This window comes from Phasianus colchicus, chromosome 26 (assembly GCF_987193195.1).
Source record: "Phasianus colchicus chromosome 26, bPhaCol1.hap1.1, whole genome shotgun sequence".
NCBI classification, from domain to species: Eukaryota; Metazoa; Chordata; class Aves; order Galliformes; family Phasianidae; genus Phasianus; species Phasianus colchicus.
The window spans coordinates 569,501-637,400 of NC_143461.1; the positions used below are offsets into that span (position 1 = coordinate 569,501).

Consider the following 67,900-nt stretch of genomic DNA (forward strand, 5'->3'; position numbering starts at 1 on the left):
TTTAAGCTGCCAGGCAGCTGCTACAGAGCCATTCATCCACTCCCTCCATGCTGAGACAGGAGAGAAAAATGAAAAAAAAAAAAAAAGAAAAAGAAAAAAAGAAAAAGAAAAAAAGAAGTAAAGCTCATGGATTCAGATAGTTACAATTCAATAGAACAGAAAAGAAATGGAAAATAATAATATTAATAATAGTAAAAGAATGTATGTCGGAGAAAGGACCACGGGAGACAAGTCTCATGCTATCATAATCAACAGGTCTCAACTTTATTAAGTATATCGTGGCTATTTATACATGAAATAATTAGCTCATACATATTGCAAAAGCGAAGCTCATGATTGGAAATTCCTCTAATACCCTTGAAGTGGCATTTGTCTGCTTTATTGTTAATCACTACTCTATTTATACATGTTAACAGAGCATTCTGCAAAACACTCCTCAACCGTTCACACAGGTGCTTAGCCAATCAGAGCCGTGAGATGTTCTTTCTTCTTCTGAAGGTGTCCTTGGTTCTCATGCCGCTTATCTTGCTCCGCAGCTGCTGCTCTGTGCAGCCCCCCGACTCCAGAGCTGCTGCTCCGTGCAGTTTTTCCTTACGTTCCCACATTTCTCCCTTTTTTGTTTATTTGCGAAACTTCTACCATACTATAAAATAATAACACTAATAATATTAATAATGCAATCATTATAACTCAATCAAGGCCTCGATTGACAATACTATAAGTGTGAGAAAGGAAACAAGGCAAACATAACATCATGACAAGAAATACTGTTAACCTACTAAAAAGAACAAACACGTGTTTGGTCTGCAGCCCAACTTTCTGCAACCTGGAAATAAATCCCCAAGGGCCCCATTCTGTGCTAATCTCTAACTGCTTTGAAAGAAGTCTTCAACTTTTATGTATTCTGATATATTGATTTTGAAAAATCACTAAGATTTGTACAACAGATGCTTTTAGAGTGCTCATGATTGTGCCTTTGGGCTAATAGAAAATTAATAGTTGAGGAACTTTACATGCCAGATAGAACTAGGGGCATTATTACTTACTGACCCTCGAGAAACAACAACCTGCAGAAAAAGGGTGGTGAATGCGATAGGCAGTGCCAGCAGGGCGTCCCCTGCTTCAAGGTGCACTTTTCCTCTCTCATTCACCACAGATTCTCTCTTTCTTTTATTCTTCTCAGGGTCCGAAGATATTTTCCATTTGTACACTGCATCCGCATGGCCAGTGCGTGATACAGAGGCCAAATGGAACATCTGCTTGCAGAATGAACTATCAAGGTTAACTCTCTTAGCGTGTGCCTTTGTCTCAGGTGCTGCATGATCATATTTTGAATTCCTGAATATTGGGATGAAAGAGAGTTAATCATTCTATAATATAGGGTCATCCCTTTGCTTGGGATTCCTTTCCAGGTTTTGTCTTAGCACTACTAATACATTAAAATAGCTATCTCCATAGATTTCAGCATTAGTAACATTAAATCCTGTTAATTCACATTCAATCTATTACTAAAAAGGAAAAAAATAAATAAATAAAAAATAAAAACCACACAACAACAGTTACTACTCTGTTATTTGCAATACAACAAGTTACAAAGCAAAACCAAATAATAAGAAGCACATAATCCCAATCACTATGAGTTCATGGTCGTTTCAAGCCTGGTTTCAGTTTCACATCCTGACACCGTTCTTTTTGTGGGTTCCGTGAGCTGCAATGGGAGTACGCACAACCATACCCCCTTTTTCTTTTCAAATTGGGAAGGGAATTCTGGACCAAGCCCTATCCCCACAAATAAGAAATATCCCATGAGGCAGTGAGATAGGAGTGTTGGATGATAGAGATCCCTTTGGGTTTGTGTGATTACACCATGCCGTTGCGTTTTGGTATACAAGATGGCTGGCATTAACAGTTATTGGGTATGAATAATTGGCGCCTGATTTGCCTGGACTGGCACGGTATACACTCATCCAATTAAAGTCACCACAACCGGATTCTCGGTGGTCCATGTAAGAGGTAGCGGGAAAGTCCAAGCAATGGCCGTCACACTAAAGGGTGCTTGTTAGTAAGAACAAGGCCGAGCTGGGCCAATATGTCCCTGCCAATCAGACAGGGAACTGTGGGCGGGAGCGGTGCAGTAGAGAACACTGCTGTGGCTCTTCTGCCATCTATTTCTACTGTAAGGGTGGGGGTTCGGTTAGCCAATGTCATTCCCCCGACCCCAGTTACAGTAGTCGTTGAAGACTGAAGTGGCCAGTTAGACGGCCACTCTCCGGGAGTAATGATCGATGTATCCGCACCTGTGTCTAGCAGTCCCATCAAAGTAACATTATGATCCTTGTAGGATATTTTACACAACTTTCTGGGACGGGATGCAAGATCGATGGTGAGTAGGGTCAGTCCTCCAGTGGAACCGAAGCTTCCTTGGTCCCTTGGCAGACAGCTCACCGGCGTTAGTCCTTTTGATAACTGTGGTAGCGGGACGAGTTGAGCCAATTGTTGACCTTTCTGTATCTTTATCGGAGGGTATAGAGTATATACCATTATCACAATTTCTCCTTGGAAATCAGCATCAATCACCCCAGGTAATACGAATAACCCCATCATGCTTGCAGATGATCTTCCTAACAAAAGTCCTCCTGTTTCTCGGCCCTGGATGACGACAGGACCAAATACCCCAGTGGGCACTCGATGAGGCTGGCTTGGCAGGATAGTAACATCTACTGAGGCTGCCAGGTCCAAACCAAGGCTCCCTCTGGTGGCCGGTTGGAGCTGCTGTTGGTGGGGGTTGTCGATGCTGCAGCGGCCATTTGTGTCCGGGCGCGGCCGCTGCTCGCGCTGCTCCTCCCGTTTCCCGACTTCCGACGGCAGGCTGTGGCGTTATGCGTGTTGGACTGACACTTGCCACACCAAATCCCAGTCGCTCGGCACTCACGACGAATGTGTCCCGTACTTCCACAGCGAAAGCACTTCATGCGGGAATTGTTGGAGGAGCGAGGGACTGCCGTGGCTGCCGCTTGGAGGGGCGCAAGGGCTGCTAACACCTGTGAGTGTGCTGATTGTGACTGACTCTGAAAAACCCTTGTCTGTTCTCTCAGCCCTTCCCCTAACGACTGCAAAGCATTGACTAACAGGGCTTGCGATCCCGTCGGGATAGAAGCAGCCTTCTCTAACAGGTCTGGAAGCGTCCAATCCCCAGGCATAGTGTTAACAAGGGATCGGGTTGAAGAATTACCATTCTGCAATACACATTGTCTAAGCAAAGCTCCCTGCATGTACTCGGGCACATCAGCCCTTTTTATGGCCTCCATAATCTTGTCCACAAAGTCACCTAATGGCTCATCCCGTCCTTGTTTTATGCCCATATACATAGGTGTACCTCCAGGGGCTTTTATCTTATTCATGGCTCTCCTGGCTGTATCCATACTTTCCCGACAAATATCAGGGCCAGCAAGTGCCTGCGCCTCCGCCCATACCCATTGACCAAGACCCAACAGGTGATCAACTGTGACCCCTGCTAGCGGATCCCCAGGACCCCTTTGCACTGTGGTGGATATTGTAGCCTCATGCTGCCAGTGGGCGTTAAACAAGAGCAGCTGATGGGGGGTATATATTAGCCTAGCTACTGCCTTAATATCTGCAGGCAGGAGAGTATTTGCACTAAAGATGTAGTCTAGCATTTGTTTAACTGGCTCACTAGTCACCCCATAAGACCCTACTGTGCCGCGCAACTGAGAGAGCATTTTCCAATCCAAATTATGGATTGTAGCGTTCATCCCCCCTTGTGGTGAGGGCGTATATACCACCGGGAACGCCAGCTGCTCCGTTGCTGCCTGTAAGAGGTCGGCATCGCCCTCCTCCATTCCCTGTTTGGCTAACATGGACCACATCTCCCGCCTTCCCTGAACTATAGCCCCTGCCAGGTCTGACTCGGCCCCTGGGACAAGTTCGGAGTTCCGTGGCGCCTGCACAGAGACTTGAGGGGGGATACGCCGAGGTTCCTCCCCTGCGGCAGATGCAGAGCTGCTAGTGTCCGGGGACTCCCATGGGGGCGCTGAGGGCTTAGATACGGGTGGCGGTATAGTTAGCACCGTAGAGGAAGGAGGAGGGGGGGTGTAATGGCTGAGCCCATAATCAAGGTTTTGCTGCTGCGCCGCTTGAGCACCCTGTGCCGCCCTCTTCTCGGCCTGGGACATCAACAACTCATTATGAACCGCTTTCCATAACTTAGTCATCTTTTTTGCTGGCTTATCCTCATCTAAAACTAACTCCCACAATTTATCCCCATAACGTCTCCACTCTTCCAAAGTGTGTACTGAATGGGGGTTCGTAAAAAACCCATAAGAAACTGCTTGGCTTAACAATACAGGGAGATCCTTTTCTAAATCTATTCCCTTAAACTGCCACTTCCTCAAGAAGACGGTAAATAATTCATATGCTGCTTGCCTGTCCATACTCACGTCGGTACCGTTGCAGACCTCCAAGCTTCGGCAGCACGTATCGGCCGAGTCCCACCGCTGTGGTCGCTCAGGGCGTGGAGTTCCACAAAAATTTTTTCTCTGTCGCCGTCCGTCTAGCTGCGGGACCCGAACCCAATGTAGTCCCCCTCTCTTAGCGTGGTGTCCGGACGTCGGGGTCACCATTTGTCGGAGAAAAGACCACAGGAGACAAGTCTCATGCTATCATGATCAACAGGTCTCAACTTTATTAAGTATATCGTGGCTATTTATACATGAAATAATTAGCTCATACATATTGCAAAAGCGAAGCTCATGATTGGAAATTCCTCTAATACCCTTGAAGTGGCATTTGTCTGCTTTATTGTTAATCACTACTCTATTTATACATGTTAACAGAGCATTCTGCAAAACACTCCTCAACCGTTCACACAGGTGCTTAGCCAATCAGAGCCGTGAGATGTTCTTTCTTCTTCTGAAGGTGTCCTTGGTTCTCATGCCGCTTATCTTGCTCCGCAGCTGCTGCTCTGTGCAGCCCCCCGACTCCAGAGCTGCTGCTCTGAACAGTTTTTCCTTACGTTCCCACAAATGTACAAAATGATTGATCCACAATGCAATTGCTCACCACCTGCTGACTGATGCCCAGCCAGTCTCTGAGCAGCAGCAGCCTCTCAGCCAACTCCCCCTGGTTTTATAGTTTTTAGATCATCATGCAGTATGTAATATCCCTTTGGTCACTTTGGGTCAGCTGTACTGGTTCTATCCCCTCCCAGCCTCTTTGCTGACAGGGCAGTCTGGGAAGATCAGAAGCCCTTGACTTAGTATAAGCACTCCAGAACATTAATGTGTTATCAGTGTTACTACGAAATTCTAAACACAGCAACATACCAACTCCTAGGAAGAAAACTATTTATCCTAGCTGAAATCAGGACACATAATCAGAAATAATCTTGCTAGCAAAACTAATACATCTTGAGAAGTACTTGATCTGACCACAGAGAATACATCTGGGCTCAGATACAGTTCTGCTCCAAGGTAACAGAATTCAAACATGTAAATATGAATGTTTACATGTGCTATAGATGTCTGCACTTTTGTTACACTTAGTGGAAATCTGTCTGGTTGTAATTACTCCATATGTAAGTACATGAGGGATGGCATGCTAGACAGTTGCATGAATAGAGGGATGAAGAAGGGTAAAGAGAGGGGCATTCAGAGTGATGAAAATTGTCTTTGCAAGACAATTATGCATGACGAGTCCTGCTTTCCTGGACTTGACAGAACATGTGCCTGCTGATGTGAAGTAGCGAATGAATGCCTTGATTTGCTTTGCTAGTAAACTGCCTTTACCTCAGTCCACAATTTCTTGCACTTTTATTTTTCTGATTCTCTCCTCTATCCCACCTGGGAACAGTGAGTGAGTGACTGTGTGGTACTCAACTGCCTGCCAGGATTAAACCACAACTCTTTCAAACCCCATCATTGGGTGTGAAGGGTTAAAGATTATATTGGGAGTGAAGTGTTTTAGACTTTGCAGTTGCTATAGCTGTTTAGTTGCTAATTGGCAGGGCACCATGCTTGCCAAGATGCATGCTTGTCTTACAGAATATCAGAATCTGGTGCCTGTTAGTGGGTACACTATTACTTATCATCTTGCTCTGCTGTGCCTGGGATGTGTCTGTGCTGTAGTTGTGAGCCTGGGTTGGCAGATGCTGCGGGCATCATAGCTGTCCCTGTGCTATTGTACTGTACAGGCTGGAACTTCAAGTAGCAGCAGGAATATAACCTGTGGATGAGTCCATGTGGGAACACTTATATTGCAAACCACAGGAAACTCTTCTCTAGAAAAAGCACACTTCAAAGCATTTATGGCCATGGATAAGTCCATGCTGAAGGAGATATACCTTGTGGTGTCCATGTCTGTGGATAAAGTCATGCCAGAATATCTTGAAGTATCTGTGGCCATAGATGAGAACACAACACAGCAGTAGTCTAAAGGGAACACTGAAAGGACTGTGGAAAATGGGCAAGCTTCAGCAAACACACCTCAAAGCAACTGTAACTATGGATTATCTCAGGCTGCATCAGATACGCCTCTGAAGTGACTGTGGCCCATTAATAACACATTATGATCAGGAACACACATGTATAACTTTAGGTTATCAGACAGCTCCTGCATTCAGCCTCAGCAATCATTAGGTCCGTGGCAGTCCAACTGGCCTTGAGAACTGGATGTGGACTGCATCTCCTATCTGCCCTGAGTGGTCAGTGAGCAAATACAGTGAAGTTAGGAATTACTCCTTTTGGAGTGAGGATGCACAGCCTTGGACCATCCAATACCCGATCCAAGGTTACCGTTGCTTAAGTCACTCAATCATAGAAGGAGATCAGGTTGCTCAGCAAGACCTGCCTCTTGGGAACCCATTCCATCTGGGCCTGATTCCCCCATTGTCCACCCATGCTGTGTGATCTCACTCAACACACTGGACTTCTTTTCTGCAAAGTTTTTAATTGCATGCTGTTTTGCTACTTGGCCATAGTTTAGGAGAGTACTTTATGCATACATCCATATATCAAATGTATCTTAAAATATATTCTGAACATTCCATTCTTTCCCCCTATATAGAGATAGACACATCTGTGATCAGTAGCAAGGTCAGGCAAAAGTCTTTTGCAGTCTTTTGAGGTCAACGTGTTCAGCTTTCCTTTCCGTTACCCATCACCATCCTGTGCCTTTGTGTTTTCTGAGGTCTTTTAGTGCAGTTCAGAGGTGTTGTTGTTGTTTTCATTTTTGGTATTTGTTATTATTTTTGTAATGACCTAATAGTACCTCAAGTGGCTTTCACAGAATTAATAGCCTAAAAAAGGATGTGGGAGAAAAGCAACAACCCAAAAAACCCAACAGCAGTAACTTGAGGCAAGGCAAGGTTTGCTTTCTAGCAGAATGTGTTACTGTTGTTGTGTTACTGGATCCCACAAAACAGAGCAATTTGTGTGTATTTTTCTTACATAAGGTTCACTTTGCTTGCTGCAGCTTAACGTAGCTGCAAACAACTGTGCCAATTGTTTCTTTCATCAGTAGCATTTGGACGAGTATTTGTGAAAAATGCATCACAGCTTCTTTCTATTCGTTAAAAACCTCACACTTAAAAGACACCAGGAGCTGCTTGTGTGGGCTATTGCTTCTCTGCTCCTCCTCTCCTGTGGTTTTCATGCTCCAGCAGGGACTGTGCAGGGACACACAGCAGTAGCACTGCAGCCAGGGGGTGGGCAGCAGTAGAAAGGGGGGCAATCCAAAGCTCTAGCACTGCTAGCTGCAGGTGGCCAGCAGACTCAGCACCGCTGATGACAGCCAGCTAAGCTTGCTAAAGACAAGGTACCCAACATCCACTGCTCTCCGCCCATCTACCCAGCCAGTGATGACATCAGAGAAAGCTACCAGGTTGGCTCAGCGTGATTTCCCCTGGGAGAATCTAAGTGCAAAACTAGATCCAAAATCTCTGATGAGCACCATGAAAACTCAATTAGAACTGCAATCACTTCCATCAAACCAGACATTGCTGCAGTAGTTTCAAGGAAAAAAGGACAAATATCCCACAAGTTGTTGCCCACAAATATTAATATTTAAAAATATTTTATTAAATACATGGATATACAAAAAGAAGGTTTGTTACTTCCATACATTAAATCAAGGTACGTATATGTGGCCTGAGACATCTTCACTCAGCCAAGCCAACAGCTTGGTCAGCCATGCCTTGGGAGTGCAGAGGGATGCACTGTGCTGTCCTGCAGCCAGCAGCAGAGGCCAGGAATGGCGGCGCCTGCTGAGCATGCACAGGGATGTCCCAGTGTGAAGGGCAGCAGGGCACTGGGTTTGCTGTGCTCCTCTGAGGGACAGAGCTGTCGGAGGAGTGCTGCAGCTCAGCAGAACAGACAACACAGTGCTCGCAGGCTCTGTCGTGATGTCACTGTCCTCATGGTTGTCCCAAGGATCAATGTGGTCTGAGCTGCCAGGTTAGGTTCCCACCACAATATCAGCCTTGCTGCTTTTTCCCCTTGACTCTGACTTAGGAGAAAGTTCTTCCCTCAGAGGGCAGAGAGACCCTGACACAGGCAACCCAGAAAACGTGGGTTCCCCATCCCCGGAGCTGCTCAAGACCAGGTTGGATGGGGCCCTGGGCAATCTGATCCACTGGGGGGCATCCTGGACACAGCAAGGGCTTAGAACTGGGTGGCCTTTAACATCCATTCCAACATAACCATTCGACCACCCTGGGATATCATGGCTGCACGATCTTTCAGGTCCCTTCCCACCTAATCACTAGGATTCCATGGTGCTGTGATTCATAAGGTTGCTTGAAAGCAAACCTTCCTAGGATTCTATGGTTCTGTATTGTCCCTCAGCCCCAAGAATTTCCTTGGAGGAGAACAAGGCATGGGGATCTCTGCCCCAGGCTTCAGTACAAACACCACAGCCCTCACCCCTGATGATATCCTGTAGCTTCTTCTCACTCAGGTCCCTTGAGTAGCGCGCAGCAAGCCCTAGGCACAGAGCACCTGTGAGATCCTGCTCCCAGCAGCAGAACTGCATTGCTCCCCAGCAGCGAGAGTGGCCGAGGAGGGCCTGAGCAAGGCACCAGGGCACTGGGATCCGCTCAAGGGGCTCCTAGTGTCAGAGGGCAGTGGCTGGGACAGCCAAACACCGCCAAGAGAAGAACAAAGGGGCTGTGGCACACCAATGAACCTCACAGCCTCCTCTCACAAGGCCACCTGAGGGTCCTACAGGAAGGGCTGGCTCTGCTGCAGGTATTCCTCTGCCCTACTCTGGTCCCACTGCAGCTGGACAGAACACAAGAAGATGGGGATTGGAAACGCTCCCCAGCTCCCTGCACTGTCCCTGTTGGTCTGGGGCTCTGGGGTTCTCCTTACCTAGCACTCCGCAATCCTCCACATCTCCTGTTTTTCAACCAGCTCCCGGAAGTCGTTCCAGTGCAGGAGATTGGCTGTTTGTACAATGGCTCTCCCAGCAGCCCGCAGAGAAGCAGAAGCTGGGAGATGGCACCATGGCCCAAGGAAGGAGACCTGGGATTGCCCTCCTCTTGGCAGGGCCAGGAGCCTTTTCCCAGCACTCTATGGCACAGAAGGAGGACAGAAAATGGGCTGGGTGTGATGGACACAAAGAGACATGGAACCAGCAGCCCCTCCATGGCCATCCCCAGCACAACACTGGGCTCCCAGCTAGCTCTGTCCCAGACCCTCAATGCTCGCATTGTGGGTAGCAGAGATCTGAGTCCAGGCTGTGGAATCAGGACCCCTCTGCCTGCACCGGTATAAGGAGCAGCAGGGAGCTGGGACGGAAACCAGTACCTGGGCCAGGTCCTGGTTCTCATCACTCATCCAAAGGAGCAGTGGGACCAGGCCAGGCATTCTCCTCTGGTGGCACCAGACCATGGCCTACACCATGTCTCTGTAAAGATGGATGGAGGACACCCGCTCAGCGCTCAACTCCTGGGAGGGAGAAAGAGAATTTTAGCACGAGGAGGCTGGGCTGCCTTCACATTGCCTCCATGGCACGCAGCGCCTGCAGGCCTTCCTGCACCATGCGCGGGGACCAGGCCTGGCCTGGCTTTGCACAGGCAGCAGAGGAGGATTGGAGGGCTGGAAGCCAACTGCAGGGAGCACATGCTGGGCAGGGTTCTCTGAGGGCTCACAGCTGTCCCCCTGCCCAGAAGGAGCCCCAGGAGGAGCAAAGAGGGGAGAGGGCCCAATGAGAGTGCTGCCCGCACAGCTGGGCCAGAGGCAGTGGCACTGCAGAGTGCCACTGCAAGGGCTCTGCCTCCTACAGCAGCCTCACTTATATCCATAAAGAGAGGCAGGAGCTCCTCAGCGTGCTGCACAGCAATGGAGCTGGTCTCCTTTTCATGCAGCCCATGATGTTTTGAATGACAAACAGGGTCTTCATCTTGATGTATGAGCTGGCATCCTGCAGGGCGGCCATGATCTCTGGCAGCAAGACCTGCATTTTTCTTGCCTGTAGGAAACGCAAGTACCTTTGTCTGATGTGGGGAATGACTGCCTGGGCAAAACACTCCTGTCTCTGAGCTCCAGCGTCCTGCTTCACTTCCTGGCAGCTGGCATAGCAATCACAGCAGAAGCGGTCATAGGAGCACTCAGAGAGGCCAATGGGAAAATTCTTTTCTCAGAGAGTGGTGACCAGGCTGCCCAGAGAAGCTGTAGGTACCCCATCCCTGGAGGTGCTCAAGGCCAGGATGGATGGGGCCATGGGCAACCTGATCTGGTAGATGACAACTAGCCCATAGTAAAAGCTGGGCTTTAGCTGCTCCTCCCATTGCTGCCCAAGAAGCCCAGTGCCACTTCTGTTGACAACGCCCCACTCACCTTCTCTCATGTCTCAGAGAGTATGACAAGCTCTCTGAGCACCACCCTGTGCATCTCCACGCTTGGATGCTTCAGAAAAGTCTTGAGGTGGCGTAGGTCACCAAGAGTCTTCACTATCTTTGCTCTTTGCCATTAGCTGAAACAAAGACATCAGCAAGAGCCTGCAGGGGCACATACAGCCCCAAAGTGCAGCAAAGCGTTATCCATTAACTCACCACCAAGAAGAGGATGCACGTGTCTTCTGTGACTCCTACCAGCCTGCTCAGCTGTGAACCCTTGGTCACCTTCTTCGAAACCTTCTCCAAAGTCCGTGGCATGCAGAGCATCACCTCCCACATGTCTAGGGTGTTGCTACAAGCCCAAATACATTGTAGGCAGGGCTGCCTTAGCCACAGCTAGAACCCTTCAAGCCCACACTGCTTAGAGCGCCCTGGGTGAGCAGGAGGGCACCTGGATAAAGCCCTCCAGGCTGTTGAGGACAGTACCTGTCGCTAGGTGCAGAGGACTTCAGCAGGTTCCTGACTACTTCCGTGGCCATCTGGCTGGTCAGACGGAGGAGCACGGAGTTCAGGCAGTGCTGCACTGCCTTTGCGGCGATGCTCCTCAAGTTCTTGTGGATGGAGGTTTTCTAAAGGGGACACAGGTGAGGACAGACCACAACCATTTCCACAGGTTCCACTGAAACCACTGCACTTCCCACAACTAAGAATGGCTTCAGGAGCCCAAGAGACCTCGGCTGGGGAGGGAAGAACAGCACCTGAAAGGGCTCAAGGATGGGGCAACGGACAAAAGGTGCTTACATCTGGTATCCAGAAGGGGTAGTCTTCCATGGCCACGGCCATCGCACTGCAGGCTGACTCCCTGGCATAGATGCTGGAGTCAGCCATCAGTTCAAGGGCTGTGAGGACGATGTCCATCCTCTCAGCAGGCCTGAGGTATCCTCCAAATGCCTGTGGGTGAAAGCAGGGGAGAGAAGACATGTCACACTGACCATCCCAATAGTGCTTCCTGGTCAAGCAGGGAGAGCAGCTCTGCAGAGAGATGCTGGCAGCAGTCTGTAGGAAAGCTGGAAGCATCAGCTTCTGTCACTGCGTGGTACAGGACGGCAAGAGAGGGCTCTGGAAGAAGGACTGTGGACGAGGACATGGGCAGTTGGTAAGAAGGGTTTGCTGACAGCTAGGAGGGCTGGATCTGCTGCCATGACACTCCCCTTGCTCACAAACATTTCCTGCTGATGCTGTGAACAAGATCCTCAGCAAGGCAGGACATCGCCTTGGCACAGTCACTGGGACTGGATAAGTTATCACATGCAAAATTCTCACATGCAGCTTCTCACAGAGATGCACATACTTTTCTATCACTTCTGTCAGGGCTGTCTCTAAAAGGGAGGAAACAGAAGAATCAGAAGGAAATGTCCTTGTCATCAAACTCAGCAACTGGGGAAAAGCTGGTTTAAACTGAAAACGGCACCCATTGTGTAGGAGACCCATGGTGTAGGAGACCCATGGCGCAGGAGACCTAGGTTGATGGGACCCACATTGAGGAGAGTGAAGGAAAGGGATTATACAGCTAAAGGCAGTGGGTGCTGGGAACAAGAGGGAGCTTAGGAAGGATGAAGCTCTGAAGAGTAAAGGAGCTCAGGAAACTTGCAGACTCCATGGTCAGGCTTCACGAAGCACAAGAAGCATAAGAACAGGAGACATGAGCAGACAGAGGAGCAGAGAGATGCTGCCTGATCCATCTTCTCTTACCTCTTTTGTGTCTGACAAATGCATGGACATGACAAAGCACATCTATAGCTGGAATTCTGGTGGTATCAAGGCCACAGCTGAAAAGGCAGAGGTGACCCAGCAGCTCTCCCAGGATTGGGAAGTAGATCTTGATGACTGACTCATATATAAACTCGCAATTTTCAGCATGGTACCAGTCCCGAGTGACAGAAGAAGAGAGGAAGGCAGAGTGGAGTGGAGGCATAGCAGGGCCTTGAGAGGGAAGAGTGGGGATGAAGACAGGGCAAAGACCTTGTTCAGGACAGAGCCCTGCTGAGAGCTCCCAGCTGCAGGCACCCCTGAGCTGCTCTGGGATGTGGAGAATGGGAGACAGCCTGTCTGATGAGTGTCTGGCTCCTTTTTCCATAAAATCCACAAACATCCATAGAATACCATACAGGGCTCTCATATGAATGTGCACGTGCTGGGAGTGGAAGAAGTGGAGCAGAGCCTGCAAAGAGAGAATCTGCTGGTACTTGTCCTGGGAGCTTCTGCTGCTCCAGCAGGAGCTCTGGGATCTTCCCCACAGGGAAGGAAGAACAGAGCAGCAGGGGCAGGATCCTTTGCAGGACTGTCACATGCAAGGAACCATCCATCCTGCCTGTTTCCCTGACACCATCTGGGGAAACGTGGGTTCCTCCTGCCAGCGCTGCAGCCTCTTGTCACCCATCCCAGCAGGCTGGGAGAGGTCAGCACTGGTACAGGCTGCCCAGGGAAGCTGCGGCTGCCCCATCCTTGGAGGTGCTCAAGGCCAGGCTGGATGGGGCTGTGGGCAGCCTGATCTAGTGGGTGGCAACCAGCCCACAGCAGAGGCTGGGCCTGTGAGGGCTTTGAGATCCCTCCACACCCAACCATTCCTGGATTCCGTTGATCCCTTTAGCTGGAGCTGAACTCCATGCTGGGAAAGGGGGTTTCACAAAAGGAGCTGCCCAAAAAGTTGAGTGCCAGATTGAATAAAGTATGACTGCTGTCCCCAGTGCTTCCCACCAATTACTCACGTGGATGTATGAACTCCACCTTGTTCTTCTCCTCCTCACACCTGCCTGCCAACCTTGGCCTGCTGGAGGGGTCTCACCTCTGTCTCATTGGACCGAGAATCAAAGTTGGCAAAGGGAGGGAAAGAGGAGAGGAAGATTCACCGGCTACTGTAGGCACGCTGGAGTGACATGGCGAGAAGTGGGCTGTGCTCAGGAATGCCTTGAAGGTCCCTGTGCTCCTGCCCTGTCCTGTCACCTATCCTCCTTGCAACTGTTCTGTCTTTCCCTTTGAAATGAGCAGAAAGGTAAGCCTCCCTTCATCAGGAAGAATTGATTTACAATACAAAAGCCAAGATAAAAGCAATATTGCATTTACAGATTTGGATCTGTTCTATAATAATTTCTGAATACAAGATCGAGCTGCTGGAATGCTAAACCAGTGGGGCTTGTGCTATCGTAAAGGGCTTGTAAAAGGAAGAAAACAACAGGAGTAGGACCAACCTCCAAATAAGATACTAAAGCATATGAGAGCCAAGAAGTTACGTAGCAAGTTTGTTAAACCTTTAAATTTGCAGGAGACAAGAGTCAACTCAAATTTCCTTTTACAAGCATGCGGATGCTTTCTGCTGTGCTCTCTTTCAATTATTTCAGACCATGCATTTATCTTTATTTATACAAAATGGAGTTACATAAAAGCTGTAAGTTTTGAAATGATTTTGCTTAAGATAGTGGTGTCTTCCCTTTCTTTAATAAGGCTTTTTTTTAGAGCAGTCATTGTTTCACTGGAAACAAAGTCTTCTAGTCTATCTTAAGATGATTTACATGACTTCTCAACAACTTCCTTCCAGATTTCAGTTTGGCAAGAAAATGTACAGAAGACAGTAAACATATCAAAAGACTGCAGCACATTTTAGACTGGATTCTCAGAAAGAAGTTGCACAGATACCCCAGATAACAAAATCCTTACACCTATTCTTCATAACTGAAGACTAACAACCTGAGAGAGACCCTAAGAAACATACAGGCAGATTAACTTTATGATGTTAAAATACAGAGCTCTTACTTTATGGAAAAGGCAAATCAGAACATGTAATAAAAACCTGGAGCTGTATACCAATAATTTAAAGGCATCGTATCTGTTGGAACGTCACCTGAGAATCTGAAGGAATTCTGGATCTCTGACTTATAAAATCAGCTATTTGCCAGCCAGTAAGAAGATGAATTTGTGCTTCCTATTCAGCATACACTTATGAGGCTGAAAATAAAAGTTTCAGATAATAATAATAATAAAAAAAAACATCTAAGGATCTGATCCTGTGTTCCTGTTAGTGCTTCATGCCTGCAGCCAACCACAAGAGGTCAGGAAGTGAAGCAGTCATAGGATGAAGGTCTCTTCTCTGGAGAAAATCAGACAAGCAAAGCACATGTAATAACAAAGGAACTTCAGAAGCACATTTCACTTTTAAGAAGGAAAACAGACATACCTTGATCCATTTGCTATCAAATGCCCTTTCATTCCATATCTATAAAGCAAAAGGTAAAAAGCCATTTTGAGAAGTGAGAATGTGTCGATATACGACGTAAAATCTCATACACATAAATAAATCTTCCACAACTATTACTGAACTCCATGGTTTATAGTTTGCCAAAGGAAATTGCTTTGATTGGTTCTATCAGCCCTCCAGGAAAAAAATCTGTATGAAAATTCAAGGAAGGTGCTTATTTCTCTCATCCTTTGGCCCACTGCCTGCAGCCTTACTGAAAAGAACACTCGTGCTGGGAGAGCTCTCTACAACCCTTAGCCTTGTTACACATTATATGCTATTAACAATGGCTTTACAGCTTGCTAGACGATGCCTTTTTCCATGGTTTCTCATCAACACGTGGTCATACAGAATGTCAATAACAACAGAAACAAGACACTACTTAAATACTTCATATGCAGAACTTACTATATGCTACTGTAAAAGCACAGCAAGGCAAAAACTCGTGTCGGACACACACCTCCCACCCCACCCCCTCCAAGGTCCATTTCTCAAGTTCAATGCCTTACCAGAGTGCAAGAGTGACACTGACTGAAACAGTCAGCAATAGGAAGGGAAACACTCCAGAAGGAATGGACATTGTATTGACATTCCCACACTACAATAGAAAGGGCAGGCTTTCTCAGGGGGTCGGGAACCGTAACTTGAGAAGCTTCACTGAGGACAGTGAAAATTCAGAAATGCAGACCTCATGATAAATCATTTATATTCACCACTGCGATCAGGTCTAAGCATTAAGGTCATTTGACTCAATAAGATTATTGGGAAGTCCCTGCGTAGGACGTTATGCTACTACAGAAAAGCAAAATCAGTCTGAGTGAAACATCAATGCAAGCACACCAAGTCCTAGAGATTCCCTACCTTGTCTGGTGCCACATAAAAACGTCACTCTGTTAAAGTAATTGTCATGGTTTAGGAAAAATCTTAGAAGCATGGGGACCCGCAATGTCATGGGATTTCACTCTTGAGCACCTGTGGGATCCCCAGAAACTTAGCCAGTATTTGAGACAGGGGCAGTGCGGCTTAGGTAAATCTAAGGAGGTACAACTTATTTGGGGTTTGGCTTGTGCTTACTGTGCCCTATATAATACTGTTTGGGAGAGAGAGAGTTTCCAAGCTGAGGTTCAAGCCAAAGGGAAAGGGATAATAGAGTTTATTGGACTGTGTGGATCCGATGGCCTGGCACATCAGAACCACTGAAATATAAGGCATTGGTGGATACCGGTGCACAGTGCACTCTGATGCCCTCGACTTATGAAGGGACAGAATCAATCCATATTTCTGGAGTGACTAGGGGCTCTCAAGAATTGGCTGTGTTGGAGGCCGAGATAAGCCTCACTGGTAGGAACAAAAAAGCACCCTATTGTGACTGGTCCAGGGGCTCCATGTATACTTGGTATTGATTACCTCAGAAGGGGGCATTTCAAGGATCCTAAGGGGTATCGATGGGCCTTTGGAATAGCTGCTGTAGACACAAACAACATTAAGCAGCTGTCTGTTTTGCCTGGCCTGTCAGAAGATCCATCTGCTGTGGGGTTGCTACAAGTAAAAGAGCAACACGTACCAATTGCTACAAAAACGGTGCACAGACGGCAGTACCGCACCAACAGGGATTCCTTGCTCCCCATTCATAAGTTGATTCGTCAACTAGAGAGTCAGGGAGTGATCAGCAAAACTCACTCGCCTTTTAACAGCCCCATATGGCCAGTGCGTAAAGCCAGTGGAGAATGGAGGCTGACGGTGGACTATCGTGGCCTGAATGAGGTCACACCCCCACTGAGTGCTGCTGTGCCGGACATGCTAGAACTCCAGTATGAACTGGAATCAAAAGCAGCCAAATGGTATGCCACCATTGACATTGCTAATGCCTTTTTCTCCATTCCTTTGGCCAAAGAATGTAGGCCACAGTTCGCTTTCACCTGGAGGGGTGTTCAGTATACTTGGAACCGTTTGCCCCAGGGGTGGAAACACAGCCCAACCATTTGCCACGGGTTGATCCAAACTGCATTAGAACAGGGCAGTGCCCCTGAGCACTTGCAGTACATTGATGATATCGTTGTGTGGGGCGATACAGCAGAAGTAGTCTTCACAAAAGGAGAGCGAATAATCCAGATTCTTCTGCGTGCTGGTTTTGCTGTTAAGCGGAGCAAAGTGAAAGGACCTGCTCAGGAGATTCAGTTCCTAGGTATAAAGTGGCAAGATGGCCATCGTCACATCCCGACAGATGTGATCAACAAAATCACCGCTATGTCTCCACCCACTAGTAAGAAAGAGACACAATCTTTTCTGGGTGTAGTGGGCTTTTGGAGAATGCATGTTCCAAACTATAGCTTTATTGTAAGCCCCCTTTATCATGTGATGCAAATGAAGAATGAGTTTACATGGGGCCCTGAGCAGCAGCAGGCTTTTGAACAGATTAAGCAAGAGATAGCCCGTGCCGTGGCCTTAGGGCCAGTACGGACAGGGCAGGATATAAAGAACATCCTCTACACTGCTGCTGGAGAGAAAGGTCCCACTTGGAGTTTGTGGCAGAGAGCCTCAGGAGAGACCCGAGGCCGACCCCTGGGATTCTGGAGTCGGGCCGACAGGGGGTCGGAAGAGGGCTACACTCCAACTGAAAAGGAGATCTTAGCCACGTATGAGGGGGTTCGGGCTGCTTCTGAAGTGGTCGGTACTGAAACACAGCTCCTTCTGGCACCTCGAGTACCAGTGTTGAACTGGATGTTTAAAGGAAAGGTTCCCCCCACCCATCACACAACTGATGCCACTTGGAGTAAGTGGATTGCGTTGATTACGCAGAGAGCGCGGATGGGGAACCTCAGCTGTCCAGGAATCCTAGAGGTCATCGTGGACTGGCCTGAAGGTAAAAAGTTTGGAACACCAGCAAAAGAAGTATCACGAGCTAAAGAGGCCTCACCATACAACGAATTACCAGAAAATGAAAGAAAGTATGCCCTGTTCACTGATGGATCGTGTCGTATTGTGGGAAAGCATCGCAGATGGAAATCTGCTGTGTGGAGCCCCACACGACAAGTTGCAGAGGCCACTGAAGGGAAAGGAGAATCAAGCCAATTTGCAGAGGTAAAGGCTGTCCAACTGGCCTTGGATGTGGCTGAACGGTAGAGGTGGCCAATGCTTTATCTTTACACTGACTCATGGATGGTGGCAAATGCTTTGTGGGGGTGGTTACAGCAGTGGGAGCAAAATAACTGGCAAAGAAGGGGTAAACCTATTTGGGCTGCTGAACTGTGGAAAGATATTGCTGCCCGAATAAAGAATATGGTCGTGAAGGTTCGCCATGTAGATGCTCATGTGCCCAACAGTCGGGCTACTGAAGAACAGCAAAATAACCATCAGGTAGATCGAGCTGCCAAAATTGAGGTGGCTCAGATAGACCTGGACTGGCAGAACAAGGGTGAATTATTTCTAGCTCGGTGGGCTCATGAGACCTCGGGCCATCAGGGGAGAGATGCAACGTATAAGCGGGCTAGAGACCGAGGGGTGGACTTAACTGTGGATGCTATTGCACAGGTCATTCATGACTGTGAAACATGTGCTATAATCAAACAAGCCAAGAAGATGAAACCACTCTGGGAGGAAGGGTGATGGCAAAAGTATAAATATGGGGAGGCATGGCAGGTTGATTATATCACCTTGCCACAATCCCGCAGTGGTAAGTGTTATGTGCTTACCATGGTAGAGGCGACCACTGGGTGGCTTGAAACATATGCAGTACCCCATGCTACCGCCCGAAACACCATATTAGGTCTTGAGAAACAAGTCCTTTGGCAACATGGCACCCCAGAAAGAATTGAGTCAGATAATAGGACTCATTTCAAAAATTCTCTTGTAAATACTTGGGCCAAAGATCATGGCATTGAGTGGATTTACCATATTCCCTACCATGCACCAGCCTCTGGTAAAATCGAACGATACAACGGGTTGTTAAAAACAATGCTGAAAGCAATGGGTGGCGGAACATTTAAGCACTGGGAGAAGCATCTGGCAGAAGCCACCTGGTTAGTCAATACCAGAGGATCTATCAATCGTGATGGTCCTGCTAGCTCCCTACATACTGTCAAGGGAGATAAGGTCCCTGAAGTACATGTAAAGAGCATGTGGGGAAGAGCAATTTGGGTTCTTCCAGCTTCTGGAAAGGGCAAACCTCTCCGCGGTACTGTTTTTGCCCAGGGACCTGGATCCACTTGGTGGGTAATGCAGGAAAATGGGGATGTTCAATGTGTACCACAAGGAAACTTGATGCTGGGGGAGTGCAGACAGTAATTCCATGTATATGTATATAGATGTGTGCGTGTGATGCATTTTTAATCATTTTGTTTGTTTGTATATGTATATGTATATGTATATATATATATATATTAAGCGTGATGTAGTGATGTAGAATAAGGGGTGGAATGTCATGGTTTTGGTTTTTGCTTATTTGATTTTCAATATTCCACATCAAAACATCATGTACTGGAATTAAAGTGTTAATGCTCTAATTCTACGTACCTATCCCTATACATTACGGAAGTCACGGGATCTGACCCTTCCGGGGGGGGCGGTCTCTTACTGCCTGGCAGTGGGTGCTGGAGGTGCTTTCCCAGCCGTTCCAAGCTTTTTCAGGTTTGACTCGGTCTCGGGAACTCTCTCTCATATCTTATTTGATTTATTAGTCTCAATTTCAATTAGATTGTATTATATTGTGTTATCTTGCATTCCGATATCATAGTTAGTAAAATAAGTTTACCTCCATAGATTGTTGCCGCTGTTTTTTTCCTTTTTGCCCTTCCTTCCCATTTTGTGGGCCCAGGCGGGGGGTGGGGAGGGCAGGCGCCTACTGCCTCCTCTCACGGGCATAAACTGATCTAGTTAATTCCGTGACAGTAATTAAGGGTCAGATGTGTTTGTTAGAACAAAGAGCATACAAATCCTAAGGCTTGGATTTACCAGTCAGTTCAATTTTGAGGTTCCTCTCTTTAGCTTCTCTCATCAGCCACCACTCACAGCCTTAGAAGTCACTCTCACCATTTTCATAGGCATACTGGAGGGCTCAGTACCATCTAGAAAGGAAACAGACGTTAAAAAGACATTATAAAGTTCTCTTTGCTCACTTTGCATTGCTCACTATATTAACTTAGCATAAATGTTAGAGGATTTTTTCCTTTTTTGGGGGGAGAGAGAGAAGGGGGGGAAGCACTTTGTTTTTTGCTTTTTTAAAAAGGAACTATGCTTTCTTTTTTGCACCAGAATGCAATTAGCTATTGGGCATTTACTATTCCTACATATGATAATGCTAAAACCTGCATTTATGATCACCTTAGTCTCAGCAACCACTGGGAAATTCACAGCATTAGGATCATAAGGGAAAAAAAATCACTGTTGAAAGTATAATTAGCAGATAATGTCCACATGGTGATGTATGGGGGAGAGAGAGTAAGGGGGGGGAAAAAGTGGCATGAATTCCTTCTTCTCAGACTCTGCTCACAGTGATCATAGTCCAGGGAAATGCAGCAGCTCATCAAACTACAGTTACACAACTGCTTCTGATCTTTGCATTTTCACATTTCTCAGGCATACATCACCCAGCCCTACACAACTCTTACAGGGCTTGTTTTGCAAAAGCAGCATTTCAGAAAATCTCCGCGGAGAACTCATTTGCTCCTGAATGAAATCAATTTACCAACGATGCATTTCTACATCAAGGGTGGTGGGGGGAAGAGAGCGCCATCTTCGGAACGCGAGTGTAAATTTCCTTCACAAGTCTGCAGACACCAACTGTGGCATCTCTTGTGCAGCCTCGCACAGCCACAGAGCACACGTGGCGCATCTCAGTGAAGGGAGCACGGACGACGCGTTACTGCAGCATCACCGCCGCGAGAGCCCCGCACAGCCCACAGCTGCCGGCTGCCCGTCAGCTCCAACCTCCCCCTGGAGGACGTGTAACGGGGCACCGAAATTCGGCCAGGGAAAGGAGACGGGAATCAGACTAAGGACAAGAAGTGCCAAACAGAACGCCGTCCGGAGGATGCTCGCTCTCCCCTCTCCCCCCAGCTCTCCCTCCCGCCCGCGCCCACCGGCCCCTCCCACCCCGCTGCCGCCGATCCCGGCCCTCCGGCGCCGTCCCGTACGTGAGCGGCACCGACCCCGGGAGCCCCCGGACCCCACCGAGACCCGACCGCACGGCACAACCAGAAGGAGCGGACAAACCTGGCGCGCCGCCCGGCACCGCGCCGCCATCACGGCCCGCCGCCCGCCACGTGACCGCGCGACCCAGCCGTCACCCGGGCAGCGCGGCTGCGGGGTGAAGCTGGCGGCCGCCATTTTGAGAAAGGGCACGGCGAGCCCCGAGCGGCGGGGAGGCGCTGAAGAGCGGGTGAAGCCGTCGAGGAGCCACGTTGGCTGTGGGAACGCGGCCGGGCGGAGCTTCCGGCGTTCTAACGCTTCGAATTCGGTAATTGGTAAATGCTTCGTTTGCGTGTGTTGCGCACGTGCAGTTAAGTCGTGAGTCCTCGGCGCTGAGGGGTGCGGTGTTCCTGTAATAACGAAAAATGCAGCGCAGGCAAAGAAAGCGGCGGCAAGTGTATTTCTCAACTCGGGCAGCGGCACGTCGCGCTGCTGGCAGGCGCTGCTTCGGCTCGGTCGGTGCCGTTCCGCGTGGCACAGACGGGGCGAGAGAAGACTCGCAAGTGCCGCTGCACGAAATCGTAGCTCGGTTCGGTACCGCCGCGCCATCGTTGGACAAAGGGCTCCGTGCTGCGAGTGCTGCGGCAGCTCGGGCGCACCGAGCGGCAGCTGGGCATTGCACGCAGCCTGCGGAGCGCACGTGGGCAGGTGGGGATCGGCTGATAAACGGCGCGGGGCTGCAAGCCGGCAGGGAGATGGCTTACGCTGGTACCAGGCAACGGGCGTCGGAGTAAAATCAAGGTCTGAAGAACGTTTGGGTCCTTTTGGAGTTCTGTACGGCAGACTCGACCGATTTCAGTTGAAAGGGAAGCTCTGAGTCAACGAGGGGAGAATTACTGACGTCCTACCGGGATGTGATGCTGGAGGCGGAGCAGCCCGTGGCCTCGCTGGGTTTTTCTCTTTGAGGAAAGCACCGCAGTCACTGCTGGCACACAGGCGTCAGCCTGGAGAAGTTGGATCGGCTCCCTGCAAACAGCCCTTGTGCTGCTGCTCTGCGTGGTGCCAGCAGCTGCAGCACCCAGACGGTGTGCAGGTCACTCCTTTAGAACTTTGTACTTTTCATTTCCCATACACCTTGTTGAAGCCTTGGTAAACAAAGCATCCTAAAGGGAACGTTGAAGAAAATGTCCCTACATCGTTTTCAGAGATGTAAAAGGCGTGCTGGGCTCCAAAGGAAGTCGGTACGTGTAGAGCCAGCGTCATTCAGAACTAAAACAGAGACACGCTGACATGCACCAGTGGGCTCATGCTTGACATCTTGTAAATAGGGTCGAAAAGAAACTGCGAAATGAACGTGTGCAGCCTTCATAGACTCTCCCCTACAAAATCAATGCATTCTGCACAGCCTTCCCAGTCTTCTGTCTGTTGGCAGTTTTACTTTGTTTTTTCTTCAGATCACAGCAGAGTGAGTCTGCCTGCACCAGAAGAAGAGCTGCCTTCATGGAGGTGCAGGTACAGTCGGCCATTGTGGAATTCATCTTGAACCACACAGATGTCCTCTTCTGTTCCAAATCCAGCTCAGTCATTGGAGATGGAGCAGGTGAGTGTCTTCCTCCACTAGTTTTATCTTTGTCAGACACCTTGATCAAATCCAGATCTTCTCCGCGATACCTGAAATATGCTTTTACTGTCGAGTAGACAACAGACTTTTGGGACAGAAGAGCTGCCTTCATGGAGGTGCAGATGCAGTTGGCTGTTGTGGAATTCATCTTGAACCACACAGACATCCGTCTTCCCCTCCAAATCCTGATAGTTACAGAGGGCTGTCTTCCTCCATTAGCTTTACCTTGATCAGGCACCTTAATTCTCATATAGACACAGCCTCATTGTGGAAGACCGTGGCAGGTGTGGTCTTTGAGTCATCTGGTGCTGGACACGTGAAGTAATCTGAATGTGTTTCAATTTTTGTGTATTTTTCCCTGTTTCTCTGATAATTTGTCTGTATTCCTGTATATGGCAGGGATTGCTGGCCTGGGTCCAGAGCTCTGTTCCCTCATGGGCTGTACTCGTTTTGCTGTCCCACCATTTGGGTTGCACGGGGTAGGCCATCCACAGCCAGTATTCACATCCTCCTGGGTCTCGACACACATAGCAGTTAGTAAGAAAGAGCAAAGTCGTTTAATCTTGTCCTGAAGTTATAAATCTGTTCATCCAACCTGTGCCTTGGTCACAGTGGCAACGTGACATTAGCAACGTCATCACTGCACTCAGGTCACAAGCTCTGACAGCAGGCACTGGGGATAATTTCAGAGTGAGGCTGTTCTTCGCATCGGTCTTCGTATCCAGGCACGTGGATGGTGTCTTTTTCCAAATGGACCGTGGTGGTAGACGGGTAAATCCAAGAGTGCAGGATCTGTACAATAAAATTATATACTATTTAATTATTCTTGCAAATAACAGTTGTGGGGACACATTCCTATTTTTCTTGCCCAGGTTTTATAATTAAAACTGTACTGTTGTTTCCTGTAGCTGTTATTTCAGCTGGTTCAAGTGGGTCATTTGGCTTTGTGTTTTAGCTCGATTGTTAATGCTGGTGGATCCAAACCATTGGTCTCCAGGAACAGTGGTGATCTGAGGTGGATCTCCTTTTCTCACAATTGTTTTTAAAACCTGCAATATCAATAATTGTGTTATTCTGTCATGGGATTGAACAATTAAATCTTGTTCACCATTGTTTAGCAGAATTTGATTTATCCTTGATAGTCTGCATCCATTACTCCTCACATGACAGTTTTCTTCCCCAAAAACCCAAAGGAACCCTTTTCTTTTCCTGTTCTTGCCAGAAGCTCCAATTGGCACGTGCCCCATTTACAAATATGTTTAACTCCATTTCTCCCTTTTGCATGGGCCATAAGTCTGAGGCCCTTTGAAGAGCCTTTGTTGCTAATTCAGAGGCAACTTGCTGTTCATTTCCCCTCTCCAACTCTTCCTTGTCACTTTGTATATAAACAGGGTTAAAATTTGTCCTCGATTTGGAATGTGTTGTCTCCAAAAACCGAACAGCCCATTAAACTGTTGTGCCTCATTCTTATTATAGGGTACTGCAAAACCTAAAATTCTGTATCCAGTTTTGGGTAGTATTTCCCACTGCCCAAAATGCCACTGAATTCCTAAAAAATTCACTGTTTAAGACTGCCCTTGAATTTCAGTAGGATGAATTTCCCAGCCTTTCTATTTCATCTGATCCACAACCGATTCCAGCATTTGTTGCACGTCTTCTTCAGTTTCCCTGAGTCAGAGTGTCATCTATGTGATGAACTATTTGCATGTGAGGAGGCAGTTTGGCATCATACAGATGTTCAGCCACTGTTCTGTGGCAAATGGTTGGACTGTGCAGCCATCCCTGAGGCAGTCTAGGGAAAGTATCTTGTCACCTCTGCCATGTGAAGGCGTTCCTCTGCAATTGGGATAGTGAAAAAGTTAGCATTAGCTAAATCAATGACAGCATACCCTGTTCTGGAATGGTTCTGAACTTTTTCTATTAAAGCAACACAACCTGATATAGCTGCTGTGAGAGGTGGGGTGTGCTTATTTAATTCTTTCCGTGACCCATCATTTTTTGACAAACCGTATTGGATTGTACCAAGCTGTAGTAGCTGACTTCAAATCTCCTGCATCCAATAAATCATTAATTGTCCGTGATATCTCTTCATGCCCCCCCAGGGTCCTATATTGTTTCGTTGTCACTATTTCAGTCGCAGCAGGAATCTGCACAGGAGGCATTTTTACTTTTCCACTAAAATTGTCGGAGCACTAATACAATTCTTTATTTCAAAATGGTGCTGACCATTGGGAAGATTCAATGCTAGTCATTTTAGAATCCCTGTCCCCATGATGTATTCTGGGATGGGGACAATCATGACAGGATACAGTCATTGTGGGAGGTTTTCTATTCTCATTTCTGTTTGTACAGCTTCAATCTGTTTCCCTCCCAACCCTGTAATAATTACCAGTTGTCCTTCAAATTCCTTGGGCTTCCCATATATTAAGGAGGCCTCTGCTCTGGGGTCATTTAAGGCTCTTTAACAGTTTGCCAGAACCAGTTTTTTCAAAATATTTGGAGCTCCACGTGGAGACACTGGTCCTGCACCCGTTGCATTGGAGCTTGACTATCATTTCTTTCTTGTCTTTATGTGGAGCTGCTTCCCTAATCTCCTTCCAAGGATACAAACTGGAATATGGTTCCCAATCCTTCTCCCCCAGAGCAGCTGATCCTCTCACACTGGGCCCTCTGTGAGCAGATGAGAAGTTCATTGAGGCTCTAAAGGGAGTGCAGTAGGTGGAATTGTCCCTGAGTCTTTTGCTTTAGAATTCAGCACTTTCTTGCTGGTTTTTTAAACCCTCTCTGTTTATATATCCTTTGTAATTCTGGAATTAGAAAATATCAACTTTATTGTGAGACATCGTGTCTTGTAATAAAGCTGTAAACAGTTCTTTTCAAGAAATCCTATTTTCACTGCCTTTCTGCTCTTCCCTCTTGTCCATTCTCCCCTGCCATCTCCTTCTTTCCCCTGCCCCATTAGCTCTGCTCTTCTTCCCTGTATCCTTTCTTCTCTTCTGCCCTCTCTGTCCTCCCCTCTCATTCATCACACTTCTGTTCTCCTGGCTTACAATTTCCCTTCAACTTTGTGGTGGGCTGCCAGGGGGTTCTGTCAGCAGCCTGGAGTAGGGACAGGGGAGGGAATGAAACAGGAGAGGGACAGGCAGGGAGAGGGGCAGGAAAGGGAGAAGTGTAGGGGTAGGGGCAGGACAAGTGATAGGGACAGGGGCAGGAGATGGGCAGGAAAGGGAAAGGAGAGGGGCAGGGGCAGTGACAGGATAAAGAAAAGGGTGAGGGTAAGTGTGGAAATAGTGGTAGGGTAGGGATAGGGACAGGAACACGGGCAAGGTAAGGTGGAGGATCAGGGACAGGACAGGAACAGGGATGGGCTAAACGGAATGGGGGCAGAACAGGGCCTGGTCAGGGCTGCATCAGGCAGGAGGGGGACTCAAAAGGGGCATGACTGGAGATGGGCACTGCTGGGACTGCTGGCACTGCAGTGGTGAGGATGAAGGGATGCCTGCTGTATTTCCAGGCTCATGAGAAGTAGAAGATCATGGGTATTTCTCTCTTTTTATTTATTTTCTCTAAATAGCTTATTAATTGCTATGAGTAGTGACTTTGGGTAATTAATGCTCTGATTGAGTAATGGCGGTTCCATTTTACCCATAACTTATGCATTTTTGTTTGCAACACCCATTTGTATACTAATTGAGCTAGTAAAGCCTTTTTTAAACAGAATGCTTTGACCAAATCTATATAGGCTTTCTTATTTCTTGAAAGCTGTCCCTCTGCCATTGCATTTACCAGTAAAACCTGTGTCCAGATTTGCTTAATTTGATAGAATGTAGGAATTTGCAGAGGGAAAAATTAACCTTGTCATTACAGGGAAAGAATGCAGGCTTGCTTCAGCTTTTGCAAGATGATTCACCCATACTCCAGAAAATCATGTAAAATGCAATCATGTTTAGATGTCACCAAGTAATAGAAATATTGAGGTTGGAAAAGACCTCTAAGATCACCAAGTCCAACCCCAACCCATCCCCACTATGCCCACTAACCTTGTCCCTCAGTGCCACGTCTCCACGGTCCTTCAACTTGTTCTCTGTGAGTGTGGAGCACAAACAGCCTCGCTGTGCTTTGTCTGTATATTGCCTATAGATCTGGAGGTGGGGAAGGTGCCTCTGTTGACTGCAGAAGGAACTCTAACTGCACAATGCCTGGTTACAGGTCAGCCTCGTAGTCTTGGTGTGTCTGACTTGATTGGTGGGAGTGTAAATCATTGAGGTTTTTATGTTAAGCCCTTACTCTAGACAGGTGCTGTCACAGGAACGGTACCTATGAAGGAATGACCTGTCCATAATGCACATCTCATCAGCACTGCCTGATGCCTTATACTGGGCTGCCTTGTTCTGGAGTCACGTGCCAGATCATGCCAGCACTGTGCGGGGAACTCCTGGGTAACTTGGGTAGAAAATCTGGTTTTGGTGCCTTTGTGTGATGTGAAATTCCCTACCAACCTCTGAAATGCAACTTCCTCCGAAGCCCTACGCTTCTGTCTTCTAAGCTGAGCAGAATGTGGTTCTTGTTTGCTTTTGCAGATATTTGTAACTGTTTGTGTATAATACTTTGATGGCATCACAGACCACCTGCTAGTCCCTGCAGTGCTCAGTGCTTTTCTGAGCTGCAGGCCCAACACTGCAGCCCCATGGCACAACCTCACATCTGGTGATGGTCTGAAGCTGGAGAATCCTGGTAGAATTCCTGGCTCCTGCCCCGCAGAAGGGCTCACAGCTCCAATGCAGCTCCAATGCCCTCAGTGCTGGAGAGGAGGCGGAGCTGCACCCAACCTTATATCTTGTGTGGATCACTGTGTGAGGCCACCAGGAAAGGTGGGCACAGGTGATGCTGCTAGGGGACGTGTGAACGGCATCAAAAGTGACTGCAGAGCTCTCGAGCTGGTAGTCAGGGGCCCAGGGGCCCGGGTGCTGCTGTGGGACAGACGTGAAGAGGAGGGCACTGGTGATGCAATAAAGTCATTGAGTGTGGGACTGGTGCTGGTTGCAGGGCCTGAGGTTCTGTGGCTGGGGAACCTATTTGCGAATTGGTGTCTGTTTGGAAGAGATGGATCCACCTCCCTAAAGGGATGTGAGAGTATTTTCATCGATATGTGAGGGTATTTTCATCAGTAGCGGGGGTCTCTGCTTGGAGGTCTGCTCTTTTGTTGTGTTTTGTTTGCCTTGTTGCTCTGATAGGGGTAAGCAATTCTGTCTTTATTTACTAGCTTGTGCCCCTCCTTTTTTTTTTTTTTTTTTTTTGTATATGTGCAAATTAGGACTCGTTTAAAGCAGCTGTATCTGCTATTGCCTTTGTCTGCAGTTATCCTTCTGGGCTATGGTTACAAGATACCCTTTCTTAAAGGACAAGAGTTATCCTTTTGGGTGGGGGGGGAGTGGTGAAGTCATTCTCCCAGAAGGTGCCTGAGGAATGTTTCAGTATTGTACTGAGGGACACGGTTTACTGGGAGATGTAGATGTTAGGTGGATGGTTGGACTGGATGACCTTAGAAGTTGTTTTTAATGTTGGTGGTTCTATGTTCCTAAGGGTTATCACAATCCAGAAGCGTGCTGTGTTTATAGGTAAGTGCTGAGGGTAACTCTTTTGTGTTAAGGTTTAGGGTTTAAGGTCAGAGGCCAAGTAATCATCTCTCTTATTTCTGTGCACTGCTCATTGAGCATTTGACAAACAGGGTGGTTTTGATTTTTTTTTTTTTTTTTTTTTTTTGGTTTTTCTGATAGTTCTATTGATTTTGGTTTGGTTGGTGGTGGTTGTGGTAGCTAATGGCAATACCATTTGTTTAGTGTAGCAAGGGAGATAACTGAGAAAACAGGAGGGTCTTGAGTGGAAAGAGTGACTGATGACAGTGCTATACTGGAAGGAATAGAGAGGCCGACAGTGGCCGTTGGTGGCTGTGGAGTGATATGAGTCTGTGTCTAAATGGTGGTACTTAAATCTGTGTGAATTCCTTGGAGAGGCTGAACAGTGTGAAGGTGCTTCTACTCATAGCTGTGCATCTCAGGAGTGAAGTGTGTTCATCAGCTTTCGCACCTGATAGTGTTTTGTTTCCTCATGCTGCTTTGCTCTGAGCAGTGTAGAGCTGTCAGGCAGACCTGGGTCCATTTGCCACTACCTCAGCAGGAATGAGACCAGTAATACTTTCTGTAAGTGCATTCTAGTTGAAGAAGGAGCTAGTTTTGGCTCTATAAATAGTGCATTTGAGGGATTTCTGATGGAGGTGGGTTAACAGGACAAGACTTCTATTGGCGACCGGTTTCTGTGACATGGAAAAATTACACTTTGTCTTAGGGATGGAGCATGGGATTTGATTGAATCTTACTGAGAAGGAGGGGAATGGAAAGCCCCTGTGGGTAAGAACACTGTGAGCTGTAGTTTGGGTATCTTCATCTGAATAGGGCTGCATGAAAGGGTGCGTTTGATGTAGGGGAGGAGAGGAAAGCACACTACAGTTTGTGTTGGCTGTAGGAAAAGCACAGAATTTTAGCAGCAGAAAGGCAAATTTAAGGAATGATGCTTGTAGATTTGAAGGTGGTGGTTGGCTGAGCTAAGGTCTTCCTCCAAACAGATGCTCTTCAAATATTTCTGGATTTCTCTGTGCAAGAAACTGATGGCAGAGGCCTTCCACTGAAGCGCAGCCTTGCAGAGAGTCTGAGGAAGAAGGCAGATCTTGAGAAGATACTAAGGAGAAGCACAGATGGCATCAGGACTTGATGTTCTGTCCTCTGGCTGCCACCTCTTGCTTTCTGCAGGCGTTCTTTGACACCTACAAAGCTTTAGTGAGGGTGCATCAGTGTAAAACAGCAGTAACCTATGGAGCTCTGAAGGGGAGCTGTGGGCTTCAGTACCTCAGGAGGGGATGTGCATGCTCTTTAATGTACATGCAGTCTGCTTGTGCAGGAGGGCTTTGAAAGCTGGTACCATGTTTGTGTTTTCAGGAAAAGTGGATATAAACACTTCTCCCTACTGAAAGATTTAAAAATAGAGCCTCTCGTTGCTGCTTACTGGATGTTTTTCATCTTTAGAAACACAGGTGTTTGAATAATGCTGTTTTTCATAGGAGATGTGCCAGAATGCATCTGATGGATTATTTGCTGAAACGTTACTGATATGATAGTTCAGAAAAACTGTGCTGTGAATGTTTCCTAGACTCACATGAGAAGGTGTTGTGGTTTCGTGCTTTTTGTTGTCAGTATTCCACATCAGAACATCATGTGGACCAGTGGGAGTTAACGAGTGAATGTTCTCGTTCTGTTTAGTGCCTTTTGTGGAATCTTTGTAAATCCTGATGAGAGGGGAGGAGGCGGCATCACCAGAGGACCTGGCGGGAAGTGGAAGTTGAGGTGGAGCTGCAGATGGGACCCGGAGCTCTCTCTGTTTGGCTCCGGCTCATCTATCTCAGCTCACCGCAGAGAAAGCACGTGCTTTCCCTCACACTATCGTGGTTTGATTCTCATTTTTTGACGCTCTTGTTTCTCTCATTTTGTTTGATTTAGTTCAATTCAGTAAATTACCCTTCCTCCTCAGATCGTTGCCGTTGTTTTCTCTTTGTTAAAACTATCGCTAGCTCTCTGCCCTTCCCCCTCTCCCAGAGCACACATGGCCCGGGGCCAGCCGGTCATGGCAAACCGTTTGTACCTCTTTTTTTTCCTCTCTCCTTCCTGGGGCCTGTGCCCCCCCTGTCATGGACTTATATCTAAGGATAATCCTGTGACAGAAGGATGGCTGTGAAGATGTTGGCCTTGGGGCAGGAGTTGTTAGGAGCTTTTGAGAGTAGCCTCTAATCATTGACCACGAAAATTAATTGTTAAGCTCTGTGTGCTCAGGTGGGAGCAGAGTGAGGCCAGCAGGGAAGGCTTTTGAAAAATCCCTGTAATCAATCCAGCACAAAAAGATGTTTCTTCTCAGCTAGCTCATAAAATACCTGAAAATCATCATCAGCCAAGGAGGTGACTCAGGTGTGCTTGAGAAGTTCAGATGTGCTTTGTAGATCGGCCTTTGTTTTAGAGTCCTCAGTGGCTGCTTGCTTTGTACTGCTGGCCATTGTTTATAGGAGCAAGAGAAGTCTTGTGTACTAAGAAGAACCTGGTAGTGGAGGGGAAAAAAAATCCTCAGGATTTGGATGCTTCCGTGTGTTACGAGTGATTGTGATACCACTGCTCGGTCAGTTTGAGTGCATGAAACAAGTGTGAAATCTTTTTCTTTTTTATGGAGTAATGTGAAAGGAGTCCTATGGATTTGAGACCTGACTTAAAGTCTGTGGGATTTTCCAGGAGCTGGGGTAAGGGATGAGGCAAGGAAAGTTGGGGCAGGAGGATGATGTGTAGGAATAGGAATGTTTTCCATTTGTATCAACTCCTGCTGTTACCTTTTTGACTTGGGAATGCATGCTTTTTTTTAATAAAGAACAAACTCATTGTGCACCTTGTGAATGAATTCATTCACACCTGTTACTGTTTGGTGTTCCCTACATGGAGCTGCAATTGAAATGGACACTTCTGGTCTGATTGCCAGCCCCTCCCCTCTCCTCCCTGCATGCTCAGATCAGTGAAGTTTGCAAAGCCTGGCTCTTGGTTGGTGAGTTGTGCCCAGCGTCAGAGAGTTGGCTCTTCTCAGCTTGGAGATGCATGTTGTGTTATTTCTGTTGTGTTGACCTCTTGAGCTCCAGCCCTAACTGGGGATCCAAGTATACTAACACAGAAGGAATGGTTGAGATATATGTGAACTTGGATTGGAAATGCAATCCAAGGGCTGCACAAATGTGGGACAGTTCTGAGTGTAAGGAAAGGCATCTGCTGGGTGAGCGCTTTGCTTGGTGTGCATCACCCTGCTAAAGAGCAGGCAGCTGTTGTCTTTGCAGACAGCCACATCCATGGGGATTGGAAGCTTTTTCTGCCTTCCAGCTCTTGGCTGTTGCTCTGAGAGTGGAAGTTCTTGCCCGGAGAGAACCACCAGCAGAAAGGATCCCATGTGTGGCCTCTGAGCCCTTTCAGACAAACCAGCTGGATTAGTGTGTGGCCTGTGACCTTGTTTTGGAGTTAACCCAGCAGGCTTTGCCCAAAGCAGAATGACCTGTGGGCACAGCGTCCAGTAGGTGGAAGTGAGCAACAGCTGAGGACAGCAGCAGCTTGAGCAGTGCTCTTAAGGGAAATCCTCACTGTGAACAAAGGCCCAGAAGAAGAGTAGCTTGTCCCTGTATTCACATAGTAAGGTTTTCCTTTCTGACCTGACTGTTACCTCTCAGGTGGTGCCTACAGTGTGTGATGTGCTCTGGAAGAAGTGCTGATGTTTTGTATTTAACTTTGTCTTTCATCTTATTTTAAAGCTTAGAGGCAACCTTAATTCCTACAATCCTGAGTTTTGTGCCATGAGAGCTCTCCAGCTTCTACCTATGATGTGAGACTGTATTGTGTCTACTTTAAGTCAGGCTTTTTTCCCCTTTTCATTTTAAGATAGGAAAATTAATTTCTCGGTCAGGAAAAGAAGAAATGCAACAATTTTCCCTACACTGCTCAATTGCCTTAGTTGCCAAGTGCTCCTGATTTTTCTTGTATCCTTCAATTCCAAGCCCATATTTTCCCAACAGCAAAAGAATTCAGAAGTAACCACCTACAGTTAAGTAAGCAGTCTCAGTATTTATTTCTTGATTGTGAAATAATGATTGTGGCAATTACTTCAGTTCAGAAGTCACACTTAATTTACAGTGCCTGTTTTAATTTTGACAAAGGTTGCAGTTGCAGCTGACTTCCCAAGGCTGCAGAATGTGGTGGTGGCACAGCCTTCGGCTTCTGCATTTGTGCTAATGCCACATTTCCTCTCTCTGTCTTGCAGGTCAGCTGGTGCTAGATGTGGATGGTATGCCAGTGTGAATGAAGGTCAGTGTAGGAGCAGGTGCTGATGGTAGGAAGAAAGTTCAGGCTAATGGACTCTAAAGCATCTGCCAGTAGAGTACCAGAGAAGGCAGTAGTGATGTTGGGAAGCAGTTGCAGAAGAACACGAGGAGCTCCTCAGCAGGAAGCTACAAACCCCGCTGAGGCTCAGAGCATATGTGGATGCCCAGAAAGAAATGCAGGCCCAGTGTTTGAGCAGTGCCTGGCTGTGGAGTGCTGTGGCCTGAGAACAGAGCTATTCTGCCTTTGCCGGGATGGCTTTCCAAGGAGGACTTGTCTGTCCTCAGAAAAACCAGAGGGCTGACTCATCCAAATGCTTGCTGACTGCTTGGAAGCCCAAATCCTTTCGGCCTCCAATCTGGGGACAGCCTGGGGACATTTCCTGGGTGTGATCGTTCGATGCCTGAGTGAGAGGATGACCCAGACTGATTACACAAGAGTCATCTTAATTTCTCTATTTTTTACTTCAGATAATGCCATTGGGTGGCCCTCATGTTGTTTTCTTAAAATTTGGTACCAGTCCTGGTGACTTTGGGCCAAAGCTCAAAAGGCTGGAACCAGTCTTAAAAGCCACAGCCCCAGTTAGGGGCACATGCCCTGGAGCCTAAAGATGCTACTGGAGAAGCCAGGACTGTCTCTGGGGTGTAAAAGTAGAGCCAGAGAGACTGGCACTGGCCATGGGACCTGAAGCCATAGTCTGAGTGGCCAGCACTGACCCTGGGGATTAGAGCCCCAGCCAGAGAGGCTAGCAAAAGTCCTGGGGCCTGAAGCCACGTCCAGGGAGGCCTGCACTGGTCCCAGGTCCTAAAGCCATAGCCACAGCCAGAGAGGCTGGCACCACTGCTGTGGCCTAAAGCCGAAGCTGGAGAAGCCGGCACTGTCTGCGGGACTTCAATCCACAGCCTGAAAGGCTGACACCGGCTCCAGGGCCTAAAGCCACGGCACAAGAGGCCAGCACCAGCTTCGGGTCTAAACCACAGCCACAGAGGGCTACGCTGGCCCCGGGGCCTGAAGGTGCAGCCACAGCCCGAGAGGCCGGAACCAGGCCTGGGGCACACAGATGTGCCTTCCTGTTGGTTTCTACTGATTCCTATAGGACTCCATTGACCACTCTAAGGCCATACTGGTCCTTACTGCTTTTTACTTAGCTGTACTGGACTTTTCTGGTCCATACTGGTGTGCACTCCTCCCAGTTCCTACTAGTTCCTCTGGGACTCGGCTGACCGCTGCGAGGCCATATTGTGTTTTTATTGGGCTGCACAAGACTCATCTTCAGTTCTCTGTTGCTTTACTTCAATTAACCCCTATTCAATTAACCCCATTCACCCCACTGGGTGGCCCTGGTGTTGGTTTCCTAAAATTTGGATCTGGGAGGTGACCATTCCTTTGCCTGTGATGAAAGCACAGAAGTGATGCAGGCACTCACTGAGGTCACAGTCGTTGCCAGGGTGGGAGTGTTTGTCCCACAGCTGGAGAACAGAGCTGGTGCTGTCGTGAGCGTGCTGCACACGGAGACTGAGCTCTGTGCTTTTCTTGAGAGAGATCATCCTTTGAGAGCCCATTGGAAGCACCGCTGCGATGTGTGTGTGAGCTGGGCACAGCTCAGGCTGAGCAGGCTGACCAGGTGAGCTGGGTTTGGTGCTGGGTGGTTGCCAGGAGGTATCTCAGCAGAAAAACTGGGCTGGGGAGGAGTTCCCAGCTCCAGTGGTGCCCTTCTGAATGGCTGTATCCAGAGGAAACATGTTCTTCTTGAGATTCCATCCCACGATTCAGTGAGGATGATGAAAAGGCAGTTTCCCCTGGAAGCTTGCTGCCAGGCCCCCACCTTCATGTCAGACGTTAAAAAGGAAGCAGAGCGCAGACTTCACAGAGTGCATCTTGTGTCTCACTGCTCCATGGATTGTTTGGTGTGCCATACCCAGCAGGTGTTTCAGCAAACTGCGCTGAAGTCACAGCAGAGGGCCAGGTGCTCAGCTGGGGACATGGATGGTCAGCACACCTGTGGGGGAAAAGGGGACCTGGGGGCACTTGCTGACAGAAGCCATGGCAGTCAGGCACAAGCTGCAGCTAATGATGGGCTGGCAGTTCTTGCAGCCAGCTGATTTCCAGACGTAGCTCTCCTTGAGAGAGTACATTGCATGGCAGAAGAAAGGTAGGACAATGCTTCTTCCTCATGATTTTTCACTTGTTGATACTTTCTGTAGGGTTCCTGTACAAAAGGAGACTGGGATCAAGGCAGTTGAAGATTGCAGTTGCAGTGCTGTAGGGGATGTTAAGTAAGCATCCCTTTGGAGTGCAGGAAGGGGCAGTGAGAAGTGAACTATTAGTTTTTTGTTTGGGCTGTCAAAGTAGCATCTTTCTGCTTTCTGGGGGCACATGGGCTTACTGGACAATACTTCTGCTGCCTGTTGGTGTCTGTGAAATCAATACATGATCTGTTGTTGTAGGGATGGAGCCTGTGCATCAATGGAATGGTGTGGGGCAAGGGGGAAAATGGAAAGCCTCTACAGGTAAGAAGCTCTTGTGAGCTGTGGTGTGGGTACCTGCCTCTAAACGGGCTGCATGAAGGGCTGTGTGTGATGGAGGAGAGAGGAAAGGATGCTGCAGTTCTGTGCTGACTGCAGAAATGGCACAAGGCTGTAGCAGCAGAAAGGCAAATCGACAAAACTGCTCTTGAAGACCAGAAGTTTGTGGTTGGCAGTGCTCAGATCTTCCTCCAAAGAGATGTTCTTCACGTCTGTCTTGTCTCTTTTCTGTCAGAAGCTGATGCAAGCAGCCTTCCTCTGAAGCGCAGCCATGTGCAAAGACAGGGGAGGAGCACAGAGTGTGGCACAGCACCCAAGAGAGGTACAGACACACAACAGGCATCTGGGTTTGGTGCACTGTCTTTCTAGTTAGGCTGTCTGTTCTTTCCTGGGACTGTTCTCATTGCGTGTTGCTTGGGGTCTTAATCCCTGTCCTGATTATAATGGGAACCCAACGATCACCTGAGATCTCTTACTGAGAACATGGTACGGGAGAGCTGGCATTGACCCTTTGGGTTTTTCTTGCTTTTCCCAGCAGTGGTGACCAGCTCAGATGTGCCGGAGGACATCACAGACATCCAGGGTTTGCTCTCTTGGATCAGTGGTGAGTTTGGGGGCTGCAGAGCTGCAGGTGTGTGTTTGCACAGAGTGGGTGTGGGAACCCTATCATCACCATTCTGGGGGATGTTCTTGCATTTTCAGATGTGGCAAGAGCTGCTGAGGTCCCCCATGAGAACCCCAGCAGCCCTGCCCCAGGATGCTTCATCGCTGAGCTCCCTGACAACCCCAGGGACAGCAGAGAGCTCTGCATGGAGGCACAGGCTGCCACCGGGATGCCCACCAACCCCTTCTGGGGGCTTCCACCATCCCCTGGGTTCCTGTCTGAACTGCAGAGTGGGTTGTCGCAGCTGTGCCCTGTTGTGCCTTCAGCGAGTGCCCGGCTCAATCCACTGCCAACCTCCCTGGCTGTCATCACATCTCCCTCAGTCCAAACAGCACAGCCCATCGAGGAGGTGCAGCAAAGGGAGCCCCAAGTGGTTCAGGCTCACTCGCCCCTGTCACCAGTCTCTGTCCCCAGCCGGGTGGCAGAAAAGAAGAACAGGGGCAGCACCAAGCGGGCCAAGCACCCTGTGCCTGCTGGCAACACCCAGAAAGGGGAGAGCTCCCAGCAGGAGCAGCCCACCAGCAGTGCCCCAGCCAAGAAAAGGAAGCTGCTGCCATGCAAAGAAAGAAAAGAGAGAAAAGGCTGCAAACACCTGTGCCAAGTGAAGCTGTCTGGGGCCAGCGCAGGAGCCAGTAGCAGCGGGCAAGTGAGCACTGCCAGCGAGCTGCGCGTGCACTTGTGTGAATCCATCCAGGCCGTGCACCCGCTGGGGCAGAGGGTGACTGTGGTGGGCCCGGTGCGCCAGCCACCCTCTGTGCAGCCCCAACCCCGACCCAGCACTGTCCCTGCTGCCCTCCATCCCCAAGACAGCAACACAGACAAGGCAGTGCCAGCACCTCCAGGCAGCGCAGTGCAAAAGGAGGATGCTGCCAAGAAGATGGCGCCAAGCTGCCTGCGCCCATCCTTGCAGAGGAGCTCACTGCTGCGAAGCAACCCACCATCACAGCTGCACCAGCAGCAGCCTTGGCCACAGCACCCCGTGGACTCTGTGCCCTGCGTGGGGCCACGGGTGGGCAGTGGTGCAGCACCCATAGTGATGGAGGAGTCACTGCCCATCACAGCTGAGCAGCAGCCCAAGCGGGAGCGCATGAAGAAGCTGGCCCAGGAGGAGCGGCGGCGGGCGGCCCAGCAGATGAAGATCGGCCCTGTGCAGTTCCTGCTGCAGCGGGAGATAGACATGGCCATAGCCGACCAGTACGGCTACCCCTAACCCTGCGCTCCTCACCGGCCCCACAGCAGTGGCAGAGTTCCAGAGGCACCACCAGCAGCCCCATCCCTCCTTTCCAGAACTGAGCTGTCCTCCAAAGTCAGCATTGCAGTGGGATGGGACATTGTCTGGGCAATCAACTGTTCTGGGATGGGAATTTTAGGATTATTGTTGTTACTGTTACTCGTTTTCTATGATACGTTATTAAAAGCTTTGTGTTCCCTTTGCTACACCTCTGCCTGCAGTCATTTGTGCTGTGTCACAGCCCCCCAGCTCCCCATGCCCTCCAGGCAGGATGGGATACCACAGATGGCCATGTGCCTCAGCTGCCACCACCAGCTCCAGCCCTCCTCTCTCCCTGCAGTCCTTTGTGCAGTGTGATGCAGAGGATGTTTCACACAGCTCTCCTGCACTGCCCAGCACTGTGAATTGCTGTGGGGATGGGCAGCAGGCATGGGCAGATGGAGGGGAATTGCCCTGGTTCACTGTGGCCAGCAGAGACTCCAGTAGGGACAGTTCCCATGGAGGGCGGAAGCAGGGGTAGCTGGGCCTGCTGTGTGGATAGGCATAAAGATGTCTCTTATGTCACGGCTCTTCTGCCCCCACACTTTTTGGGTCCTGGCAGTTTTGTCTTCAGGCAGGGACCCAACCAACTCTGTACACACAGAGTAGAATTTTCATCTGGTGGCTGGTCACAAGTGCTGTTGCCCCAGGCTTGGTACTGGGGCCGCTCCTATTGAACACCTTTATCAGTGATCTTAATGAGGGGATTGAGTGCACCCTCAGTGCACCAAGTTGGGAGGGAGCGCTGATCGGAGCGCTGATCTGCCCAAGAGGAGAAAGGCACTGCAGAGGGACCTGGATAGACTGGATTGATTGCATGGTTGGGTTGCGGTTGGATTTGATGATCTTGAAGCTCTTTTCCAACTTGAGCAATTCTATGATCCTATGATGCTATATCCATTCCATCCCATACCCAGAGCTTATCCCATATCTGTCCCATTTCCTGATATCCCATATCCATATCCTCACACCCAAATTCCACATATAAGTATGATGTGGGGCTGTAGGAGGGCTACTGGGGGAGTAACACAGTTCTATGGGGAGTGTATAAGGGGCAGTGGGAAGGCCATAGGAGGGTTCTAGTGCGATATGGGACTATAAGGGGCAGTGGATGGTCTATAGGAGGATTATAGGGTGATATAGTGCTATAGGGGGTCGATGGGGCCATAGGGTGATAGGGGGCTATAGGGTGGGCTAGAAGGGTTGTGGGGCTAGAAAGCTCCCCCCTGCCTTTAAAGGGTTAATGGGACTATAGGGGGTTGTGGTGGGCTGTGGGGAGGTCTATAGGATGATAGGGGGCTGGGGACGGTCTATAGAGAAGGTTGCTATGCTATAGGGGCTTGTGGAGGGGACATAGAGGGGCTTAGAGGGGCAATGGGGGAATATAGGGAGATATGGGCCTATAGGAGGTGTATGGAAGATGTGATTCCATAAGTTACTGTGTGGGGCCATAGGGTGATGGGGGCTGTGGGGTGGGCTATAAAGGGGATCCTGGGCTAGAAGGCTCACCCCTCCCCTCCCATTCCCCCATGGCTTTAACCTATCCATAGCAGGGTGGCTTAAATGTCAGTCACGAAACTTAAATGAGAATTGAAGTTGTATTGGAATAGAATAGGATTGTTTTGTGGTCTTAAATCTGAAACATGTTTTCTCCTTGGGCTTCAGGTACAGATATTGTTTAATATTTACTTTGGAGAAGGTTTCACTATCCAGTGTCCTGATCAGAAAGAAAGAAGAAGGGTTTTGGAGGACTTAATCACAAGTGGAGCTGCTGCTGAACCTCCACTTACAAGAAGCAAGCAGGTGAGGACATTGTGCATCTCAGCCTTTCCTCACTGCAGGGTACCAGTGATTCAGTCTGTGCTTTGCGGTGATTTTCCACCAGCACTTCTGCTTGTATGTGAGCACCAGGCATCCGCTAATGCTGTCTGGTGGCTTTAGGCTGGGCAGACACGGGAAGCACTGCCTGCAGCAGCAGCAGCTGAGCTCCGTGTGCCAGAGGAAGGAATGCGGCGTCTGGAGGAGCAGGAGGAGGAGACCCTGTGTGACTCTGCGTGTTCTGCAGGGCCGTTCCTCACAGACTGCCGCTGACAGACGTTTGGGGCACTGCAGAGCCTGTTGGTGCGGAGGAGGTAAAGCGGTGTTGGTCTGTAATGCCGTTTGATCTGCGTGCATGCAGGATTTCCCTGTGTTTGTAGTTCTCAGAGTTTGTGGTCCAGGTTTTGTTCAACGATGTCAGACCTCCGTGTATCTTTCATCCCCCTCCAGCTGGTTCTGAAGAGCCCTTCCATTTTTGAGAAGGCTGCGGGTTTAGTTCAGCATCTCCTGATGTGTCACACAGATTCAGGGCTTTCAAGAAGTCTTCTTTAAAGTATTGAAGATGGTGAATTCTGCTAGACAGAGCGCTTCTCTAATCAAACCTCTTAACCCCAAGGTTTGTTCTGCAGGTCCCAATGACGGCACAGGCATTAAACAGCCCAGAGCTCGTCACTCAGGAGAGGCTGCGCACTGCGCTGTGAAGGGAGAGATGGAGGAGGGGTTTGAACAGCGTTGCATAGGAATGGAAAGCTGGTAAGAGAAGAGGGGTGTGTTCTGAGAGTGAGGGCTGTCCAGCTCATCTCTGTGTTCCAGCAGGAAATGCAAGGCAGAGCTCTCTGCTCTCTGTTCTTTCTTGCAAGGTTGCTGCCCTTCAAAGTGCACTGTGGATGAGCAGTGCGATCACAGCCCAAGGATGGCAGCAGGAGATGCAGCACAGCCCTCTCCAGCAGCAAGGTGCATTGATTCATCTTGCTAATTCTTGAAGTAGAAGGTGTGTTTAGCTTCCAGAGTCGGTGGCTTGATAGCATGTTTTGAAGGATCTGGGGCTCTTCCTTTGTTACTTACATTCTGAGGCAGTGAAGGAGTTCCCTTGCTCTGTAGGAATGGTTCCTGTGCAAGGGCATGGTCGTCTGCCTGTAGCAGATACTAAAGGCGATGGTTTTGTGACTGCAATTATGGAGTTGGCTTTTTAATGGCAGTTGCACCCTGCTAACGTGCAGCTCTTTCTGACACATGCAGGGGACAGGCAGCGGTACTGCAGCTCCTCTGGCAGCTTTGCAGCTACGTCAGGAAGTAGAAGATGTGGATTTGAAAGAAGAACTCAGTTACTGGGACATTCCTCTATTCTTCCCCTAGCTGTCCCCCTGCCTCACTGCAGATCTACCTTGCATTCCTGTAGGTTTCCCTTCCATCCCCCTGGCTGCCTCTTGCTTTCCCCAAGGTAACCCTTTACCTTCCCATGACAGCCCACATATAATTCCCTCATACCCCCATAGCTCCCTCAGTTTTCCCCCAGCAAGACCCCCATAGGCACCCCATAGCCCCTTAATGACCTCCTCAGACATGGTATTTGTATGGGGACTGCTGAATCATGGCCCGAACCTCTGATTGATCACCTGAGGCAAGCAATGAGTCAGCCATGGGAGCACAGGAGTATGGGAGCATTTGGAGAAGATATGGGGATGTGGGCCACAGGCTGCAGGAGCAGAGTGCTGCGCAGGAGAAGGCAACGTGTGAGGTAAAGGTGGGACTTGTGGGTGTGGGGACATGGGGTGGCATGAGGATGTAGGGGGTCTGGGGACATGGGGGGAGGGGTTTGGGGTGAGAATGGGGGATGCGGGGTGATGTTGGACAGCATTTATTGATTTCTTCCTGAGAGGGGATTGGGGTTCCCTGAGGCCCAAAGGTGGGGCCCTGATCCATAACCCCACATGACTCCAACTTTGGAGTTCTCCCATAGGTGTCTTTTAGCCATCCCACAACTTTGTAGGGCTTCCCCACATCCCAGCAGATCTCCCCAGTGCCCGTGGGGTATGTAAGAAACGCTCTCATCACTGCTGTTCCATCAGGCACAGCTCTCGGTGCAGCAGCAAAGCTCATTTCCTATTGCCCTGATGATTTCCAGCAGCACACAGCTGACACACAGAGCCATGCTGACCACAGCAGGGTGCGGCTTCTTGTTGCAGAGTTTTGTAGCAGTGGGTGACCGTGCAAAAGGAGAATCCCACCGCTGATGTTTTCCATCCTTCTCCTTCTGCACCATGATGCATTCCTTCCTCCCCATGCTGCGCTGCCATCAGAGTTCTTTGTCCATTTCTCAGGGCTGTTGCAGCAACTTCTCCAAATCCTGATGTTGGAACAGTTTTTTTTACCACTGTCCCTACTGCTGCAACAGCCCCAGCCTGGGATGCCTTTTTGTGAGGAGTTCTGTTGTTCATTCTGCAGCTGACTTGGATTTCTTCTCCCACTGTCCCCATAAAGGAGTTGATTTGCTTCAGTCCATCCCAGCTCCATTTCTGGTTCAAGCATCCCTCATTGCCTCGCAACACTGCAGCAGCCAAGCTCCAGTCCCTTCCCCAATCTCAGTGGGATCTGTTTGTTCTGTTCTTGTTCAAGAGAACTGTTAGAGAAACAGAAGCTTCCTGCCTACCAAACCTTGTGACAGCTATTTCCCTACAGAAACATTCCTGTCCTTCTTCTGGCCCCTTTGGCCAGTTCCCAACTCTTCAAACAGAGATGTACAGCTGCAGCCCACGCCATGGCTTCTCTGGGGCAGCCCCACCCCGAGGAGGAGATGCCTTTTTCCCCACACACAGCTGGTTCTAAGGCCACTTGGGGTGAGGACACAGGGTCGTGAGTCACGTGGGGATCCTGTGGGATTACAGTTATGGGGTGACGTTGGATCAGATGACATTGCACAGAGTTATGGGGTCAGATGGGGATCTGGGTCACAGTGATGGGGTCAGATGGGATGGTAGGGTCAGATGGGGCATCATGGAGTTACGGGTCTCATAGTGTTATATGTTTGGGGTGAGGTGGGGGCAGGGATTCTAGAGTTCTGGGGCCACGTGGGGCTACAGTGTGATGGGGGCAGGCAGAGTCAGGGAGTCACAGGGTCACGTGTGGGTATGGTTCACACAGGGCTGTGGGTCACATGCAGCCATGGGGTCACACAGACTCCCACAGTCCCTGAAAGGACCCCCATCACCGTTCCAGGACCCCCATAGCTCTGGTGCTGAACCCGGCATCCTCATTGAGCTGTGCTGCAGTGCTGCACCCTGAGCCCTTCTGCAGTGCTGCAGAACGGGACACTGGCAGATCCCAGGGCAGTGGGCACTGCTCTACGTGTCACCGTCCGGCCCAGGAACACCACCCCTGTGCTGTCTGTGAATGTCTTTTCTTTGCTCCTGGCACATCTTCCAACTCCAGAGCACAGAGGAGTGTCCCTCAGACTGCGGCTCTGGGTTAACCCCGCAGTGTCCAAACGAGGAACCCTGCAGCAACCCACATCTCAGGATGGGGCTGCAGCTGTGCCCCAGTGCCTTCATTAAAGAGAGGGGAATGAAGGAGCGTAACGGGGCTTCTTTCCTCCTGACATTTCCCACCGTCTGCATGTTGGCTGTGCCATGCAAGCAGATTTGGTCATAGAGCTGTGAGTGCAGGTATGTGTGCATACGGGGTGTGCAGAGATGCTGCTGAACATCAGAGTGTGCGTTGCATGTAACTGTGTGCAAGGCTGGAGCTGTGCTTGTGTCTTCATGCATGTGGGTGTGCAAAGCGAAGAGGTGTGTATGTGCATTGTCACAGAGTTAACTAGATCAATCTATGCCTGTGACAGGGGGGCAGTAGGCCCCCCACCCCACCCGGCCTCACAAAATGGGAAGGGAAAGGGAGATGGGAGCTGGGCTCAAGGAAGGAAGAAAAAACAGTGGCAGCAATCTATTGAGGAAAACTTATTTTACTAACTATGATATCAGAATGTAAGATAACACAGTATAATACAGTCTAATTGAAATTGAGACTAATAAATAAGATAAGAGAGAGAGAGTTCCTGAGACCGAGTCAAACCTGAAAAACTTGGAACAGCTAGGAAAGCACCCTCCAGCACCCACTGAATAAGTGACCGCCCCACCCGGAAGGGCCAGATCCCATGACTTCCCATGAATTCCGTAATGTATAGGGGAATAGGTACCCAGATCTGGAGCATTAACACTTTAACTCCCAGTACACTACGTGTTATGATGTGGAATACTGGAAACCAAAAAACATAAAACCATGACATGCATGAACACAGGTGTGTGCATTAAGGTCTTTGCACAAGGCTGTGTGGTTTTGCACACATTTGCATGCACATGGATGGAGTGTGCACACAGAGCTGTGCAAGGATGTGCTTGCACATGTGTGTGAATGCAGAGGTATGTATGTGGGAAAGTCCTTGCTCGTGGGTGTGTGGTTCTGCACACATATATGCACACATATGTGCACACAGAGCAAGGGAGCAGCGGAGGTTCCTGGGAACAGGAGATTCCCGGGAGAGGCGGAACTCACCCAAGAGTGCTGGAGACTACAGGGCCGGGAAGCACAGCTCTGCAGCACTGCGCTGTGCACAACAGCCTGCAGGATGGCACGGAGTGCTGATAGAACCAGGACAGAATCACAGAATCACACAGAATGGCCCTGTTTGGAACCTCAAGGATCATGAATCTCCAACCCGCTGCCACAGGCAGGGCCACCAACCTCCACATTTAATACCAGACCAGGCTGCCCAGGGACCCATCCAGCCTGGCCTTGAACCTCTCTAGGGATGGACGGGGCATCCATAGTCTCTCTGGGTGGCTGTTCCAGCACCTCACCACTCTCTCTGTAAAGAACTTCCCCCTGACATCTTCCCTCTTTCAACTTCAAACCATTTCCCCTTGTCCTGCTGTTATCTACTCTTTCAAAGAGTTGATTCCCCTCCTGTTTGTAGGCTCCCCTTAGGTACGGGAAGGCTGCAATGAGGTCACCTTGCAACCTTCTCTTCTGCAGGCTGAACAAGCCCAGCTCCCTCAGCTACCTGTCCTTGTAGTGGAGGTGCTGCAGCCCTCTGAACATCAGGTGGGCTCAGGGCCCCATCTTTGGGCCACAGGGACCCCCTGCCCCCTCTCAGAAAGAAATGAAACCACTCCAACACCACCCCTGCCCCCTCCCTCTTTTTACCTCAAACCAACTCACCACATCCTCACGTTCCCCCTATGTCCCCATACCACCCCATATCCCAGTGTCCCACTTGCAACCCTGTGGGATAAAGAAAGTCATTATCTTGCTAATGAGTAAAAAAGCTTAGCAGTAAGTTGAGCCAGACAAACATACACAAGACACCTGACTCCTACATGTAACCAGTTGTTGTTGCACAGGTATAAAAGGTTGTAAGCACCTACAATAAAGGTCCTTCATTCTACACCAGCAAAGGAGTCTGCGCCTCTCTCGCCACACCAGCAAGGGAGCTTGGAGCCCTCCTGCCACAAAGAGGAGAGGAGAGAATGAGAGGAGAGAAAAGAGGGCAGAACAAAGGGAAGAGAGGAGCTTTTAAGAGGGAAGAACAGAAGAGTGATGAGTGAGAGGAGAGAAGAAAGAGGTAAGAAGAGCAGATCTAAAAAGGACGAGAAAAAAAGAGAGGGCAGGGAGAACAGAGGGAACAGCAAAAGAGAGAAGGGCAGATGGAGGAAGAAAAGAAGGAATGGTGCAGAGAAAAGAGGGAGAAGAGTGCAGAAAAAAAAGAAAGTAGAGGAGAGGAAAAGGCCAGAGCAAACTGAGAAAAACAAAAAAGAGGAATATGAATAATTTTTAAGTTCTATCAAAGTCAAATTCTTATTAAAACAGATTTTTCGTTGCAGTATTTGTATCTTCTAGACAATTTAAGAATATTCAGGAACATTTTAAGTATGTTTTTGTAACATCTGCTTCATCTCAGCTGCTCTAAAATGCCCAACAGGTGTCAAGGGGGGATCAGCTCCTTAAAAGCACTCAGAAAATCCCACTTTTTGTGTCTAACATCGACAAGTTTACCTTAATGAAGGAGTAGAGAGACTTCCCTTACGTGGTCAGGAATTCTCTTCTGATACCCAGTATATCAATTTCGGAGCGGGACACCTTCCCTCTGATCAGAGAGCTGTCATCTGTTCCCAGGCCCTGGAAAGCAAAACAGAGAACCTGCTGGAGAATCACCGACAGACACAAAGGTCTCAGTGCCCAGTCTTGTGCAGGAGCTGCTCTTAATTAGAGCATTTTTGCATTAATGGAGCGATCCATTAGCAGCTTGCTCCTGAGTATGACTACTACCCTGATGTACAGAAAAGCCTGAGCTTTCCTAGAAAAGCCAGTTTCCTGACTGGCTGCAGCTTCCATCTCATGATTGCCATGATGCTGCTGACTCGAGTACAAAAATGCAAGAAAGAAGCAAGCAATCTTACTCCACAATCTGTTCAGCAAAGCACGCAGACTTCTTTCACACACACTTTACTGTAAGGAAAGTGTGATCAAGAGAATTAAGGTCAGTAAAAGCAGGAGGTTTTCCACACCACTGCAGCACTTTCTGGGTGCAGGTGTTTCTTCTGTCAAAATGCAACTCCAAGTTAACAAACAGCAGCTGCCGTGCAGGCATCCAGTCAGTGATGTGCTGTGAGCTGATGTCTCTGTGCCTGGCGCACAGCAGTATTTGCATGAAGGCTTTCATGCCTCCTGACAGCAAACCTCTGCTGCCAAAGCACCCTTTGGACAAGCACACTGTACCATAAAGCACAAGACTTTCTCACTTGACAGGGTCTGTAAATCATACAATGGTTTGGGTTGGAAGGAACCCCTAAGATCATCTAGTTCCAACCCCCCTGCAATAGGCAGGGAACCTCCCTCTACACCAGGGTGCTCCAAGTCCCACCCAGCCTGGCTTTGTGCCCATAAACAAAGACAAACCTGTATGTAACAGCGACTGAACGGAAGACACAGCACCTCTAATCATTTCTTTGTAGACAACATTTAAAAGCACAGCACTCACCCACAGCCAGCAAAGCATCTTCCAGATCTCCTGACACCTTAGATTTAATGCTGTCTGTTATGCCCTTGTTAGCAATGCCTCTGTACCATCAAAAACTAGGGGGGAGAGTCCATGGCAGAAAGTCAGAGAGATTCAAAGGACCACTTTGCAACAAGCTCCTCATATACTGCATGAACATTCTATCATCCCTGCAGCACTATCAGCTAAATCAGGACCGTCCTACAAAAACAATTCATTTTCATTGCTATGTCTTGCTAATTGGCCTACCACAGCCATTACCATTTCCAAGACCTGCTACTTTGTGCTGCCAATCAAATTTCTTAGCTCCTCTCCTCCCTGCCCCAATGGCAGTCACACTTCATGATCTCTGCTTTCCATGTTGGAGCAGCAGCAAATTGTACTTAGGTTTCCGAAGTCCCTTTCAGTCTCAGGAGGGAATAAAACAGCCCGAATGGAATGGATGCAATGGGGCTCTCTCTAGGACACCTGCTGCCTCAGAAGAGTTCACATCTACTGGACAGCTACAGAGCTCCTACAAAAGCACCACACACAAACAAGGAAGGAAAGAAAAACCCAGGACACTGTGCAGGGGTCCTACCTCTCAGCAGGTGATCCCTGTTCCGTGTACAGAGGATGGACATAAACTGCATCTCATCTGTTTCCAATTTCTTCTCCCCCGCTTCGTACAGGCACTTAAAGACATTATGGGTGACAAAGTAAGGCTCATGGAGAAGACTGGGTGTACAGGAGATCTTTAATTCCTTGCAGCTAGAGCACTGCTGGCTCGTACTTGTCTAGATCATGGATATTTTCCAACAAGCACCTACCAGACACGACAACCCACAACCAAAATGTCATTGCCCCTGCCAAGTAACCAGCCTGTCTAGAGACCTCTCATTAAAGACTTGCAAACAAGGCTAGAACCATTATTCCCATTTCACAGGTTGGCTTCTCTTCACCACACATCACATGCACAAGAATAGATTGGGAAGCACGTTACTACACACCTGAGCATCTTGCTGAGCAAGGGCATCATCCACATACATTCCCTCACCTCTGTTTCCCTGCAAAGACACAAGGATAGAAGACTCAGTTCACCAGAGCACCTGAGAATTCCCCACAGCTGCTGGAGGTGGATAATGGAGTTCTTCAAAGGGAACACAGCTTACAAATGAAACACAGCTCAGATGTTCTTTGGGCTTTCTTCTGAAATGAGCAGCAACCCACTGCACTGGGATGTTTAAAGAAGAGCCCACAGCACTCATGCACACCCAGAATAAGAGTCCTCTCTCTGCAGAAGTTGCGTCTGAGGAGCAGGCCATGGGACACAGAGGGTGAGAAAAAGCCAGCCTGGAGGTCCTCACCACTGAGTGCAGAGCTGTGCCCACAGGAAGATTCACAGAATCCCAGAATGGCCAGGGTTGGAAGGGACCTTAAGGATCATGAATCTCCAACCCCCCTGCCACATGCAGGGTCACCAACCTTCCCACCTAATGCTAGACCAGGCTGCCCAGGGCCCCATGCAATCTGGCCTTGAACACTTCCAGGGACGGGGCATCCACAGCATCTCTGGGCAGCCTGTTCCAGCACCTCACCACTCTCTCTGTGAAGAATTTCCCCCTGACGTCCAACCTAAATCTCCTCTCCCTCAACTTAAAACCATTTCCCCTCATCCTGCTGTTATGTACCCTTTCAAAGAGTTGATTCCCCTGCCCTCTTTAGGCTCCCTTTAGGTACTGAAAGGCTGCAATGAGGTCACCCTGCAGCCTTCTTTTCTCCAGGCTGAACAAGCCCAGCTCCCTCAGCCTGTCTTCATAGGGGAGGTGCTCCAGTCCCCTGATCATCTTCATGGCCCTCCCCTGGACCCTCTCCCTGTCTTTTTTGCACTGGGGGCTCCACACTTGGACGCAGTATTCCAGATGGGGCCTCACAAGAGCAGAGTAGAGGGGAACAATCACCTCCCTGATTCACCTTCTTCTCCCCTCAGCTTGGCTCACCGTTATGAGGTACACAAGGTCCCTTTGAAACATGGAAGATGTGACAGACATGATGTCATCCTCAAGGGAGCACCATATTCTAGCAAGAACACACACACAGCATCCATTAGGAGCAGGGCCACCACCTGGGTGCTACCCACAATATTTGCCAGTTATAACCCAGCTAAGTACAGAACTGGGCCCAGGGCTCTCAGCATCACTGCAGCACTTCATCATCATTAGTGCTTCAACCTCCAATTAAGAAGCACAGACAGTAAGAAACTGACAAGAGAGCCACACGTCCTGCTGACAGACAAACTGCTCCTCCCCATTTTATTTACACCAATTCAGTTGCTGGTGAAATTCTAGTCTAGCTTACCTCTGAACAAACAGCAACAGCTAGGTTGGCCAGTGTGTCACACCTAAAAGCTTCCCAGACTGCTTCCTCTTCATCTCTGCCTGCACACAAACAAACTGACTGTCAGACAGCAGGACAAGGCCTGGCCTTTCACTCTACTTATGAAGCTTGTAGTTCTCATTAATGGGACGAATCTCTTCATTGATGTGAAGCCAGAATTTCAATCAGGCAACCTTCATCTGTTCCTGCTCCTAGGGAAAATCACCAAGGCAAGATTTAAGATATCAGCAACTGCTTGTGACATGCAACCAGGTTTCTTTAAGAGTTAATAATAAATAAGAAGTCATGCATAACAAAGCAGTAAGTCCTTGGCCAGAATTTAAGCAATACAAAAGGAAGATTTCCAAGCCTTCACAGCCCTCCTTAGTTCATGCACGTCATATATGGTGGTGGGAGTCATCACCCCAATGATCACCCACTCGAAATTCCCACTCAGCTCCAACTTCAAGTCATCATTCAAATCCTAGAAGGCCAAGAGAGGAGAAAGGAGTTGGCAGAAGGTACTGCCTTTGAGGACAGAAGGAACTGAGCTGTTCAGCACTTCTCTTCCTTGCATCAATCTTCCAGACTCCAATCCTCCTTGCATCAACAACTGCTCTGAACTAAACAAGAACAAAACAACCTTGGTCAGGTAAAGTCTCTGTTGACCTTTCTCTTATGGACATTGGGTCGTTTTTCACTTTTCACCCAAGTGACACAAACACATTCACACATCTCTGCAGACCACCCACCCTGCCAGTAGTGCTCTTATAAGTGATCAGAACTTGCTCACGTTGGGAAACATTTAGTTTGGTCAAGACGTCAGTGATGGCATCTTCATCCGTGCCTGCAAGAAACAAATGCAAGTTAGTCAGGCTGCCTGCACAAGAATCAAAGAGCCCTCTGGTCTTGTGCCATCTCCAGTCCCTCACACAGCCGGTTCTCAACAGCCCCAGGACTACATCTATGCACACAAAGCTGCCAGGACCCACACCACCAGAGCAACTGCATTTCAGGACATGAAGGGCAGTTCTGTTTCCACTTTCCAACGATTTTTAGGACAGTTGTGTAGTGGAGCAATGCAAGCAGCTACGCTTCCCTCTAACAAACCACCAGAGCAGCCATTCGCAGTGCTGGGGAAAAAAACAGAAGTTGACCTGTGGAGGGAGCTCAACTTACCAAAGCCCTGAGTGTCTGTGCTTCTTGCTCAGCACTTGAAACTCAGCACCTTGCTTGTTGCCTAAGGCCACAAGAAAAGGATTTAGCAAAGGCAGACTCACACCAATGCACACATAGAGTTGAATTGAAAAAAACAAAAAACATAAAAGATGTGAACACAGAAATAGTAGAACTCCACCCACACAAGCGATGTTTCTCTCTCACTTCTGTCTCATGCAGCAGTCTGTTCTAGTGGGACTTCCCAAGCACATCAGAAAGAAGCCACAGGGGCACAACTACAAAGAGAACATATCTCCATATTGCTACCCATGGAATACCTGATTTCCAGTGAAACAAAATCTGGACCACTTGGCATCTGTGTTCAGGCCCACCAGGCCTTCTTCCTAGCAGTTCTCCATGTCAATCATAAAGCAGTGTGCTCCCATCATAGCCCTAGTCCTGACTTGTAGCAGTAAGGACCATTATTCTGCATCATTACCTTTGCTCTGCTCAGCACCGGTGAGGCTGCACCTGGAGAACAGTGTCCAGGTCTGGGCTCCCAGTCCAAGAGACAGCAGGACATGCTGGAAAGAGTCCAATGGAGGGCTACCAAGATGGTGAAAAGATTGGAACACCTCTTCTATGACAAGAGGAGGAGAGAGAGGGGACAGCTCAGCCTGGAGAAATGGAGCTCAAGGGGATCCCACCCATGACTGTAGAAGTTCTGTATAAAAGTTTGTCCTGATATCCAACCTAAACTTAGCCCATGTCTGTGTGTTCTGTGGAACCACACAGATGTGACAATGGGGTCTGGCTTCTGGGGTTCTGGTTTCTCAAAGGGAATCAGTGCATGGTGTCGGGAGCGGAGGAGGAACCAGCTGATCCTGCCAATAATGCTGCCATTGCGTGTCCCTCCTCAGGACTCCCACACCTTCCTCTCCCCAGCCCCGCTCGGCTCCTTGCAGGCTGCAGACACTGCTAAGGCTCTCGCGCTTCACGGCCGTCTTCTTCTCGTGCTGCCGGACCGCCCTCTGCAGGGCTGCGCTGAGTTCCTGCTGCTGCAGCCAGAACCACAGCTCCTGTGCTGACAGATGGAGGAGTTTTGTGCCGGCGCTCACAGCACGCGGTCTCCGGGCTGCTGGCGGCACGGCAGGATGCTCCCCTCCCTCCCATTGCCCCGCAGCTCCGGCATCCTCCTATTATCCGTCCAAGGATGATTTGCGGAATCAAACTCTCTAACCCACGTAAGGTTATAAGAGCAGGTACGTCTTTATTTCAGTGCTGCGCCACACGCTGGGTGCAAAGGGGATCGCTCCTCCTAGCCTGCACACCAAAGAATAGGGTCCCGATACATTTATAAGCCAATCCATACATATTCAGTAGTGTTACCCACGATGCATTAACATATTCATTACTTTTCCGGGAATTCATTTACATACTGTCCCCCTCCCCAGTGCATGCACAGTAGCTTCTATTGGATGAAGGCTTGACGTCTTCCTCCCCCTCTGGTGGTCGTTCTGAGATGAAGTCAGACGTCTTCCTCGCCATGTCCTTCCGACCTTTGTCCCAGTTTTGAGCTCTTCTCCCGCCCTGCATGCCTCAGCAATTTCTAATTCTGCCTATCTTTCCTCCCCCGTGCTTTCTTAGGGGCCCTTTCCTGCTGACTGGAGAAGGATCCCTTTTGAGAATGTGTCTGGGCTAGCAAAAGGTTAAGCAATAAGTTCCCCTTGAGCTAGCAAGAGGTTAAATTAAGCGATGCTATTTGCGAATTTCTTTTGAGTTAGCAAAACCAAGCGATGTTTGGTCCCCTTACATCTTGTATTCTTCAGCTTTACTGTCTCATCCTGCTTGTTACATTCTTGGCCTCCTTTACAGCCGGCCCACGTTTACCCTTCATCCCCTAACTCAAGGACACGAAGACCCTGCAGAGGGGCCCGGACAGGCTGATCAATGGCTGACGGCACGAGGTTCAGCAACACCACACCCCGGTCCCGCACTTCGGTCACAACAACCCCAGGCATCGCGGCAGGCTGGGGGCAGAGCGGAACGCCGCGCGGAGGAAAAGGATCTGGAGGTGCGGGCCCCGGAAGCGGAGCGGGCGCACGGCGCGGGGCGGCGCCGCGGGCAGCCGGGCCGGGGCCGTGCGGGACGCGCGCGGTGATGACGCGATGACGGAAAGGAGCCGCGCGCAGCGCCCGCCCCGTTCCGCGGGCCGACAATGGCAGCGCGGCGACGGCGGGGCCGAGCGCGGGCTCTCCGCCGATGGCGGCTGCGGAGCCGCGGGGCTCCGTGCGGGGAAAGCGGGGAAAGCGGCGCTCCGCCGCCCCGCGTCCTCGTCGCCGCCCGCCCCGTGCCTCGGGGCCCCGTCCGTCCCCCGTAAGAACCGAGCCGTCCTCCGGAGTCGTCGCTGCGGCGACGGGCGCCGCCGGGCTGTAAGGAGCGAGCGGCGGGAGCCGCCCGGTGTCCGGGAGCGGCTCCTGGCTGAGCCGGGGCAGCCCCGAAAGAGAGGGACCGACCCCGCGGATCGAGGCGCGTCGGAGCCCGGCACGGAGTCGGGCGGGCGCCTTCGGTCCTCGCGCGGCTCAAATCAGCAGCGCTGTGCTGAGCTGCCACCCGGAGGTGGAGGACCCGACTGCCATTTTCCCGAGAAGAGAGCAGGCGGCGCTGGAGCTGACCAACGAGAGTCCGGGGCGGGCCGTCGCCGTCGCCCCGGGCCGATGGGAGCTTGCGTGCCGCCGTTCCCCTCAGGCTGAAAGCGGCCGCTTCCGAAGCCGGGGCACGTGCGTGGTGCGGGAGCCCGAAATGGACTCGGAGGAGCCCGGGCGGCACAGCCCGGGCCGGCAGGTAGCAGCGCTGCCGGGCGAGGCTCAGAGCTGGCGGGCCTCTGCCCGGAGGGACCGCATCCAGCACGGCGGGCTTCGGCTGCTCAGTGTGCGAGGCCGGGAAAGCTGGCGGGCTGCGGCTTCAGGGCGGGCAGAGGAAGTCACGGCGCCGGCGACATCAGCCGGGCTGCTGGAACCTGCGTGCTGTCACGCTGCGTTTCCATGACGACGGCGGGCCCTCCCTGAGGAGCCGAGGGCAGCTTTGCTGCTGTGTTTGTTACCCGATGAAGCCCGATGCAGGCGGGCTGGGCAGACAGTCTCACCAAAGAGGCCCGTGCTACAGCAAGATTGACAGCACGACTCCTGCTGTTCCCCTTGAGCCCTGGCCAGGCCTTGGGGAGAAAGCCACGAGGAGAAAGAGGGCAGCAGCTGTTCCCCTGCACTGCTCCGTACGTTGGTTTATTCCGTGCTCTGTATGGGATTTGGTTATGAACTGTTGCATGGGCTTGCTGTGGCAGTGAGGCTGTGCCTTCTCCTTGCAGACAGTGTCAAGATTGAGCTGCTGAACTACCGGCAGCTCTCGCGAGCCTCCGGCGTCCTGCTGCACATGGTGCTGCGCTGCGTGCGAGAGAGCGTGCTCTTATACTGTCACCTCCTGAGGAACAAGGAGCCCGTCTCATTTGTGTTCAAGAACCTTGGAGTTATGACATGCCAAGACAACTTCCTCTGCATGAGGTTCTTCTGCAGCTGCATTGCAAAGCTGGAGACCAATGCTACCATCCTTGCACTGTTCCACACTGTAAGTTGAGGAGGTTTTGAGGGTGCGCCGTCAGATCACCGCTGGCCAGCCTGGATGTGGCAGGCCTGTCAAGTGTCTTTCCCCATGCTTGCCCCCATGGCTTTCTCCTCTGGCAAAGAGATTTCCTGGATCCTTGCCCCTGCAGAAAGCCTGGCAGTGCTCTTGCATGGCCTCTCTATTTGGCCATCCTGCTCCTTCAGAGCAGAACAAAGCTCTGATGTTCACGGATAAGGCTTTGGTGGAGAGCAGCTTTCTCTTGGCATGGGAGCCAGGCTTGCCTTCCTGTCAACAGAGCCATGAGGAAATGGCCTTGGCAAGCCTCTAGCAGGTCTGTGTTCCTTTGCAGAGATTTTGGATGGAAGATTCTGCTGACTTCGGGCCAGAGACCACCACACATGGGATCTGGGTGTTCCCGAGGTAAGTGCGTTTCCTCTGCTGACTTCGGGCCAGGAGACAGGCTTCCTTCCCACCTCCTCCTCTGGGACATGCCCTGCTGGATCTCTGTGCTCAGCATCCAGTTGGGGAAAAATCCTGGAAAGTCTGGCACCTGGATAACTACTGTTGCTTTTTGGCTGTGTGTGTCTTCTCCCAGAGTGATGGGGGATCACAGTTGTGTTACTGGTGCCCAAGCTGTCCCGATTCCCATCAGAGAGAATGGACTGCACATGCAGAGGAATTTAGGCTACGTGTGCTGGTTTGGCATGGCCAGGAAGGAAAAGGGTGCCATGCTTTGCATAGCACATAGTAAATACTGCCGACCAACTGCGTGGGGTAGGAGGTCATCCTTCTTCAAGGGTTGTCACTCTTTGTTTCCAGGTTTCAGCTCACTGAGAAAAAGAGCAGAGCAGAGGCGGCCGCAGAACAGAAAGCTGCAGTAGAGCGGAAGATGAGTAGAGGTGAGGGAACGGGTCCCAGCTGTAGGGAGGTGGGCCTTGTCCCGTGCTGGGTGACCAGATCCAGGTTCACGTACTGTGCCTGTGGGGCTACTCTGAAGAACTTCTTTCTGTCGTGGTTCCAGGGGGCTCTGCTGGCAGGCTGCTGCAGACGTGGAAGACTCTTTCCCCCTCCATGCTGCTACAGCACGAGCCAGGCTCAAGGCAGCAAAATGTGGCGAAGGAGCCTTCTGCCAGGTGAGAGCCTTGGGCAAAAAGAAGGAGATGCATGCACTCGCATAGGAGTGGCCTCCCCTTCGGAGCTGCCAGCTCTTTGCACTCAGAAAGGCTTTTGACACACATGTGTCCCAGTAGGGGCCGTTCTCTCCAGGTATGGCAAGTGCACAGCATGATTGCCCGAGGCAGACACACTTCATGTTCTACCCTGGTCCCCGCTCCCTGGGGGAGCTGAATGCTGATCCCTATGGATCGAAGAAGCTCTTCTCCCTTCAGGGGTCTCTCTGCGTTGCACCGGAGCCCATCTTTATGGTTGTGGGAGCATGGGGGCAGACTGAGGTGCCCTGGGCTCCTGCAGACTCCTCTTGTGTCTGTTTGCAGCGCGCTCCCGCTGTGTGCAGGCAGCTTCCACAGGACAAAGAAAGCAGGACAGAAGGAAGCATCTACTCCTGCCCAGACCAGCACTGCACTTCCTGCCTCAGAGGAGTCTAAGAGGGTGCTGCAGGTACCGGTTCTGCCTTGCTGCAGGGACTGTGCTGCTTGAGACTGCACAAATGGTAGAATCGTAGAAAAGTTTGTGTTGAAAGGGACCATTCAGACAACCTAGTTCCAATCCCCTGCTGTAGGCAGGGACACCTGTCTCTAGACCAGGTTGCTCTAAGCCTGACCCAGACTGGCCTTGAGAACTTCCACAGGGAGGGAAGCAAAAGCCTCTGTGTGTGCAGTGATCTGGAGCACAGCCCTTGGGGTGCCATCATTTCACATTCCTGTCCACTCCTTCAGCTCCTCTTCGGTAGATGGAGGGTGCTGCACACCGTCCCTGTCTCTTCTCACCTCCTGGCCTGCCACCTGCCACAGCACACACGGCTGTGAGAGGGGAATATGGCCTCTGAGCCACGTTTGCCACAAGTTGCGGATCCCGGCCTGGCCTTGGGGCCCCTGGTCCTTCAGGGCAAAGCAGTGCCAACAGGCCAGCAGAGGTGAGGAGCAGGAGCATAGAGTTGAAGGAAGGCCCCAGGGGCTGAGGCTGATCCTGTATGCTGCTGTGTCTCTGCAGGAGCTCCGGGAAGTGTCTGCACTGTGGAATGAAGCAGACTGCACGCGCCTTGTGTACCAGCAGCAAGTAGAGCAAGCACGGGCAGAAATGGCAGCATGGGAAGGCTGGAGTGCAGGGGAGGACCAGCATCCGCCCCAGTTACTGTCAGGGATCGACCCTGCTGTTAACCATCCTCTGAGCCAGGGTGCAAGCTCAGCAGTGAACGGGTTGGGAGCGGGACGGGCGCCGCGCAGCATGGCAAAGGCTGGCCTGCCTCCCTGGGAGGAGAGCTTGGCACAGCCCCGCAGGGAGAAGGGAAAGGCAGTGGGCAGCCGGGGGCTGGCAGGGCCGAGTCTCCTGCTTGCCAGGGCCTGCTGCAGGGCCCTTGACAGAGGGCCTCTGGGAAACAGCCCCATGCACCCAGCTGCTTTGCTGACAGCATCTCCTCTTTGGCAGCTGCTGGCCAGGGAGAGCATGCATGCTCCGCATCCTTCAGCACAGCCCCGGGGACAGCAAGTGGGGAGGAGGTGGAGAAAGAATGTGGATCCTCTGCCGGGAAGTAAAATGGGAACAGCGACCAAGCTGGCACTGCATGCTGAGTAAGTGTGTGCGGGCTCTGCTGGCTGCCTGAGGCACTCGGGCAGCTGTGACTCTGCAGCTCGGGGACAGTCATGGCCCGGGCTGCGGCAGCAGGAGGGTGCGGGGCTGGCTGAGGGCAGAGGCAGAGGGGGCTCAACGGAGCCTGAGAGATGACTTTCTCCTCCTGTTGCAGCCTCCTTTCCCTGCAAGCGGCTCAGGTGCTCCAGAAATTGGAGCCGCGCCTCCATCAGCAAGAGGCTTTTGCCAGCACAGCGGAAAGAAACCGGCAGAAGCTGGAGCTGAAGCGGCAGCTCCCCTGGTGAGCTCCACAGGCAGCAGATCCTGAGAGCCAGGCTGGAGCTCAGCCTGCACTACTTGCTCAGCCCGTAACGCTCCGTGCACTGTTCTTTTCACCTCCCTAGTGCTCGATGCTCACACCACTCCGGGGGGAAAGTGCAGGCAATGGTGGTGACCGCGGTGGAGCTCTCAGCAAGGGGCTGGGAAGCTGTCCAGATTTCCACCTGTGAATGGAAGATCATAGAATCAAAGACTCGTAGAATGGCCTGGGTTGAAAAGGACCTTGAAGATCATCTAGATTCAACCCCCCTGCTATGTGCGGCGGCGTCAACCAGCAGACTGGGCTGCCCAGAGCCACATCCATGCCTCCAGGAATGGGGCATTCACCACTTCTCGGCAAGCTGTTCCAGCATGTCACCGCTCTCCTTGTTAAGAACTCTTACTAACGTCTAACCAAATTATCCCCTCTTTCACAGTTTAAAACCATTCCCCCTTATCCTATCATTATCCAGCCTTGTCAACGGCCAATCCTCCTCCAATTTATATCCTCCCTTCAAGAATTGGAAGGCCACAATGAGGTCTCCCCGGAGCCTTCTCCTCACCAAACTAAACAAGCCCAGTTCCCTCCACCTTTCTTCATAGGAGAGGTGCTCCAGCCCTTTGATTATCTTAGTGGCCCTCCTCTTGATGCAAGAACTCTGCGTCTTTCTTGTACTGGTGGCCACAGCCCTGGACGCGGTACTCCCAATAAAAAAAAATTGGCCTTATTTCCAGTCAGTCTGCTGGTGTCGTGTCTGTCGCCATAAATTAACATGAGGAAGCTGGAGCTGTGCTTTGAGAGAGGAGTTTGGGTGGCAACGAGAGCTGCTCCCAAGGCCCGGTAGGCCCATGTTCTCCAACAGCGGGTTCCCAGGATGGCAGCCATGTCTGCTGGCTGTGCACGTTTCCTGTGCAGAAGTCATGTGTCACCTCGTATCCCCATAGCTCCCTTCCAGCAGCAGAAATTCCATGGCAGAACCACAGGGGAGCTCCATGGGGACGAGGAGCAGGCAGGGGCATGGGGAATACGAAGGCATCTGAAAGGCCTCTCCTTTCCCCAGAGGGTTCGAGAGCACTCCTTCCTGCAGCTGGGGACTGTATTGACAGGAGTTCTGCAAAGGTGGATTTGCTTGTAACTATAGCCAGGGAGTTTCAAACCAGCTGTTACAATGCTGTCCAGAAGGGGAACATTTACTTTCTCTCTCTGAAACAGAGGAAATCATCCTACCTCTTGTACTAACAGCACTGAGACAAAGATTTGAGGTGGCAGTCTGAAGGGCACATTGAGCTTGACTGGAACAGCTGTACTGTGAGAAACTATTTGTCTTTCCACGGGGGACACAGCTGGAGGAGAAATCCAAAACAGGGGAAATTAGGGGAATCCGGGGAGGCAGATGATTGGCAGGCACAGCTCTGAACCCAGGGAGATCTTGGAGTGGATGCTCCTGGAAGGATGCTTAGACACATGCGATATGATGAGGTGATCCAAGAAGCAAGCATGGCTTCACCAAGGGCAGATCGTGCCTGAGCCATCTGGTGGCCTTCTACAATAGGAGTGACAGTACTGGTGGTCCAAGGAGGAACAACTGATGTCATCTCACTCTGAGGCTCTTGGTTTGATGTCCAGGAGCTGACCTTGATGCCCCTTGTCTCATCTAAAGCCTCTCTCCTCCTACCCTGTGGGTTTTGTGATCCAGCGGGGACCATGCAGGGACACACACAGCAGCAGTGCAGCCAGGAGACATGGGCACCGGCAGCAGTGGGAACCCAGAGTCCTTTCAGAGGAGATGCAACTCTGTCACCACCTAATAATGGGGCAAAATAGGTGATTCTCACATCCAGCGCTTTCTGATGATATAATGAATAAAGAAACTTAATGCTGCATGATTCCATGAATTGCACAAGGGGCAATGGGAAGGGAAGGGAGGGAAACTGGTGAGAGACACAGCAAGGTAATGGAAGGGAAAGGAGACCAGGAGGAGACGCCTCATGGGAAGGGAAGGAATGGAAAAGAAACTGTGGGGAAATACCGCAAGGGAAGAGAAGGGGGCGGGGGAGATGGTGTAAGGGAAGGGAAGGGAATGGGATTGGGGGAATATGCCACATGGGAAGGGAAGGGAAGGGAAGGGAAGGGAAGGGAAGGGAAGGGAAGGGAAGGGAAGGGAAGGGAAGGGAAGGGAAGGGAAGGGAAGGGAAGGGAAGGGAAGGGAAGGGAAGGGAAGGGAAGGGAAGGGAAGGGAAGGGAAGGGAAGGGAAACATGGTGAGACACCACAAGGGAAGGAAAGGGGACCGGGGGGAAACACCACAAGGGAAAGGAAGGGGGCTGGGGGGGACGCCACAAGGGACGTGAAGAGTAAAAGATGGTTCACAGAAATAAAGGGTAAAAGATAGTTGACAGAAGCAAATGTACAGCAGCTGCTAAAAGGATGAGGATTGCAGACACTGGGACTAAGACAGTGAGGGCATTAGAGAACATAAAGAGAAGAGTTTGAGAACAGCCCAAGAACCTCCGGCATGTAGGTGATAAGATATCCTCAGGGCAGGCAAGAACTGGATCGGGGGCTGCCCCTCCTGCAAGATCAGAACTTTACAGTGAGGAAGAGGATGATTCTTTATCCCACGACCACCAGGAGGAGACCCCCATGACTCACTGCACACACGTGAGGAGGAGGGACTACATGCTGATGGGTTCTCAGAAATATAATGAATATGTATCCAAATTCCTGGAAACAACTGATTATGTATTAGTTCGGCCTATATCTGTAGCATGCTTTTTCCTCATGGTGTGCAGGTCAGGCAGATCTATCCCCTTGCTTCAGGGTGTATGTGCATTGCTGGAATAAACATACCTGCTCTATACCCTTAATCTGGCTATAGGATTTGATTTCTGCACGTCAATCTGGCACCCTGGATGGGACAACCTCTGTTCAGCCACAGGACCGGCTGAAGGGGGGACGCCTTTGGTGTGCCCCGAGATTTCTCGGAAGGGCTCCCCTTCTTCATCCGGTCACTGCGGGAACAGACAAGGACCATCCATCGGCGGACCAGGTGTGTGTGTGAAAAGGGGGAATCCGTAAGTCTTGGGGAGCTGTCCTATGTGGGGTATGAAGGAGCGTGCATCGAGGTATGTGAGCTCACGGGTTGGGTGGCTGGCTGGAGTAGGAAGACTCCTTGGGGAAGTTCCTATGAAGGGGACCTGTAAGTCATATGCGAGGAAGAGCAATAGCTCTCCCTTGGGTGATCGGTAAGAGCAGGTATCTTGTCAAATTGAAATGTGGGAGTTACGGGTTGTATTATTGTTATCACCGTCTGCCATAAGTGTTCGGTACCGTGTGTTTGAGTAATTGCTATCAAAGTACTCGAAAGGAGTCCGGAGCTCTGATTTGGTAAAGTGTAAAGCCAGCACTGTGTGTGATTGCGAGCGAATGTGTTGAATACATGAGGCATTGCAGCACAGCTGCAGGGTGAGTGCGGAGTATAACGATGATCATTGTCTGACTGTCTGTCTTTATGTTTTTGTATGAATTTATGAATGGGGACGATGAACCCAGAGAGAGATGCCCATTCCATTCAGGGAATGAGTGCCAACTCATTTATGTAATGTTGTATTAGGCGCCAACGAGGCTATGGGATGTGACGCGATAGGACCTCCCCTGCTCAGTGATTGGACAATGCATGCTAGACGAAGTAGGACATGAGTGTATTTAAACGGATGCTACGCGGTAATAAGGGCCATTTTACTGTTCACCACATTGGTGTATGCCGGCAGTTCTTGGTCAGGGAGCTGATCAGGTGAGCAAAGGTTGATACAGTGAGAATGTAATACGTGTGGCAACAATGTAAGATTGTGTTTTGCTTGGGAGGAGGTGCGTGAGGGAGGCGGGTCAATCAGTGCTGTTCTGCGGCGAGGTGTTTATAACCAAACAATACGGATTGTTAGGGAAAAGAAGGTATGTTTATGGAAACTGAAGAACTATATTGTTTGATTTGTTTTGAAGAGAAAGGGACAAGCTGTTTTGATGGTATAAGAAAGTGTAATCATTAATGGTATACGGAAGTAGAATTGAGGGTATGTGGAAGTTTAACTGAGGGTTAAACAAATAGTGGAATAATGTACAAAGGAAAAAGGGTTAAAGAGAAAGTGAGTTTAGCTGCACTGGCATGAGAGCAACCCCCCACATTTCCCATGAGCAGAACTTGGTGTGAGAGAGAGGGCTGGGGATGCAGACTGATGCTCTAGGAAACCCAAAATTCCAGTGTTAGCACTGGAAGCCTCTGGAAAGGAGGAGGTGAAACTGAAATATTACTACTATTACTACTATTAATAGTACTTCTCTGAAAGGGTGGTTGGGCGCTGGAATGGGCTGCCCAGAGAGGTGGTGCAGTCACTGACCCTGGAGGTGTTCAAGGAATGTTTGGATGTTGTGTTGAGGGACATGGTTTAGTGAGAACCATTGGTGATGGGTGAATGGTTGGACTGGATGATCCTGTGGGTCTTTTCCAACCTTGGTGATTCTATTTCTATGATTCTATGAAATATGATGTTAGTAGTTTATATAATGATGAGAGTTTGGAAAGTGAAAAGTTTGGGAAGGACACAGGCTGAGGAAGGCAAAGACGAGCAGGGTGTAACAGAGATGTCAGGACTGAAGAGAAGTGAGTGATGTGAAGAGAAAAAAAAAAACAAAAAACTGATTGAGAAACAGAGATAGTAAGGAAATTGTGAATAACAGCAGCTGTTACCATTGCAGCCCTAGAGCCTAGGACCCAGGGACCCCCTCAGAGAGAGGTAGGGGGGCTGGAAGAGCCCAGGGAGGGATCCACCCAAACGAAAGCAGGTGCAAAGTGCAGGGAAATGGGACACTGGTGGAGAAATCCTACCAAGCTGAGTGAGAGGGAACCGTCTCTGTTTGCAAAGCTGAAGGATGGGAACCTGGGAAGTTTATGCTAGCAAATGCACTGGTTATATTGCAGCTAGGGGAGCAGGATAAAGAAGTTGTCATGGTTTTATGATTTTTGGTTATCGGTATTCCACATCATAACATCATGTAGTGCACTGGGAGTTAAAGTGTTAATGCTCCAGCTCCGGGCACCTGTCTGGAAGAGAAGAACCACCACATGCCCCAGGGGGCTTTGCAGTCAGAGAGGAGATATAACCCTGGCAAGGTCTCCTGATGCGCTTTTCTTCGTCAGGCTCTCCTCCCTGCTGCTTAGCTGGACTGCACATCTCACCTTAGTGTTATGGTGAGGCCTATCCACCTCTCGGACACTCTCTGTCATTATATTTGGTTTATTAGCTTCAATTCTAATTATATTGTATTGCAGTGTGTTATCTTGCATTCCAATACCATATTTAGTAAATTAGTTTGTTTCTCCTCAGATCATTGCTGCTGTTTTTAATGATTTTGGCATCCCCTGTTTCCCTTTTCCAGAGGCACGGATTCGTGAAATCCCTCTGCCTCATGGAAGTCATGGAAGCCGAACCAGCCCATAAACCATTGACAGCAGGCTATTTCCCTCCTATCTGTGTAACATCTATTCTCCAATGAAAGGAACAATGTTTGTTACCAGAGAAGTTCCACATCACTGTTGATCCGCGTCTCCATCTGATGGCCACACAGACAGCTGTCCTAAATCCATATCACAGAATCATAGAATTGCTCAAGTTGGAAAAGACCTTAAAGATCATCAACTCCAAATGCAACCTAGCCATACTACCCCAACTCTAACAACCCTCCCCTTAATCATGTCCCTGAGCACCACGTCCAAATGGTTTTAAAACACATTCAGAAATGGTGACTCAACCACCTCCCCAGGGAGCCCATTCCTATGCTTAACAACCCTTTCTGTAAAGAAGTGTTTCCTGATATCCAACCTAAACTTACCCTAGTGCAACTTCAGGCCTTTTCCTCTTATCCTGTCACCAGTGAGAAGAGACCAACCCCGCTCTGTTCACCCAGATTTGGCCACACTAGAATTTCATAGCCGCATTTATAAGCAGCATCTAATGAGATTCATTTTATTTCCAGGGAAAATAAATGAAGATTGGCCACTTGCATTTTAGAAGGAATGCCTGTCAACATCATTCAGCTGCTTAGTCACAAGAGTTGATCTGACTTTCCTACAGAAATTTCAGTTAACTGTGAAGCATTGATTGTCTGTGGAAATCAAAGATGCATTATTTGTAAACTGAAAGCAGATTCTTCAGAATGTAGTGTTTTTGTTGTTGTTGTTTATTTGTTTTTAACATACCTAGCATCAGAAGATCAACATTTGGAACTCTCTTTTAAGAACTACTATACTGACAGAGATTTTTATCTTAAGGTCAGGAAACACAGATCAACTGATTCTACTTCAGCTCAATCACTTCAACATGCTAAAGAAAGCATCCTAAAATAGTTTTCATGAAAACTACATAAGAATGTTTTCTATTTTTCGATATTTTTGTAATACTTGCTCTCCATTTCACTGATAATAAGAAGGGTTATCAAAAGTGTTCATTGGACACACTGGACATAGGACATACATTAATTCACCTGTTGTCGTATGGCTAAACAAAATTTATCTTTGAATTCAAAGGATTCTTACTATTCTGAAAATGTTCAAAATTTTCATTTTTTCTTCTTTTGAAACCTAAATTCATCGGTGGCTTCGTCTCACATTTATTTTGCTTCTTGGTTCATATTAGAAAACCCAGTGGCTATAAATTTGATGTCAAGTGATTTAAGCCAACAGACTAAGGGAACATGAAGTCCTACTGATTAAATGGCTACATCTCAGCATATGGAATATTTGTGGTTTGATTCACCACAACACCAGATGTACTAGTGTATTTGCAGTGGAAATTTCTGACACAAGAAGAGAAAAATCCCACAGCACATTTAGGAGAAGTCTAATAATGAAACTGACTGCAACCTCTCTGCATAAGAGATGTCAAGTAAATGCAAACAAGTAACAATCAACTGTGAGCTTTTGTGCCACGCAATCACGTCCTGCTTTTTTCCATATCAAGGAGGAAAAAATCTGGACATATCTTCAAGTCCTTCCCTGTGGGTGTCCAGAAAGATGCAAGATAAACTGCTGAACGCCAGATTTGGAGCCTGGGATTAAATGAGCAGAACAAGAGAGAGGCTCATAATAAAGTTGTGTCTGTAGTTCTTACTTTGATGATTTGCTATGTGCAGTGGTTTGTTGACAAGATTCCCATGTAAGGATACATTTCAGCCACCAAAGAACATTTTGTGCCTTGAGATAAAACTAGTGCAGTCTGGTGAAGTGTTCCCCCCAGAGGTTGAGCATGGATAACACAGAATTAATGACCATTTGCTCCTCTGTGGTAGTCTAATTTCTTCTCTTTCACTGTGCATCAGTTTACTGTCAAAAAAGAAAACACTAAGCTACAAGGAGTGGCACTGTATTGCATTAATAATCCATCAGCATTGTTCAAAACACTGCAACATATTTGCTGGCTTACATGTCAGAATTCACAAGCCAGATTGCTGGAAAATATACGGAAAAGGTATTCCTTTAAATGTTCTCTCATGGTTTTTCACCCTCTTTATTGTGCTAATAGATTGCAGTAATATTTTGCCAAGTAATAACTTGGGCATCTTGAACAATCATGATTATTTCTGCCAGTGTCTTGAATTGTGATGTGGAATATAACACAGTGTCACTGTAACAGAAGGGAAAAGTAGGGAAGGTAAAAGGAGAAAGACTCAAAGTTAACAAATAGTTAGTAAAAACCAAAGGTTGAAAAGTGATTAGCTAGAGGTGAATGAAATCTCAGATGCTCCCTCTAAAGGTAAGCAATCCAATTAGACACAGACAGCAGACTAGATCAGCAATTAAATCTAAGACTAAAGCAAGGATTTTCTTCCTGTAATTCTGTCACTTGAATCACAAAGCCCTTGATGTTTCTGGATATTTTTCAGACCCTGTTGGCTAAAAGTGATTATTAGCATGAGGATGCATAATTCATAGTGTTAAATAAGTGAGATATGATATGTCTAAGTCCATAACAGACAAGCAAGATAAAACTGCCACTCAAAATAGCAAATTATCTACTATTAGACATATATAATTGATTTGTCCCTTTCCATTGACTATAGAGGGAGACTCGAGTTCTGAGCAATCAACACCTACCTTACCAAAACCAGCTGAAAGTAATCCCGCCCAGAAGGGTAATGGGGATTTCAAGAGAGTCTACTTAAACCTGAAGTAATTCATGACTCAAAGGGAGCTCAACTGTACTCTTAGTCAAAAAATAAAAATAAAAAAAAAAATCAGCAGATGAATGAAGGCCTCTGCTTTTTCAGCTGTATCCAATTTAATTAAATTTAATCAACATTAACAAATTTCTTCTTCAGCGTGAGATCAGACTTTGGCAACTGGGATGATAGTATCAGGTTAAATCCATTTATCATGCTTAGGAGAAAGAATGCCTGATGTTCCTCGGAAAATATATACTGTGCTAATGCCACAGATGATTCAAGCTGTGGCAGAACAGTGTCCACATTTAAAATAAGATTTTAAATCTGCAATGTGAGCACTCTATCTGAGTTGTCAGTCCAACATCATCCCTAATATAAGAAAACAAGCTATATTTTTCTGGTGAAATTCACATCATCTGTCTTGAAGGCACTGGATGGCAAAACTGCTGAAGGTAGGACACTTTCTTCAAAATGCTTGTTGTTGTGATATGAAGCAAATCTGAGGAAGAACTAAGACCAAGTTCTGACAGCCACTAAACTAGCAGTGCACGAGGTGGAAGTCGTTCTTTAGAGGTGTTTTTTCTGAGGTAATAAAACACTGATCTGTCAGTAAAACAATGACCACCATTTTAGTAACAGCTCATGACCAAGGCAATAAGTTAAAAACTCAGAAGAGGTCAAAGAGCTTAGGTAGAACTCTACTTCAGCTACATGGATCTAAAAAGTTAAAGGAAAGCACTATAAATAGATGGTATTCCAGTATGCAAGGAGCTTTTAATGTTCTTCTCTATTCTGAGTAGCTTATATAGTGGTGTCTCTCAAAATGTGGAACTTCGGTAATGGACTGTTCCTTCGTTTCTATGCCGAAGGAAAGAAGGAAAAACCTTCAAGAAAACTTCCTTTCAAATACATCAGATTTTTAACTTCCTAAAAGTGTTAAATTTCCTTATGTTATCCTAAAATCATCCACGATTCTCACTTTCACAATTCCCATTTTCTTGTTGATGTTAGAAGTCCCACTGACAGAAGGGCACCTCGTGTGAGGTAAATTAGAGCAGACAGAAAAACTGGGCTAAGCCAGGTTGGTGAATCGTGATAGTGTTGTGAGCATTGCTCCTGCTTTGAAGATGTATTCTCTATCTTTTGTGAACTGCTGACCAGACCCTCGTGTGTACGGTTGAAAATGTACTCCCCCAGCACTCTATCCAAATAAGGATAGATTTCTGTCACCAAATAACATTTGTGCCTTGAGGTTTACCAGTTCAGTCCACTGGTGGGTTTCCCCTGTAGGTAATAGAGTTTGAGCCTGCGGAACACAGAATTAAGGACCATTTTCTCCACTGTGGTAGTCTAATTTCTTCTCTTTCTCTGTGCATCAGTTTCCCCTTCAAGGAAGTAAGAAAACAACAAGCTACCATGGATGGCTGCATGGATAATCTGTTTGCATCACACACACAGTGGCATTCCTTGAGTAATGAGCCAATGTGACTAATGAAGCAGATGGTAATGAGCTTCACCCTTTAATTTTTCATTAGTGTTCTCTATGGGTATCTTTGCTGCTTATTATCCTTTCCTCCATTAAAAGACAATAAGCAAAGGATATGTATTTGGTTCTGCTTTGATTTTGCTTTGGTTTTACTTTCTTTGGATTGTGATTGTTTTGACTGCCAGATGGGTTTCCCAAGACTCTTGCTTCAGTTTTCTTCACACAGAGGCACAACGGAGGGTAATGAGTCAGTGTGGATGTTGAAGCGAATGGTACTGAGCTTTACCCTTTATGCTTTATTAGTGTTCTCTATAGATATTTTTCCCTCTAATTATCTCTTCCTCCATTAAGAAATGATAGACAGAGGGCACTTGGCTTTGGTTTGTTATGCATTGATTTTACTCCATCTTGTGTGCTTTTCCTGAAATTTGGCTCTTTGAAGCCTTTGTGTCCCACAGCCAGTTGGGAAGGCTGTGAATATGAGCCAAAGCTTACTACAGCCTGAGATACCTTGACTTTTGCATGTGAATTCATCAAATCCAAAAAAAAAAAAAAACCCAAATGCATTAGAAGACATCCTCCCAGTCCTCTTAGCTGGGAAAACTAGACTGTGGGAGAGAGCAAGCAGTCAATGCTGAAGTAGAGAAGTGTCCGCTGCTCCCCAAGGTAGCAAAAGGCTTTTGCTTTTTTTTGCACTGTGTTTTGGTTGCCAGCTGGTCTGAAGCACTCTGATTTCAGCGTACCGACTGGCCTTCTGGTTCTTTTGATTCCTCTCAGATGAAGCCAAATGAAGAACGAGAACTAAAAAACCACACACTTCTGACAGAATTTGTCCTCTCTGGATTGTCCAGCCAACCAGAACTGCAGAACTTCCTGTTCTTCACGTTCTGTTTGATTTATACCTTCACCATCACTGGGAACCTGCTCATCTTCCTGGTCACATTGCATCCCACCCTCCATATGCCCATGTACTTCTTCCTCCGGGTCCTGTCCTTCCTGGATATTTCCACAGCATCCATTGTTGTCCCCAAGATGCTGGTAAACTTCCAGGCAGAGAACAGGAAAATTTCCTACGTAGGCTGTGCCTCACAACTCTACTTTGTGATTTTCTTAGCGGCCACTGAATGCTACATTTTGGCAGCTATGGCCTATGACCGCTACGTGGCCATATGCAACCCCCTTAGGTATGCCATCATCATGAACAGAAGAGCTAGTCTTTCCCTAGTCCTGCTGTCGTATTGCAGTGGTAACGTAGTGTCTGTGGTGCAGACAGCTTGGGTGTTCACACTGCCATTTTGTGGGCCCAATAAGATTAACTACTTCTTCTGTGATATCCCTCCACTCATTATGCTCTCCTGCACGGATACCTCCTTGTACGAAAAGCAGATAGTTACAGCCACGGTGCTGGTCATCTTTGCACCGTTTTGTCTCATCCTGGTATCCTATATCTGCATCATCTCCACCATCCTCAAGATTTCCTCTGCAGAGGGCAGACGCAAGACCTTCTCCACCTGTTCTTCACATCTCATCGTTGTAACGCTTTATTACGGCAGTGGGACCTTGATTTACTTACGGCCCAAGTCCAGTAATTCACAGGACACTAAGAAAGTCTTGTCTCTCATATATACAGCTATAATCCCCACACTAAATCCCCTGATTTACAGCCTGAGGAATAAGGAAGTGAAAGCAGTGATAATCAAAATTTTAGCTCACCTGAGGAAGATATAAACACACACTGCTGAAGGGAAGCTTTCTCCTCCTCTGTACGTTTGTTTTGTTTTTGTTTTTTTTTTTCTTTTGTGTTTGACTCTTTTTAAATGCCCTGATAGATGAAATTCTGGAAA

The 67,900-nt window shown here is 49.0% G+C and overlaps 5 protein-coding genes and 2 long non-coding RNA genes across 30 annotated transcripts in view; 4 read left to right on the forward strand and 3 right to left on the reverse strand.

Moving 5' to 3' along the window:
* Nucleotides 1-232: 232 nt before the first annotated feature.
* On the reverse strand, nt 233-5,123 carry LOC149914852 (uncharacterized). The gene has a single exon (XM_090125199.1). It carries the CDS (start codon nt 4,638-4,640, stop codon nt 2,718-2,720), a length of 1,923 nt encoding a protein of 640 aa, XP_089981325.1. The 5' UTR covers nt 4,641-5,123; the 3' UTR covers nt 233-2,717.
* Nucleotides 5,124-8,078: 2,955 nt separating this feature from the next.
* On the reverse strand, nt 8,079-21,490 carry LOC116238929 (uncharacterized). Of its 13 annotated transcripts, none has more exons than XM_090124938.1 (10): nt 21,354-21,482; nt 20,094-20,206; nt 12,875-15,122; nt 11,654-11,803; nt 11,339-11,481; nt 11,069-11,204; nt 10,854-10,989; nt 9,822-9,962; nt 9,384-9,584; nt 8,079-9,293 (listed from the first exon to the last, which is right to left on the reverse strand). In XM_090124938.1, exons 3-7 carry the CDS (start codon nt 13,016-13,018, stop codon nt 10,951-10,953), a joined length of 612 nt encoding a protein of 203 aa, XP_089981064.1. In that variant the 5' UTR covers nt 13,019-15,122; nt 20,094-20,206; nt 21,354-21,482; the 3' UTR covers nt 8,079-9,293; nt 9,384-9,584; nt 9,822-9,962; nt 10,854-10,950. The 13 variants fall into 13 exon arrangements, 6 of the variants coding, with proteins under 6 accessions (XP_089981064.1, XP_089981062.1, XP_089981061.1 ...); XM_090124936.1 differs by having other exon boundaries at nt 9,822-10,485; XM_090124935.1 differs by having other exon boundaries at nt 9,822-10,585.
* Nucleotides 21,491-21,652: 162 nt separating this feature from the next.
* LOC116238930 (uncharacterized) lies at nt 21,653-37,785 on the forward strand. 6 transcript variants are annotated; one of them, XM_090124929.1, is made up of 6 exons: nt 21,653-22,510; nt 22,724-22,869; nt 35,282-35,344; nt 35,595-35,681; nt 35,895-35,963; nt 36,062-37,784. In XM_090124929.1, the coding sequence occupies exons 2-6, from the start codon at nt 22,770-22,772 to the stop codon at nt 37,231-37,233; spliced, it is 1,491 nt and encodes a 496-aa protein (XP_089981055.1). In that variant the 5' UTR covers nt 21,653-22,510; nt 22,724-22,769; the 3' UTR covers nt 37,234-37,784. The 6 variants fall into 6 exon arrangements, with proteins under 6 accessions (XP_089981055.1, XP_089981057.1, XP_089981056.1 ...); XM_090124931.1 differs by having other exon boundaries at nt 21,754-22,869; nt 35,598-35,681; nt 36,062-37,785; XM_090124930.1 differs by having other exon boundaries at nt 21,754-22,869; nt 35,898-35,963.
* Nucleotides 37,786-38,910: 1,125 nt separating this feature from the next.
* Nucleotides 38,911-41,371, forward strand: LOC149914853 (uncharacterized). Of its 4 annotated transcripts, none has more exons than XR_016459979.1 (4): nt 38,911-39,096; nt 39,235-39,425; nt 39,741-39,864; nt 40,351-41,367. It is a non-coding gene; the product is annotated as an uncharacterized LOC149914853 (long non-coding RNA). The 4 variants fall into 4 exon arrangements; XR_016459980.1 differs by lacking the exon at nt 38,911-39,096 and adding an exon at nt 39,972-40,102 and having other exon boundaries at nt 39,155-39,425; nt 40,351-41,371; XR_016459981.1 differs by lacking the exon at nt 38,911-39,096 and adding an exon at nt 39,972-40,065 and having other exon boundaries at nt 39,155-39,425; nt 40,351-41,370.
* A 2,456-nt stretch (nt 41,372-43,827) lies between these two features.
* On the reverse strand, nt 43,828-51,807 carry LOC149914854 (uncharacterized). 3 transcript variants are annotated; one of them, XR_016459983.1, is made up of 5 exons: nt 49,697-51,793; nt 48,500-49,364; nt 47,152-47,208; nt 46,743-46,836; nt 43,828-45,282 (listed from the first exon to the last, which is right to left on the reverse strand). It is a non-coding gene; the product is annotated as an uncharacterized LOC149914854 (long non-coding RNA). The 3 variants fall into 3 exon arrangements; XR_016459984.1 differs by having other exon boundaries at nt 48,500-48,579; nt 49,270-51,793; XR_016459982.1 differs by having other exon boundaries at nt 48,500-51,807.
* A 238-nt stretch (nt 51,808-52,045) lies between these two features.
* Nucleotides 52,046-57,094, forward strand: LOC116238932 (uncharacterized). Of its 2 annotated transcripts, XM_031608872.2 has the most exons (9): nt 52,046-52,946; nt 53,040-53,296; nt 53,643-53,713; nt 54,113-54,192; nt 54,315-54,426; nt 54,787-54,910; nt 55,463-56,040; nt 56,214-56,339; nt 56,443-57,094. In XM_031608872.2, the coding sequence occupies exons 2-9, from the start codon at nt 53,105-53,107 to the stop codon at nt 56,768-56,770; spliced, it is 1,611 nt and encodes a 536-aa protein (XP_031464732.2). In that variant the 5' UTR covers nt 52,046-52,946; nt 53,040-53,104; the 3' UTR covers nt 56,771-57,094. The 2 variants fall into 2 exon arrangements, with proteins under 2 accessions (XP_031464732.2, XP_031464731.2); XM_031608871.2 differs by having other exon boundaries at nt 52,046-53,296.
* Nucleotides 57,095-66,653: 9,559 nt separating this feature from the next.
* Nucleotides 66,654-67,900, forward strand: part of LOC116238945 (olfactory receptor 10A7-like) — a 1,979-nt gene continuing 732 nt past the window's right edge. The window contains exon 1 of the mRNA XM_031608877.2: nt 66,654-67,900. This exon is cut by the window's right edge and continues 732 nt beyond it. Coding sequence (XP_031464737.1) covers nt 66,834-67,784 — 951 coding nt within the window. The 5' untranslated portion in view covers nt 66,654-66,833 and the 3' untranslated portion in view covers nt 67,785-67,900.

Excerpts from the sequence above, each read along its gene's own strand:
- LOC149914852 (XM_090125199.1), bottom strand. The coding sequence starts at position 4,640 with ATGGTGACCCCGACGTCCGGACACCACGCTAAGAGAGGGGGACTACAT.
- LOC116238929 (XM_090124938.1), bottom strand. The coding sequence starts at position 13,018 with ATGGTATTCTATGGATGTTTGTGGATTTTATGGAAAAAGGAGCCAGAC. Across the intron at positions 11,482-11,653 it reads ACCCCTTCTGGATACCAGAT|AAAACCTCCATCCACAAGAA; the intron begins GTAAGCACCTTT and ends TGTCCCCTTTAG. Across the intron at positions 11,205-11,338 it reads TCCTCTGCACCTAGCGACAG|CAACACCCTAGACATGTGGG; the intron begins GTACTGTCCTCA and ends TTGGGCTTGTAG.
- LOC116238930 (XM_090124929.1), top strand. The coding sequence starts at position 22,770 with ATGGAGGTGCAGGTACAGTCGGCCATTGTGGAATTCATCTTGAACCAC. Across the intron at positions 22,870-35,281 it reads AGTCATTGGAGATGGAGCAG|GGATGGAGCCTGTGCATCAA; the intron begins GTGAGTGTCTTC and ends CTGTTGTTGTAG. Across the intron at positions 35,964-36,061 it reads TTTGCTCTCTTGGATCAGTG|ATGTGGCAAGAGCTGCTGAG; the intron begins GTGAGTTTGGGG and ends TTGCATTTTCAG.
- LOC116238932 (XM_031608871.2), top strand. The coding sequence starts at position 52,973 with ATGGGATTTGGTTATGAACTGTTGCATGGGCTTGCTGTGGCAGTGAGG. Across the intron at positions 53,714-54,112 it reads GGGATCTGGGTGTTCCCGAG|GTTTCAGCTCACTGAGAAAA; the intron begins GTAAGTGCGTTT and ends CTTTGTTTCCAG. Across the intron at positions 54,427-54,786 it reads GCGAAGGAGCCTTCTGCCAG|CGCGCTCCCGCTGTGTGCAG; the intron begins GTGAGAGCCTTG and ends GTCTGTTTGCAG.